Genomic DNA, 71,723 nt, shown 5'->3' with positions numbered 1-71,723 from the left:
TGTTTCGCCTAGCTATTGGCTGATTCGCTTATCTATTGACTGATTCGTCTATTTATTGACTGATTCGTCTATCTATTGACTGATTCGTCTAGCTATCGGCTGTTTCGCCTAGCTATTGGCTGATTCGCTTAAATCTTGACTGAGTCGTCAATTCTGCGGCTGATTCGCCCAGACACTATATCGGGATCCCTAGGTTAGAGTTGAGTCGAGTCTGAGACGACGCGTTGTTTGAGTCTGAGTGTGATTCATTATTTGTTATTGATTTATGTTTCTGATTTGATACATGTTATGAATGTTAATTATATGCTTTTATATATGTTTTTATATGATTGCATGTTTACATTGTTTATACTGGGAGTTATTCTCACCGGAGTTATCCGGCTGTTGTCTTGTTTTGTATGTGTGCATGACAACAGGTGGGGCTGGATCAGGGTCAAGAAGAGGATGAGAGAAGATAGATAGCGTGGAGATCCGGGCTTTGCAGCAACTTAGGATTCAGCTTTGATTTATAGTTGAACCTAGTTTAATTGTGTAGATAACACAAGAATTGTATGTTCATGTTAATATGTAATTTGAATTGAATTACATTACGTTTCCGCTTTGTATATTAAAAGAAAAATTTTTTTGACCCTGTTTATAATTGATTAATTAGTCCCAATGATGATTAAGAACTTGATTAGCGTCCGGGTCCCCACAATTTTGGACAGAACTATTGACGCCCGAGCGGTAGTTTTTGACCGCCCGAGATGGGTTTTATAAAATGTTGGGTTACAAAAACTTATAACAATCTTGATTTTGATGATATCATAACTTTTTGTTTTATTTCTAACATATTTACTCAAGTTTGGAGTCGATTGATATTGTTACGCCTTAAACGCATACAAATCTCGAGGATGAGATTAATGTTTTTAATGCTGTAACATATCCCAAAGTTTTTGTTTTGATGATACCAAAACTTGGATTAAAAATGTACTAATGTTTTATATTGAGGCATGCAGGAAATTAAGAACAAGGTTACGTTCGGAAGATCCGAAATTTGGTTCGGACGTTCCGAAATTGTGCCAATCAGAAGCAAAATAGAAGCTGTTCGGAAGCTGCGAGGAGCAAGTTCGGACGTTCCGAAGACTGGATCGGACGTTCCGAACACAAGCAATCAAATCACTTCAATCCGGAGACAAATTGATCTGACTGTTGATTGAGTAGATTTCGGACGCTACGATGGACATAATCGGAAGCTACGAAGTGTTGAAGATTTCAAATCTCCGAAAACGCGGGAATGTTCGGACGGTACGAACTGGAGTTCGGACCTTCCGAAGTTGTTCATACACTGTCTAAAAGAACTGTTCAGAAGAAACGAAGTTTGATCGATCCCTCCGAAGCATATGTTCGGACCCTACGAAGTCAAGAACGGAAGATCCGAAGTCATGCCAGAATTACGCAAATTGATTTCAATCACATCGGAAGTTCCGAAGCACAAACGGAAGATCCGAACCTTGGCGTCCAAGACTAGTATAAATAGGCCTTTGATGATGCATTCTCAATCATCCCACTCCATTCTCTCTTGTCTCTTACAAAGCTTTCTACTATCTCTTGTGTGCGTTGATTAAAAGAGTTGTAATATCAAAAGAGTTGTAGAAAAAGAGTGAAAGTAATACTCTCGAGTGGGTTGTAAAGTTCGTGGCTATCTGTAGTAGCCCGAATTCCAAATTGGGTAATTAACGGATTAATGGTGATTAAGAAGGTTTAATGTGTAATTTTGACCGAGTCATGATCGGACGGACCGAAGATGGTTCAGAAGCACCGAAGAGTTCGGAAGGTCCGAAGTGAGTTCGGTGGATCCGATCATTAGGTGTCAAGAGTTGATCGACACGTGGGAGTTCGGACGTTCCGAAGTGTAGGTTCGGTGGATCCGATCATGAGGTGTCAAGAGCAGCTGGACACGTGCATGTTCGGACGGTCCGAAGTGTATGATCGGAGGATCCGATCATGAGCTGTCAAGAGCCAATGGACACGTAGCGTTCGGACGTTCCGAAGTGGTGTTCGGAGGATCCGAATATGGCCTATAAATAGTGCTCGGATTTCTCATTTGTGACTTGCCATTCCTTGAGTTAAGTCTCCTCTTTGAGAGTTTTGGAAGGATTCTAGGGCTAGTTGTTGTTCGAGCGATAGCCAAGAGCTGCCGGGATTGGTAGCATAGCAGCGCCGGAGTTTCGAGGCAATCGACATCAAAGGGCTGTCGACGGACGAAGGTAAACCCTAAACCTTTGGTAGTACTAGGGAGTACTGGTTTTGCTAGCCGAGCATGGTAGTATTGTTCATTGGGTATGCTTTTGATGCGTAGGCTTGTTCTAGACCTGATTTAGCGGTGTTGCGTAAGGCTAGGCTTGCTGTGATAGAAGTACGAAAGTACTATCCGAGATATCCTGGTTGAGTATACATTCATATATGTGTTGCATGATTATGTGGTGCATTGATATATGTCATATGATGCATGCTATTATGTCACGGTTATTACTGCACGTTGCATTTCATGTTGAGCCGTATTCTCCTTTGAGATAGCCTTTACTGTTGAGCTGTATCTCTTTCGAGATAAGCTATATCTTGGGGCCGCTCAGCCCTGTCTTGTGGACGCATGGACACCGAGAGTACACAGTGGCCGACGGGTCGGGAGGGCTTCGGTGGTCCGGGACATTTTAGGTCCACGTCTGTCTTGTAGTGGATGCAGTGACCCAGAGGTGTACCGCGCGGCACTATCCACTTGGCGCCTCTAGACTGAGCATTGTTGAGATCCTTTTGTGACTCCTGTTTCTTGACTACCCCGGTATCATGATCATAGCATGTGCATTTCATATAGGTCTGTATACTCATACTTTTGTACTGGGCGTTCTTATCGCTCACGTCCTCGGTTTTGTTTATTCTTGGACACCCCATTCCCTCGGGGCAGGCCTCAGGTTGGACAGCTCAGGAGGAGCAGGAGGAGGACGTTGAGTAGCTGGTTGGTTTAGTTTATCGGTATTGTTTTGATTCGATATGGTTGTATTGGGTATTTTTATTTTGAGTTATTCTAGACTTCGATTGAGTTGTATAATCGGTATTTGTGTTGACTTTTCCGCTGTTATCTCTGATTATTGTTAATTAGGTTAATTGCATGCTTAGTTTTTGATTAGTAGGTGATTCTGGAACGGGTCACTACATTTATGGTATCAGAGTATGCATACGATTTTGGGATATAGATTCTGTTTTGGGATTTCCGTTTACTAGTTCCCCATTCTATGTTGTAGCAAGGGCTGACCACTTTGGTGATGAGAGTAGTCAGGGAAGTGTAGGTCGTTGGGGTGACCAGGACGATCTGTTAAGCGTCATAAGTTACCGCATGTTTCTCTAGATGTCATTCTTTCCGTTTCTACTCCGATGGGTCATTCGGTTTTAGCCAAGCGTCTAGTGATGGGTTGTCCCTTAGATTTGGAGGGTAATGATGTTGTTATTTTCGTTTTGTTCATTCTCTTGCCTTGATTTCGAGGACGAAATCGTTTTAAGGGGGGGAGAATGTAGTAGCCCGAATTCCAAATTGGGTAATTAACGGATTAATGGTGATTAAGAAGGTTTAATGTGTAATTTTGACCGAGTCATGATCGGACGGACCGAAGATGGTTCAGAAGCACCGAAGAGTTCGGAAGGTCCGAAGTGAGTTCGGTGGATCCGATCATTAGGTGTCAAGAGTTGATCGACACGTGGGAGTTCGGACGTTCCGAAGTGTAGGTTCGGTGGATCCGATCATGAGGTGTCAAGAGCAGCTGGACACGTGCATGTTCGGACGGTCCGAAGTGTATGATCGGAGGATCCGATCATGAGCTGTCAAGAGCCAATGGACACGTAGCGTTCGGACGTTCCGAAGTGGTGTTCGGAGGATCCGAATATGGCCTATAAATAGTGCTCGGATTTCTCATTTGTGACTTGCCATTCCTTGAGTTAAGTCTCCTCTTTGAGAGTTTTGGAAGGATTCTAGGGCTAGTTGTTGTTCGAGCGATAGCCAAGAGCTGCCGGGATTGGTAGCATAGCAGCGCCGGAGTTTCGAGGCAATCGACATCAAAGGGCTGTCGACGGACGAAGGTAAACCCTAAACCTTTGGTAGTACTAGGGAGTACTGGTTTTGCTAGCCGAGCATGGTAGTATTGTTCATTGGGTATGCTTTTGATGCGTAGGCTTGTTCTAGACCTGATTTAGCGGTGTTGCGTAAGGCTAGGCTTGCTGTGATAGAAGTACGAAAGTACTATCCGAGATATCCTGGTTGAGTATACATTCATATATGTGTTGCATGATTATGTGGTGCATTGATATATGTCATATGATGCATGCTATTATGTCACGGTTATTACTGCACGTTGCATTTCATGTTGAGCCGTATTCTCCTTTGAGATAGCCTTTACTGTTGAGCTGTATCTCTTTCGAGATAAGCTATATCTTGGGGCCGCTCAGCCCTGTCTTGTGGACGCATGGACACCGAGAGTACACAGTGGCCGACGGGTCGGGAGGGCTTCGGTGGTCCGGGACATTTTAGGTCCACGTCTGTCTTGTAGTGGATGCAGTGACCCAGAGGTGTACCGCGCGGCACTATCCACTTGGCGCCTCTAGACTGAGCATTGTTGAGATCCTTTTGTGACTCCTGTTTCTTGACTACCCCGGTATCATGATCATAGCATGTGCATTTCATATAGGTCTGTATACTCATACTTTTGTACTGGGCGTTCTTATCGCTCACGTCCTCGGTTTTGTTTATTCTTGGACACCCCATTCCCTCGGGGCAGGCCTCAGGTTGGACAGCTCAGGAGGAGCAGGAGGAGGACGTTGAGTAGCTGGTTGGTTTAGTTTATCGGTATTGTTTTGATTCGATATGGTTGTATTGGGTATTTTTATTTTGAGTTATTCTAGACTTCGATTGAGTTGTATAATCGGTATTTTTGTTGACTTTTCCGCTGTTATCTCTGATTATTGTTAATTAGGTTAATTGCATGCTTAGTTTTTGATTAGTAGGTGATTCTGGAACGGGACACTACACTATCCTTGGAGCCCTCAAGGCCAAGTAGACGCATCGAGGCGTGGTTGTAAAAGCTAGCTTGGAGCTCCTAAAGCCAAGTCGTCATAGTGATACCTCGATCCTCATCGAGAAGGGGAGACGTAGACGATTCTTCGTCGAACTTCCATAAACATCTCTATCCCTCTTTACTTTACGTATTTACTTTACTATGCATTTATTTTACGCACTTACTTTACGCATTCATTTTTATTTGTGATTGTCCCTCAAGTCTTCCGCTTGCAATTTTTGCAAACTCGTTTTTAAAAACGCTGAAGGGCCTTAAAGAACCTATCCCCCCCTTTAGGTTCTTCAGATATCAATTTAGAAGATCTGAGAAGTTAGAATGCAAATGTAGTCAAGCTGAAAATCCGGTGAGTTGAAGAATTTAGATGATATCTCATAAATAAATGATCAAAATGACTATATACCAAAATGGATGAATTTCAACGCAATTTTCTACAAGTCATATTTCAAGAAGGCTGTACTAGTTCGATGTTATCTAAGAGAAATAGTGGGTGCAAAATCAAGTTAGATGACACAGATACAACTACCTGCTAAGCTTGAGCAGTTCTGGTACTTTTCTCATATCTCATACACCAATTATTTAAATGACTAGCGGGAAAAATATTTGGAATTAAAAATCAATTTTTACAAGTTATATATCAGGCTGGCTAAATTAGTTCGGACGTTATCTATGTTAAACAGACGCTGTAAGATCGAGCTGGAGGACACAGATACGACAAAAGACTAGATTTGAGCAGTTATGGTATTTTGGTCACATCATTATGATTGATTATTAAAAAGGAATGACTCACTATGAGTTTCAAAGATAAGAAATTTATATACAAATTATCTTCCAAAGTAGAAGTCTGAATCAGAGCTTAAGAAGCTGATAAATAGCGATGAATTTTCTGGTTCTGCAACACAGATACAGCTGTCGACTAGACATCGGTAGTTCTAGAATTTCGAGCATATTGCTCTCATACAAATTTGATATTGAGTGATTCTTAATTCTATGGAAAGCTAAGATAAAGTGATACAACTTTCATGTTCATCACTTTATAAAAAATCGATGAATCAAAATTTATAATCAAGAGAAGAGACCAGCTAGACTTGCAACAGCTTACATATAGTCTGGTATTTCAAGTCTCTCTCATATTAACTTGAAATTGAGTGATTTTTGATTTTTCGGAAAGTGAGAGAACTGGCTACAACTTTCATGTTCATCACTTTGTCCAGAAATCGACGAATTACGAGTTATTGTAGTCTTGGCATAAGAGATATTAAACATTATGCGGATTGTGAGGTTATGACCAACAATCGAAACTGTGTAAGGAGTTTCGATTAGACAATAGACAAGTGTGGGAACATTTCATGTTCGCAATCTTGATTTTGATGTTAACAAAACTTGTTATTTTGTTACTAATGGTTTATCATAGTGCACAGGATACTGTAACTGATCAGTTATCTTGCCTAACTGAAGCTTTCGAGAACGCCAACTGATAGTGTCAACTGATTGCCCAAGCTGAATAAGTCCAATTGATGTATCGAAGAACTGTTCAACCGATTGATCAGTTGTTAGGTAATTCAGCAGAAGACCTTCAGAAGCCCGACCAGCTGATGAAGTGCTCAACTGATGGAAAGTCCAACTGAACCAGTGTAACAAGTTAAGCTAACGAGCCAACTAATTTCACCAGACCAATTCAACTGACCAGTTCAAAGCATCAGTCAGGAATCAATGAATATGGAGAACACGACAAGCTTATTCAATGGAATCCAGCTGTGTGCACTAGATAAAATATCTGTACTATCAGTAGTACAATTAATGGACGTTGCAGAAAATATTAAAGTCGAGAGATTCCTGGAGACATGTCGGAAAAGTCGAGACACAAAGTCCTAGGAACAAATTAAAGCTGCAACGGATACAATTATTGAGTCTCACTGTATGATTAGTTTCCCGCCTATAAATAGAAGATTAGTGAAGACCAATAATAAGAAGAAAAAGAACATGTGTGTGAAGATACAAAGAAAAAGGGCACACATATTGCTTATCAACTTTCAAGAAGCAATCAGCCCAGAGGGAACACTTCAACGTGTTATCAGCTTAGATTAGAAGCACAATTCCCTCAATGTGTGAGAACACTTTCGTGTTGTACTCATAGAGTGTTGTACTCATAGACCAGTTCTCTCTCTCTCACACACACACACCACCACTCAAATATTGTCTTGCAAAAAGACGTTAAACTTGTGTATGTAGTCTTTGACACACATGCGTTAAACAAATGTTGGCTGAAATGTGCTGCCTTCAGTGTAGGCTAGGAGTTCAGTTGAGGCAGTAGTGTAAGTTCTAAGCTGAGTGGGTTTGTACAAGTAGTTGTATAAATCAAAATCTTCTAGTGGATCCTACCCGAGATGGTAGAAGTGGTGACATAGGAGCAGTTGAAGTCTCTGAACATCCATAAACATATCGTGTGTACTTAACTGATTAACTGTTGTTTTCAAACTGACTTGATCAGTTAGAGCATCCATCAGTTCAGTTTTTACCATAACTGAACTGACATATGCGACAACTGATTCTTTGCTTTTCAGTTATTCAGTTTATATAAGTTAAAATATTTTCTAATATAAGAGGTTTCTTCACAAAGGATTACTTCGAGTTTCTTCCGCTTGGTTTTTTAACCAAATTCGATTTAATTCCTCGGTGTTAACATTCTTAGAACACGAGATATTGCAGCTCATTGATTTATTATGTTTGAAGCATCTCCGAAGGTGCTAGCACACAATCCGCCAATAAGTCCTAGCAAAAATGAGTTTGTACAATTGATTATATAAAACAATGTCTTCTAGTGAATCCTTCATAAGTTGAAGAAGGTGTGACGTTGAAGTTGTTGATCTCTGAACATCCATAAAAAGTTGTATCTTTCCTTTATTTCATTTAATTATTGTTGTTTTGAGATGCACATTTGAAGCATTTTATGTGTTATTTCAAATGTCAAAATATTATATACAAAATGTTTGATAAAATATTTCAACCAAAATATTTTTATACATTCAACCTGCACATCTTTTAAATATTTTTCAAAATGTTTAATTTGTTTTTATAAGGATTATTTTGGATTTCTTCCACTTGGTCATAAAACCAAATTCGATTTAATTTCCTGGTGTTCGATTCATTTTTTTAACATTTCAAGAACGAGCTATTGTATCTCAAGTTTGAAGAAAAGTTTAAAAGAGTTTATTCACTCCTCTAAACTCTAATTCGATCGCAACATAAAATGTCGTTAAAATACCAACGGTTTTAAAAAAATTGTCAATAATTGAAATTAGCAACATGATCTAAATAAATGCGCTAAAATTAGTGATAGTTTTTAAAGATTTTTATTGAAACATTACATAGTTCTCTGTCGCAGGACTTTCATGATATTAAATATATCTTTATTGAAATAGAATATAAGTAATATTGATTAAGCGAAAGAAAGAATCTTTTTCACTTGATGGCATTCAAGGTCCAAGTTGATTCTCCCTTAACCATGATTAAAAAGGTACATTTGTACTCTAACTTACATATTAGAATAGACAAAAAGATTGTTGTGCAAGTGCCTTTGTACAGTATCAATTACCAACTAATTCTAGTTGTCGACAAACAATAAATTATAGATAAAGATTTTGTATGTGAATAATGAATTGTTCAATGTTCTTGAAGCTGTTGGATCTGGCCAAGTGCCTCCTCCAAATCCCATCTTTTGTCCTCATCCTCTTCACAGCATGCTATTCCAATCTTCAAAAGCTTCTCCATTTGCGGTATACATCCGTGATCCTTAATCTCTTTGTCGAAAACTTCTGTGTTGCTGCTATTGCTTACAATGCCATCGATCCATCCGGCTATGTTCGCGCCATATGGTTCGGATCCTTGGGACAGATACTTGGCCACCAACTTGCCTGTCAATATCTCCAATATCAAAATCCCTAAACACCAAACATCTGTTTTCTTCGAGGTCGTGCCATGTTGGGCATATTCCGGAGACTTGTAGGCCACTAGGATATCTTGTACTTGGCCGGGGTTTACCACAGGCACCAGGGAGTAGTCCATGAGCACGGGGTTGAAGAATTTGTCCAGAAGTACATTTGAGGATTTGAGGTGTGCGTGAGGCACAGTTAGACTTGGAAGCTCTCTGTGAAGATAAGCCAGCCCCTGCGCCACTCCTTTTATGATGTTTAACCGGATTGGCCAGCTGAGACATGGCTCGTGAGAACGTTTTCCATGAAGATGCGAAGCCAAGCTTCCGTTGTACACATAGTCAAAAACCAGTAACTTCTCTTCTTTGCGATACAAGTAGGCGACGAGCGGCAGAAGATTCGGGTGTTTGAGTCGGCCTAGCCTTCTCATGTGCTCGTGGAAGTCTTCCTTGGCTACTGTATTCATTTGCTTGAACCTCTTCACCACCAGCGCCTCCCCCTCCACCAATACTGCCTTGTAAGATGCCCCAAAGTTGCCACTTCCCAACACCTCAGCCGATGCTCTCATCAAGTCTTGCAAGTCAAACTTTTCTCTATCGTCTCTAACAAAAGACAGCTTACCTGCTTGTGGTTCAGCTCTTTTGGGTAGGTTTCCGTTTTCTTTCATGTCGCCGACAGGCTCCACTGTCGTCACTGGCACGCTCTTTTCAACCCCCAGTCGTGGTGTTTGGCTCTCATGGTTTCGCTTGCACAAGAGGAGCAGCAATATGATGAGAAACAACCCCACTAAGGCTGACACCACAATTATTGCAATTCGAGCGGGAGATGACTTGTTATCTTTAGCAGCAATCGGGGTGCTGGTAATTTGACCTGAAGGAGGAGGAGAGCCGAGAGATGGCTCCAAATCTGGTGGGGGGGCTGGGGGCGGCTCGCATCTTGAGTCTAGCGGCTTCCCGCACAGTGCTTTGTTGCCTGCATCATATGCATACATACATACGTGTGACCAATCAATGCAAATCAAATTAACTCTTAAATTTTATTCATACCTGAAAAGGAGCTGGGACCGAATTTCATTAGTGGAGCAGGGATTGCACCCTCCAATTGATTGTTAGATACATTGAAGAGTTTGAGATGCTTTGAGCTGATTGGCGGTATGCTGCCCGTGAATTGGTTGTCCTGGAGACTCAACTCTCTGAGTTTAGGGGATTCAACGGATGCAGGGATATGGCCTGTGAACTTGTTGTTTGCCATATAAACTTTCTTCAAATAGCTCATACCTTTGAAAGCGTCCTCCGGTATCTGACCCGAAAACTGATTGTTGGACAAGAACAGGGACTTGAGAGCGCCAAGCTTCCTCCAATCTGGCATTTGCCCATCGAAGCTGTTGTTCATAAAGCTAAGGGTCCGCAAATAACGCAGAGGGACAAGAGAATCCACATCAATTTGCCCCCTGAGGTTCATGTTTTCGAGTTGCAATCCCCACACGTAGCCATTGAAGCACAGAACACCTTTCCAGTTTCCACGGTTTCCTGAACATGGATGTGATATGGATGGATCCCAGTTGGCAAGAAACGGCTCCACATTTTCCAGGGAGCTTTTGAACTTGATGAGAGCAGATATGGATGCATCTTCAATTCCTTGTGCGTTACTGGCCACCTGAAGCTGCAGGACGACTACTACAATAATCAAGAAGGACAAACAAAGCTTTTTGGATATCGTTTTCGGGCACGGGCGCACAGGATGAGCCGCGCCCTTCACCATCGTGAATCTTGATTATGATGTTCTATTTGTAGCGTAGGTGTAGGAAGAAGCTAGCAAGCTGCAAGAACTTCTTGACGTCATGAGAACCAATTGATAGTGTTTTCCAATTTGTTCATAGAAAGAAATGGCAGAAACTGAAGAAAGGCATGCAGGAAGCTGGTGAAAGTTGGTGGCGAAGAGGAATAGTTGTGGTACTGAGGGCTTCAAAACCAAACATTTAAGGAAATTTTCTACGTGTGGGAGATGATTTAGGACAGCCCATAAAATTTTCAATAAATATCCATAATTAGACGTCCATACAAACTCTCTTTCTCGATCCCTCCCATTCAACACACACAGTCCAATAGGCTTACCATTGTCTTGATTAATTTAGTCATTTAAAAAGAAAACCAAAAATTTTGTGTGGTAAATTTTATTCCATGGTTGGCTGCTTTTGGAGGAACCAATCTTGAAATGATTTGAATTAATGTTTTGGTATGTTGAGCAAGTTAAATGTATCGACCAGCTAATTTACTAATTCGAGTATATGTATGATATTCGTGTAGATTGTAACATTGAATCTGATATATTATAAAGTATTTCCGATGCATAGACTTAATTCTAGTTCGTAATATATTTCAAATGATTTTTACAGGGATTTGATCCTCTATTGTGTTGAAAGCACAACATTTGGTGTTGTGCATTTTTTATACGAGATGATCACGTGATCATCTGGTGGACATCACATCATATGAGATAAATTTTAAAAGTTGTCAGATTAAACGAGATGATCATGTGATCATCTCGTGTAAAAAGTGCACATTACTTGGTGTTGTGCTTTCAACATAATAAAGGATCCAAATCCATTTGGGTTCGTTAACTTGATTAGAGTTGTGATCCTATATATATATATATATATATATATATATATATATATATATATATATATATATATATATATATATATATATATATATATATATATATATATATATATATATATATATATATATATATTTTAAATAATTTACATTTTAATATCTAATTTTAGCTCATGATTTTAATATTGAGATAATTTCTTGTATTTAATTATAATTTTTATTTTATTATGAATATTTAATATTTTAAATAATTTATATTTTAATATCTAATTTTAGCTCATGATTTTAATATTGAGATAATTTCATGTATATAATTATAATTTTTATGTTATTATGAGTTGAATATAAAATAATAATTTTTAATTGAAATAATAAGTTTTTAAAATGTTATAAATAAAGTTGGAGATTAAATATAATAAGTTAGTAACTTTGAAATATTTTTTAATTGTATAATAACTAAAAGTAAAAAATATTATTTATTTTTAAGTAAATGAAACCTGAATTGGACCTGTTATGTTTCAAATCCGGAGTAAAACAGGGCTAAAATGAGACGAGGTGTCCATATTTGACCAAAACGGTGTGTCAAACCACCCTGTTGCCATCTTAAAGACAAAGCTTGATTTAGTGGTACTTTTTTTTAGGGGGAAAAAATCAATAGTCGGCTGAACGGGAAACGTGGTGCTGTCCTAAGTGCTGACGCGTCCATCGACTACCATTTTTGCTTCCTTTTTATGTGCAACGTGCCATGCTTCTCTCTATAAAGATTCATTTATTCACCGCTTTCGGATTATTTCTCCCTTCCCGTGCGCTTTCGTTTGCAGTGAAACTACCTGAGATTCATAAATTAAAATGGGACAAGGAGAGGAAACAAAGACCAGGCCCGACCCGAATATAGAGATTCAGGTATGTAATGTAATCGATATCAGACGGGGTTTGATCTCCGAGTCAAGGCACGGGGTTTGATGCGTATGTGTTGATGTAGGAAAGAGGCGAAATATTCTTCTTTTGCAGGCCTAAAGTAGAGAAGGAAGAAGCACATGGGCCTGATGAAGTACAGCGTTTGTACTTGGTTCTCCGACCAGAATCTGGGGAAAGACCCGTTGAATATAAACAAGAAGGCGATAAGAAGGATTCCCCGAGCGGTGGACATGGCAGCCAGGTTACCAGCCAGTTAACTAACAATGCAGAGCTATATGTGCAACCTATTTGTACATTTTCTGCTAATACTGGTTTGTTGGTTCTTGATTTAGGAAGTAAACATCGAGAAACAACTTCTGTTGCGACTCATTGTGATGGGTCGTAAAACTCTTCCAGATACCAGCAAGAAGAGTAGGCCGCATTGGGGCTTTGTTGAGATGGTCACAACTAAAATTGAAGACCTTAAGAATGCTCTCCAAGGAGGTTGATTGTTGCATTGCATCACATTCATTAAACATAGTAGATTATGTGTATGAATTAAGATCCTATTGTGCTAAAATTGCAGGAGAATATGATACTGCAACAAGAGGTCATAGGCACAAACCCGATGCGAGGGCGGCGGGAGCAGGCGTATATCGGATCCTAAGGCACAAGACGCACACACATTTGGTTTACAAGCTTGAACAGCCAAACGAGGAAAAGGAAGCCTTCAACATAGCTCCAGAAGCATCGTTCCTCCTGCAGATAAAGAACCCGGGTCAGCAGGGTTCTTCTTCCGGATTCAGAGGGCTGCAGAGCAAGAAGAAAGCAGCATTTCCTGCCCACATACAGGGCTTATTCGGACATCGGCGCTTTCATCCAGCAGACCCCCCTGATTTCCTCAACTATGAAGGATGTGAGATTCTACTTATATCCGCATCCGACGACCTGGATGAAGAGCTGGGACTGGAGTTGAAAACGGAACAGCACGAGTGCTCTGATCTAATGGATATGTTGGGGGACACTGGTTACCCTCGTCCCTTGCTTGAAGGCACTTGGACCTGAATCATCTTAGTGTGCTTTTGTGTGTAAATAACTTGGATAATAATATGCATTTGCGTGTTTGAAAATTTTCCTTGCTGCTTCCTCGAAACATGAGAGCCCACAAAAACGCAAAATTCGATAATTTTTTTTTTTAAAAAAAGGTCAAGAAATGTCGAAGTCGTGCTAAAATCTCAATGTATCACAAACATAAACACCACCCAAGAAACAAGAGTAGAGCCAATCGAGGGCCTAGGAGGAATCTGTAGCCCGGCGAACCAAATTCCATAGCTGGACGGCGCCATTCCAAATGCCTGCGGAGGCGATGCCTAGAGCCAGCGCTTGAGGGTAACTAGGCTTGGAATCTAGCTTCATCTCGAGGTTCAGCAGGCGGGAGTGGACGGCGTCGAGCTTGGAATCGGCAGGCTTGCGCGTGCGATTGGCGGTGATCATTCTGAAGAGGGCAGTCTGCAAATCCTGAATGACCTTGAGCGAAGCCTGCTGATTCTCCATCCCCTGCTTCTCGTAGTGAGACACCAGCTCTTGGGGGCTGGGCATTCTACCTCTCTTCTTCTTCTTGTTGCTCTCGCTATCCTCGGAAACTGTTGTCGGTAATCTCTCCATTGATAGATTCTGATTCTGAGTTTGATGGATAAAATGCTAGAACCCTACGGAAGCTGTCCATTTGTTGGGCCAGTCGGGTTGCTTACAAATTTACCCATTTGCAGGTGGCCCATGACCCATTTTGGTTGAGTTGGCTTCCTGGTTGAGGTATTTTTTTGACAAATATATATAATATATTTTTTAAGTGAAAGTTTAGTGAATTATTTTAAATGTGTGCTAATCGGAGATTTTCTATAAGTCATTAAATAATAAAATATATATATATATATATAGAATTATTTTATAAGTGTGAAATCGGAGATTTTTCTATAACTCATTAAATAATAAAATTTAATTTTATATATATATAAGTCATTAAATATTGAAATCGGAGATTTTTCTATAACTCATATATTTATGAGTTGCTTGCTCACAACCCGTCTTAGATAGAGATGGGTTGAGAATTTTGCAAGCAGTGAGATAGGTCGACCTATCAAATGGTTGGTTTCGGTAGATTTTTTATTTCGTTGATGATTTGATTGATATTTTCAAAAAATTTAGATCTTATTTAAGCGTATAGAATATAGATAAAATTATTCTTTAATTGAAAATTAATAAAAGAAAACTTTATAATATTATTTTAGGATTACGTCCCTTTTCATTAGATAAGAATAAAAAGAGAAACAAAAAGTCCCGGATCATTAGATAGGAATAAAAAGATATCGTTACGCAGATCCGTGGGTTAATATTTCAAATACTATTTTAGAAATTATTATAATTAGTTTTAGAGGATTTTAAATTAATCTTCTGATATAGATCTCAAATAAAATTAATTTATCATTTTAATCTTATTACTAAGGAGAATAATTATGATAAATGATTGGTAATGTTCAATAATTGTTTTTAGAGTGGGTCTAATGTGAGACCGTCTTACGGATTTTAATCTGTTAGACGAGTCAATCATACCGATATTCACAATAAAAAGTAATACTCTTAGCATAAAATGTAATACTTTTTTACCCAAATAAGATATCTGTCTCACAAAATACAACTCGTGAGACTGTCTTATACAAATATTTGCCCAAAAGATTTATATAATAACATAATAATATTCATCTCTTTAATATGTCTAATGGACGATGATTTGATCAATAAATTCTCTAATGAAATAAAATAACAATTTAATTTAAAACATCTAAAAAAAATTAGGACTATATATGATGAATAATATTTAGACTTTTAGTTAAATGAAATTATCTAAATGAAACTTGTTAATATATTAAAACTTAACTACTAGGATCGTACTTATATTTTTATTTATGAATGAAATGGCAATTCAGTTTAAAATATATATATATATATATATATATATATATATATATATATATATATATATATATATATATATGATGCGAACATGGACGTCCTAAGGAAAGCATGGGATCCTTTGCAGTTGACGGAGGGACCAATCACGAGGGGTCGACTAAAGAGATTCAAGGAGGCACTACAAGGAGTCATGAGCAAGCCTGAAGGGGTCGTGATGCATGGGAGTACGTTTGGAGGCCAACGGAATGTCATTCAAGCATTGATGGAGCAGATCGAGTCTGGACGGACCTGCACACGGACCTGCACACAGGGTCCGTGTCCTGTACTTCATGAGATGAGTTATTCCAGTAGCTCCACGGACCTGAAGACGGACCAGGCACGGGGTCCGTGCCCTATGTATTTGGTGAAGACAGTGCCTACACGGACCCGTACACGGAGGTGAGCACGGGGTACGTGTCCCTTGTTTCCGATTGAAGATTATTTACAGTATGTACACGGACCCGGACACGGAGGTCTGCACGGGGTCCGTGTCTAGTGTTTTCTGCGCGATTTTATTTCCTTCTTTAGAGTTTTACTTTGTTAGGAAACTAGATTCTTGTAATCCTTTTTGATATGTAAACATCTTGGACGAAATTTTAACACACAATACACCTATTATTTTGAGTTTATCAAATTTGTGAGATTTTTCTCTCAACTTTTCAAGGCTTTAGCTTTGTTAAATCAAATCAAACTTATCAAAGTTTATAACTTTGTGGCGTTTGTCGATCGTTCTTGTGCGGATTGTCGTAGGCATCGTTCTTCGAAAGTTCGTTCTAATTTTCGATTGTTAGTCCGTGTTTATTTGTTGCTAGACTTTCGTAGTTTAGAGGTGAATAACACAACAATACTTGATTCAAAAGATCGGGAAACATACGAATCTTATTATCGTAATTGAATAGAGGGTGCGATTTATTTTTAATCGTGTTTGCTATTTATTCGTGTCAAGATTCACATCATTTGATATCAGAGCTTTGGGTTTATTGAATTCAAGTAAGTATCTTGTTATTAAATTTCAGATCTGTGATATTCTTTAATTCCGCTTTCAGATCTGTTTGTTCTATCGTCTTCGTAAAACTTTCGTGAATCTGTGATTCTCGAAATGTGTTGGTGTCTTTTTTTTTGGGGATTTTCGAGTAGTACTCAGGCAAAAAAAAAAAAAAAAAAAAAAGAGTACAAAATTTCGAAAATTTGCCTACACAATTGTTTTGGTATATTGTTCTATTCCCTTTAGAGAGTCATACTCAATTGTCTCTCACAGTCAAAAAAAATATATATATATTCTCTATATTCGAATTTCTTGTCTACACAGTCCAAGTGAGTCGGTCGCATTTGTTCACAAGTTTGAACCTTGATTATTTGATATACCCAGAATACAAAGCTTGAGCACTTCCAAGAGAGCTCTCAAAATTTGAGTGATACACTTGAGTGCGAGTGACTTTTCTTTGGAGCGAACGGTGAGTATTTGTTGTGAGCAAACAAAATTGTGAGAAAAGACGAGTGAATTTCTTTGGAGTGACCGTGAGCATTTGGGTGAGGATTATTTTATTTCTACTAACCTTTTCTTGCAGGTACAAATTGACATTAAATGGAGAGGGAGGTAGGAGATAGTTCGAATTCGGGGTTGTCCAAGGCCCAACTAGATGCGTTGTTTGGGGATTTTAGTAGGGTGATGACGACCCAAATGGAGTCATTGCATGAGAGGTTTGGTAAACTTGAGGTTAGTGTTAGTGGGGGTAAACCTAAGCCTAAGGATTTGGGTAGAGATGATGAGGAGTATGATTTGGGAGGAGGCGATGAGAGTCAAAATGAGAATTGGGGTAGGAATGGAAGAGATAGAGGATTTGGGAGAGGGAGAAGGGAAGCCATGCGGGGTAGATATGAGGAGACTAGGGAAGATGGTCACATGGGTAGCATTAAGATGAAAATTCCATCGTTCCATGGGAAATCTGACCCGGAGGCATACCTAGAGTGGGAAAAGAGGGTAGAGTTCGTATTTGAATGTCACCACTACTCCGAACAAAAGAAGGTGAGGTTGGCGGTGGTTGAATTCTTAGACTATGCTCTCATTTGGTGGGATCAATTAGTGACCACTAAAAGGAAGTATAATGAGAGACCCATTGAGTCTTGGGATGAGATGAAGAGGGTAATGAGGAAGAGGTTTGTGCCTAACCACTATTATAGGGAGATGTTTAAGAGGTTACAAAACTTTGAGGCAAGAGTTGAAGAGTGTTGAGGACTACTATAAGGAGATGGAAGTAGTCATGATTAGGACCAATGTTGAGGAAGATAATGAAGCAACTATGGCTCGTTTCCTTTGTGGTTTGAACAGGGAGATCCAAGATCAAGTGGAGCTTCGGCACTACTTAGATCTAGACGAGATGGTGCAAATGACCATAAAGGTGGAGCAACAACTCAAGAGGCGAGGAGTTGGCCGCACCAATCAAACCGGAGGTGCATCATCTTCTTGGCGGTCAGGCGGAGTGAAGCGTGAGGAAAATAAAGTGGTGACCAAACCAAGATTTGACACTAAGCAAGAGGCACCTAAGCAAGGATTCCAAAGTAAATCTGAAACTCCTTCTAATCGTTCTAGGGATGTTAGATGTTTTAGGTGTCAAGGGATGGGTCATATTTCTAGTGATTGTCCTAATAAGAGGGTGATGATATTGAATGATTATGGTGAGTATGAATCTCAAAGTGAGGGAGATGGCGAGGGTAGTGATGATGATATGCCTGCGTTGGAGGATCCCGATGAGGGATATGGGGCGGTTGTAGGAGAAGCGCTAGTGACTAGGCGAATCATGAGTGCCCAAGTCAAGAGTGAGGAGGCTAGCCAAAGGGAGAATTTGTTCCACACTAGATGTTTTGTGAATGGTAAGGTTTGCAATGTAATCATAGATGGGGGAAGTTGCACTAATGTGGCTAGTCTTGAGATGGTGGAAAAATTGGGATTGCCTACAATAAAACATCCTCAACCATATAGGCTTCAATGGTTGAATGATTGTGCGGAGTTGAAAGTAAATAGGCAAGTTCTAGTGTCCTTTTCTATTGGGAAGTATGTGGATGAGGTTTTGTGTGACGTGGTGCCAATGCATGCTTGTCATATTTTGTTGGGTAGGCCTTGGCAATTTGATAGGCATGTTACTCATGATGGGTTCAAAAATCGATACTCATTTGTTTTAAAGAAAGAATCCATTGTATTGCTTCCTTTGTCCCCAAAGCAAGTATTGGAGGACTAATTGAAAAAGAAAAAGAGAGATGAGGCCGAAAAAAAGAGTGAATTAAAAAGTGAGATGGCCTTTGAAAACAAAAATGAAGTGGCTGAAAAAAAGAGTGATCAAAAGAGTGAGATAGCCATAAAAACAAAAAAAAAAGAGGAAAGAAAATGAGGGAAAAGAAAAAGAGAGGAAAGAGGCCAAAAAGAAATCATATATGGCCCAAAAGGGTGAGTTGAAACAATTATTGCACACACATGAACCACTTGTGTTAATTCTTTACAAGGAGATTCTCCTTAACACAAGTGATATAGCCGGATCCCTTCCGAGCATTATTGTTTCACTATTGCAGGAATTTGACGATGTATTTCCGGAGGAGCTACCTCAAGGCTTACCACCATTGAGGGGGATTGAGCACCAAATTGATTTGGTGCCCGGGAGTGCCTTGTCAAACCGCCCAGCTTATAGGAGCAATCCGGAGGAGACTAAGGAGCTGCAACGACAGGTAAGTGAGCTATTAGATAAAAGGGTTTGTTCGTGAGTCCATGTCACCTTGTGCGGTGCCCGTTTTACTAGTCCCTAAGAAAGATGGCTCATGGCGTATGTGTGTGGATTGTAGGGCAATCAATAACATAACCATTAAGTATAGGCATCCCATACCTATACTAGATGATATGTTAGATGAATTTCATGGGTCTTGCATTTTTAGTAAAATTGATTTGAGAAGTGGGTATCACCAAATTAGGATGAGAGAAGGTGATGAGTGGAAAACTACTTTTAAAACTAAATATGGGTTGTATGAGTAGATAGTTATGCCTTTTGACTTAACTAATGCACCTAGCACTTTTATGAGGTTGATGAATCATGTTTTGCGTGCACACATAGGAAAATTTGTTGTGGTCTATTTTGATGATATCCTAGTGTATAGCAAAAATCTAGAAGAGCATGTTAACCACTTGAAACTTGTGCTAATCACATTAAGGGCTGAAAATCTATACGCTAACTTGAAGAAATGTGATTTTTGTACTAGCATACTTGTCTTCCTTGGTTTTGTGGTAAGTTCACAGGGTATACAAGTTGATGAAGACAAGGTAAGTGCTATTCGAGATTGGCCAACGCCTACTAATGTTGGTCAAGTTCGAAGTTTTCATGGTCTTGCAAGCTTCTATAGGAGGTTTGTCAAAGATTTTAGCACATTGGCGGCACCGATGACGGCGGTGATCAAGAAAAACGTTCCATTCTATTGGGGCGAGGAGCAAGAGAAGTCCTTTAATCTCATTAAGCAAAAGTTGATTAATGCTCCTTTACTTGTGTTACCTGATTTTGCTAATACATTTGAAATTGAATGTGATGCTTCAGGTGTAGGTATTGGTGGCGTGTTGATGCAAGGAGGGAGACCGGTGGCATACTTTAGTGAGAAGCTCATGGGGCAGCGCTGAACTATCCCACGTATGACAAGGAGTTCTATGCACTTGTGAGGGCTCTTGAGACGTGGCAGCACTACTTGAGGCCTAAAGAGTTTGTGATTCATACGGATCATGAGTCTTTAAAGCACCTCAAGGGGCAACAAAAGCTGAACAAGCGGCATGCTAAGTGGGTGGCCTTCATAGAGACATTCCCCTACATGATCAAGTATAAGCAAGGTAAGGAAAACATAGTGGCCGACGCACTATCACGGAGGTATGTACTTTTCTCTACTTTGGAATCTAAAATCTTGGGGTTTGAGCTTGTTAAAGAATTGTATGTGCTAGATGAGGATTTTAAGGATGTGTTTGAAACTTGTATGCATGGTCCATATGATCAATTCTACTTGCATAAGGGTTTCTTGTTTAGAGAAGATAGATTGTGCATCCCTAAATCATCAATTCGTGAACTACTTGTTAGGGAAGCACATGGGGGTGGTTTAATGGGACATTTTGGTGTGGCAAAAACTCTGAATGCTTTGCATGAACATTTCTATTGGCCACACATGAAACGTGATGTTGAGCGTATTTGTGAGAGGTGCGTAACTTGTAGACAAGCTAAGTCTAGGACACTACCATATGGATTATATACACCACTTCCCATCCCTAGTGAACCTTGGGTTGATATCTCTATGGACTTTGTTTTGGGGTTACCTAGGACAAAGAAGGGGAGGGACTCTATATTTGTTGTTGTGGATAGGTTTTCTAAAATGGCACACTTTATTGCTTGTCACAAGACTGAGGATGCATCTAACATTGCGGACTTGTTCTTTAGAGAAGTCGTTAGGCTGCATGGCATGCCTAGGACTATTGTGTCGGACCGTGATGTTAAATTCCTAAGTTACTTTTGGAAAACACTGTGGGCTAAACTTGGCACTAAATTACTGTTTTCTACGACCTGTCATCCTCAAACTGATGGTCAAACTGAGGTAGTTAATAGGACGTTAGGAACTTTATTACGTGCTATTCTCAAGAAGAACTTAAAGAATTGGGAGAATTGCTTGCCATTTGTTGAGTTTGCTTATAATCGTTGTGTGCATTCTACTACTAGCTATTCGCCATTTGAAATTGTATACGGTTTTAATCCTTTGACTCCGTTGGATTTGATGTCTTTACCTGTGAGTGAAAGGTTAAACATGGATGGCAAAAAGAAGGCTGAATTTGTTAGGGGGTTGCATGAAAAGACCAGAGCCAATATTGAAAAGAGAAATGAGCAATATGCCAAGCAAGCTAAAAAGGGGAAAAAGAAGGTGGTATTCGAGAAGGGTGATTGGGTGTGGCTACACTTGAGGAAGGAGAGGTTTCCGGAGAAGCGACGCTCAAAGCTATTACCTAGGGGCGATGGACCATTCCAAGTTCTTGAGAGGATCAATGACAACGCCTACAAACTCGACTTGCCAGGAGAGTACAACGTAAGTTCTACATTTAATGTTAGTGATTTGTCGTTGTTTGATGTAGGTGATGAGCAAGATTTGAGGACAAATCCTTTTCAAGAAGGGGAGGATGATGCGAACATGGACGTCCCAAGGAAAGCATGGGATCCTTTGCAGTTTCCGGAGGGACCAATCACGAGGGGTCGACTAAAGAGATTCAAGGAGGCACTACAAGGAGTCATGAGCAAGTCTGGAGGGGTCGTGATGCATGGGAGTACGTTTGGAGGCCAACGGAATATCATTCAAGCATTGATGGAGCAGACCGAGTCTGGACGGACCTGCACACGGACCTGCACACAGGGTCCGTGTCCTGTACTTCATGAGATGAGTTATTCCAGTAGCTCCACGGACCTGAAGACGGACCCAGGCACGGGGTCCGTGCCCTATGTATTTGGCGAAGACAGTGCCTACACGGACCCGTACACGGAGGTGAGCACGTGGTCCGTGTCCCTTGTTTCCGATTGAAGATTATTTACAGTATGTACACGGACCCGGACACGGAGGTCTGCACGGGGTCCGTGTCTAGTGTTTTCTGCGCGATTTTATTTCCTTCTTTAGAGTTTTACTTTGTTAGGAAACTAGATTCTAGTAATCCTTTTTGATATGTAAACATCTTGGACGAAATTTTAACACACAATACACCTATTATTTTGAGTTTATCAAATTTGTGAGATTTTTCTCTCAACTTTTCAAGGCTTTAGCTTTGTTAAATCAAATCAAACTTATCAAAATTTATAACTTTGTGGCGTTTGTCGATCGTTCTTGTGCGGATTGTCGTAGGCATCGTTCTTCGAAGGTTCGTTCTAATTTTCGATTGTTAGTCCGTGTTTATTTGTTGCTAGACTTTCGTAGTTTAGAGGTGAATAACACAACAATACTTGATTCAAAAGATCGGGAAACATACGAATCTTATTATCGTAATTGAATAGAGGGTGCGATTTATTTTTAATCGTGTTTGCTATTTATTCGTGTCAAGATTCACATCAATATATATAATATATATATATATATATATATATATATATATATATATATTAGAATCATATACGATGAATGATAATTTTGGTTATTAAAATTAAAATTAAAATTATGCAATACAAATAGTTAAAAGTGCTAAAAACAAACTGAAACAATTTATTCATTATTTTTAAAATTTTCTTGAACAAATTCGGAAATAGAAATTAGCTAAGGGATGTTCATTATTCATATATAACCTCAAAAACCAACTTAAATAATTTTTTTTTTTTTGGCATCGATTTCTCGGTTCGATTTTCGGTTTTAGTACCTAAAAATACTTTACTTGTTAGGTTTTTCGTTTTGGTTATTTGTAATTACATTTTTTTTCTTAGTTAGTTTATTTTATGGTATGCTCGAATCAAGTTCGATTTTATCTTTAACAAACTCGAATCAAGCTCAATTGTATGCTTGACGAGCTCAAAAATGAATCTGTTTAATGAGATCAAAAACAGGCTCGTTTTGTTGGAGTAGATGCCCTGTAAGCCAACTGTTGGCTAGAGATTTTATTGACTCAGTTGTAATTAACAATCTTTATTTTAATATAATTCATTATTTCATGGTTTGTTATTTCTTTATCTGTATACCCATGTTATCAAACATAGATAAGACCTTGATTATACTTTAATACAAATGAATCGTAATTCGATGTTGAAACTCGTTTGTAAACACTGTATAATCTAAATTCGTTCCTAGTCGATTCAGCCGCCTAAAACATGGATAAAGGTCGCTTGAGCTCGAGACTAGCATATGTGATGTTGTGTACTGCGTTTCTTAGTAAGGGTATAGAGATGTCCAAACATGTAGATGGGTAGTCATATGATGATTATACCGAACAACCCTCCCTCGGACTTTCCAAGTGGTTTTCATTCATCGAGAGGATAAGTCCGTGGTATGATTGTACACCATTAGTCCTTACGACCCGGGACAACACTGAGGCTCTATATGCTAGAGCTGTGCTTTGACTCATTTACCGGCTCCAGGAGAGTCATCAGGTGGCGAGGTTGGGTACAGTTGCGACACATATAGGAGCCAGTGCATTGTAGTCGGGGATTCACCGCTCACCTACGGGTGTGGATATCCTATGTGATCTGATGAAATAATAGTGCATGGAATCTCTGGCCAGAGTACGAGATGTACGTTGGAGAAGGAGTTCTCCAATAGTACACGCGATACCGCTATTAGAGTTATCACATAGTTATCGAATTAATATGCAACCCTCGATGAACCAATGGTTGCAGATTCGATCGTGATATATGAGATGAAGGGACTGTACTGTACGTTAATCATAATCGACTGGTTCTTGCAGGCACTATCAGTGATACCTAGGGGATCATGGGGCGATGCTACTAGACGCTCTTACCATGATCCGATAGGTGCAATCAGAAATGTGTTCTGACATTCTTGATCAATGTGTGGATAAAAAGAATGGGGCTAACTAGGGTAAGCCCGAATAAGAATAAATGTTATTCTGAATCACAAGGAGTTGTGAACCCACGGCTAGTTGTATCCCTGAACCATTGAGGGTCATACAAGTACTGGATCGTTTGTTCCCGTTGAGAGAATAAACTCAAGAAGTTGAATTTATATTATATAGTAAATTCAAGGAGTTGAATTTATGATAATTAAATTTTGAGAGAATAAATTCAAGTAGTTGAATTTATAAAATTTGAGAATTTAATTTATTAAACTCAAATGTTGTGTTTATTAAATATTAAATTTTGGAGGTGATAAAATTTCGAGGAGTTGAATTTATAATTTAAATAATAAATTCAAATGTTGAATTTTATAATGTATTTAATTTATTAAGCTCAAAAGTTGAGTTGATTAATTAATAAATTAAATATGGTGGATAATATGTTTAATGGGCTTGTAGGGGTACAAATCCAACATATTAAATAATTAAAGTTTTAATGACTTTGATTAAATTAATTAAACTAGTTGGACTAGCTCAATTAATTAAATCAAACACATTAATGTTAATTATATAATTAGGGTTTAATTTAATTATAAATACACATATAAAGACAAAACACTAGCCCCACTACCTCATATGATTCGAGACACCCACTTCCAAATACAAAAGAATATTTCGGCCACCTCTTGATTCATTTTTTTAGGGTTTGAGCCGTCTCTCAAAATAATTCTCTCATACGATAAATATCTTCCAATATTTCTAGTGCGATTTGGAAGAGGATCATTCTATTCAGTCATGGACCTGATTAGAAGGAAGGAAAGAAATTTCTTGAAGAAAGATCGTAGGGATTCATCAAGAGCCAGATTTGTATACCGGATCGGTTGGTGTCCAGTGATTTATTCACCAAAGGTATATCTTTCTCTAAACATCCTATGTATGTTTTGTTAAATCATACGAGCGCCTAAAGCATTATTATTTTGTTTTTCAAAATAAAATAAAAAAGAAATTTAAACTTCCGCTGCGTTTGGGCGTATAGAAAACCAGATCCAACACGTTTAACGAGCCGAACTCGAGCCTTTATATATATATATATATATATATATATATATATATATATATATATATATATATATATATATATATATATATAAAGGCTCGAGTTCGGCTCGTTAAACGTGTATATATATATATATATATCTTACATTACCCAAACTCGAGATCGAGCCCGAGGCTGATACTATGGGGCCCGGCTTGGTTCTATGTATTCCCATAGTCTACACTATATCAAAAGCTTCGATTCAAACTATCATTGAAAATCTATATCCATACATTTGGCCAAGCTTGAACTCCTTAATTGTCAGCATATTTAGACTTTTAATGTGAAAGTTCTACCGTCTGCAACTTTCTGATGTACACATTGAAATTTCATTGCACCATTACAAAGGAGGCTGATATAGCTGATGAAAAAATTTCAAAAGAAGAGAGAGCAAATTTGGAGGTTAGCATGACATTCTTGGATTTTTTAGCCATGTTCTAAGATTATAACTTTAAAGTTTCATTTATATGTACGGCTTCCTTTGTAATTGCTAACTCATGTAAAATCCTACTAGCTCTTAAAGCACCGTCACTTGTTTAAATTTTTCTTGGTGATCAAGTTGTTCAGTTTAGACACTTACTTTCTCTAGTGTAATTGGATTGCCAATGGGATAAGCATGTAGAGTTCCCATAGCTTGGTCCTAAACAATATTTAGGTGCTTGCTATTTGAAATCTCTAGGGAAGCATTTGTGCTGCTCAACTCTATAATAAGATAGTTTTGGACAAAGTGTATAAGTGGTCATAACTATGGTGTATGTTGAGAGTTTGACCAAGCGATGCCTGCCTGGTTTTTTGCAAGCCTTTTATGCTCATAAATTCTGCACCTGAGGCCACGATTCCAGTCTCTTTTGTTCTATGGTGGCTGATCTAAATACATCCTGATAAGATGGTCATGTTACGACGCACTGCTTGCGTAGTGCGGTAAACCACCTCAGACAATTCTTTTGGTAGCTTTTTAAACATATTAGTTTAAATAAATGATGAAAGAGATGTCAAGACCTAAACTGCACCAGGAAAAAGCTCTAATTTATGGTTTAAGCTTGATGTTGACCATGTTAAACCCTTTCAAATTGATTCAAGCGTACTTACAGGGAGCTGCACTGACCTTGGCGGAAATGAGAGAATATGAAAGAGCTGCAGCATTGCTTGAAAAATTGAGTGAGGTTTGCTATATATTGCTGTCAATTTTGATGCCATTACAAACATCTGCAGGTTATAAATATCTGATGCTGGGCCTTCTGTTAATTGACCTACTTTGATATGCAGGAAAAAGAAATTAGTCCTTCACATGTTTTCCTGAGGGTTCAGGAGAACTGGTAGTTAAGGTGATATGACTCCTTTGCTGAATACACATCCTTTACTTTCCTGCAGACGTCAAAGAGTGCTGATTTTGAAGTCCTTCGCGGTCTTACAATTGCATTGCTCGCGGCCAAGAAACCTGATCAGGTTGTTCAAAAATACCATGCTTTATCTCTCAATGGAGGGTGGTTCATCAGCATGAATGCTGAAATTTAATCTTAGATATTTCAAATTTCATATATACAACTCAAGCAAAGTTACGCATAGCCCGGTTTCGAATATCAAACCTTTTGGGTTAATATAGCAATGCGATTACTTATCATTTATCACCAGTGTATGTGGTTCATTTGTAGGCTGTTCAAGTCCTCCTGGCATCTCGTGGACAGCTCGATAAAGAAAAGTCCAGTGATAATAATGATATGACTGTCCGCAGCACAACTGGGACAAGTTCTGGTGTGGATCCAATTCAAGTGAGTTATCCATCGTTTAAATATACAATTTTTGGCATATACAGCTGGTATACTTCATAAAAAATGTCGCAATGCATACTTTATTCCTTTGATGTGGCAACTTACCAATTTGGAAAAAGATGTTAATGTGATTTATGTTCAGATAAAGTATTAGATTTAGCATGACTCTGGAATCTTGATTTCAGGGGTTACTTAGCCAAGGTTGATGTGTGCAACAAAATAAAGTTATCTTTAAAACAACAGGCTTGCATGACTTTGGAATCTTGATTTCTGTAGGGAATAATGTTAAAACAGAATGAGACATTTTTTGTGGTCACCTGTATGAACATCCTTTCTGCATCACCTGTGCTCCCATTCTGTTTTAACATTATTCCCTACAGAAATCAAGATTCAAAAGTCATGCAAGCAAAGGTGCTGGTAGACAAATATGCACGACGATGACCAGCCATTTGCTATGAGGTAGGAAATATAAAAACAACTTGGAATAGAAAATTGACAATCAGTGGCAGCAATCGATAGAGTCGACAAGTTGTGCTTGTTTGGCTACCATCAGTTTGACTATTATTAGTAGTTTGAAAAAGTAGAATTTGGGGAACCACTTGTTTTCCACCTTCAATTAGCTTACATACACACGCATTTTTAAAGCATTGACCAAACAAAAGGAAAAAAAATTATAGGCTGCCAATTTAATTCGCAGGAAGAGAAACTCTGTTTCCTGCTACATGAATTGGTGTACAAAAACTTCGGGTTCTTTTTCTTTTTTGGATATACAAATCTATGTAATTCTTATACGTGCTATATGAGATAGATAGCTCTAAATGTATTTTATATCCTTCAGGATTCTTTAGTTGTTTCATGATGATGAACAAATTGATGGGTTTGGATCAATCTGGTTCTGGTTTTGTCATGAATTCAAGGCTAATAAAGAACTTGGTTTGCCATCTGATTGAAAATGGGCCCAAGCGCGACAAAACTATAACTTCTTTGATGCAGCACCAGGAGAAGCACTCCTTAATTGGTGATGATCAACTACTCTCGAACAATGGCAGAGGTGGAAAGCACAAAAATAAGATTCCTAAAGGATTGGTGTCGGTATACGTGGGTTCAGAGCAACGCAGATTCCTTGTCCCGATGAGATTCCTGTCTGTGCCCGATTTCAGGATGTTGATGGAAATGTCAGCCGAAGAATTTGGATACGAGCAGGAAGGGGGATTAAGGATTCCTTGTGATGAACATGATTTTGAGCAATTACTAGAGAAGTGTCATGTAGCCTGCAAAATCGACTCCAAATCCAGCTAATTAGCTAGGTATTCATGATTTTGAGCAATTACTAGAGAAGTGTCATGTAGCCTATAAAATCGACTCCAAATCCAGCTAATTAGCTAGGTATACGTACTTGTATATATGTATATCAGCATCTTTGTGCATGTGTTGCGTGTTTTCACAGTTCTTTGATCATGCATGTGTTGTGCGCGTTTACAGTTCTTTGTTTCAAATTTTTCTTTCTTCGAAGAGTAAAATGATAATATCTATCATGTGGAGTAGGAATTTTAAAAGATGTAGGTTTTCTCCTATTGTGCTCCTTTTTTATATGCATTCGTTCACATACTCATTAGATAAAATTGGTTGTATTTTGCAACAAGATATTAAAAGCAATCCAAGAACCAAAAAACATGAACATAAACACCATTATAGAAATGAAATTATCTAAATCAGGTTGTGTGAGAGCATGAGAAATGAAAGTACAAATTTGTTGATGGGTCGAGCCAGTGTACTCAAGCATGCAGACAAGTAATTGTTCAGACATCATCAGTACTTCATTTCTTTGAAAGACCAGAGTATCAGCTAATAGTGGAAAATGAGGGTTTTCTCTACGACTTAAACATCAATCAAGAAGCTGCATGATGAGTTTGAGTCTGCCTAGGAAACTAAAAAGAAGAATATACCAATTTTACAGAACTGGCAAGTCTATCTAACATCAGTTGTTATCCTGCAAAGAATTTCTGACATCTCTTCTCCCAGAAAATATTGGCAGACCTATGTTGCTGGTTTGTGAATTATCAACAACCTTGTACAGACAAAATAAGCACAATCCTGCATGACAGAAAATTTTCAAGTATACCAGGGATTAAAGATAAAATCTGCCAAGATTTTTTTGGGGGTTGGGGGGACGGTTCCACTCCAAAAAGTTAAACTGAGTGGGCAAAAAACAAAAAACAAGTGGTGTATATTAAGATTGAAATTTGGAACTAACTCAAACCTAAAAATTAACTTAATTGAGAAGTATTGTCCAACTTCATATATGCAACTCCCAACAATTTTAACATCTAACACACCCCAACGCTCAATGATGAATATCTGGAACCTAAACTCTGATATCACATTAAGATTAAAATTTGTCCCTAATTAATCATAAAAACTAGCTCAACAAAAGAAGATTATCCAATATTATATATACAACTCCCAAAAATTTATCTTGGACAACAAACAGAGTCAAGAATTTTGGTGAAGCAAGAAGATGTAACAAGATGCTTACCTATATATGCAACCGTGACACCTGAGACAGCTCGGCCGATCACTGATAGCACATACAGGCAGCATACCACCTGTGCCCAAAATAAATGTCAGATTCTCCAAACCACCACTCAGTTATATAATAATCGAAACCTCATTCATATACACTTTTAATTCTCGATCAGAAAACAAACAGCATCTAAGTTTCAAGCGGTTGAGGTGAAAATGAAGCTGCAACGACAAAAATAGGGGACGGGACACCTTGAAAAAAAGGCGCTTGTCGTGGCCGGTGGCGGCGACACGGAGTACGGACTCGGCTGCGCCAAGTGTGTTGGCGAGACAGGCGAAGAAGGAGGTGGCGGAGTCCTGAGAGATCTGCCAGTGGAGTGGATCCACCGGGACGGCGACGTTCATATGGCGAAAGAGGAGGCCGAGGATGGCCAGAGAACAGAGGAGTACGATGAAGACATCTGCAAATAGGGAGACGATGCTGGAATTCCGGTAAGCGCAGTGGTAGTAGACCAACGTCCCACTTAGCACCGCCCCAACCACCACCATCGTCGCACCGTGGATTTGATCGGATTTACGGGATATAACACACGACTTCTTGTTTGGAGAAAAAATATTTCTTTTGGTTCAACGGTGGTTTTGAATCTTTTAATTTTTTAAAAAAAGATTAAATTTAATTTTTTAAAACAGAAGCACTATTTTTTATTATTTTTATTGATGAAATATATATAAATATATATATATAAACATTAATGTGGTATTAAAATTTGTTTAATTATTTGTACAACTATTCGATTAAACCGACCAAACAGATTTTTTTTGAATTCCGTTTGGTCAATTTGATAATTTGGTTTTGTTGAAAATTCGGTTAAACAAATTTAACATATTTATCATAAATCTTTAATTTAAATTCGTATGACCATAATAAATAAAATAAATTTCATAACCTAAAATATTTATATGAATAGACAAATAAAATATATTTATCAGATTTTAAAAATTAAATCAATTATAGTTAAATAAACTCTAGGATTACTAAAATAATAATTTTTTTAAGAAGTCCAAATTTCAAATAATCTATGTACATAAACAAAATACTAAGTTTAATATTTAAAAATAAAAATTAATATTTTTTCAAATAAAAATAATAAAAATAAAAATTAGTTCAGTTGGTTGAACCAATTTTTCGTTTAATAGTCGCTTCGAGCAGTTCATAGCCGGTGCGGCCAATTTTGACCGATTCCACCGCTAAAACCATTTTTGAGGGTGTTCCGAACCAATTATGAACCAACTAGTAACCGATTATCAGTTGAACCAGCCGATTTGGTCCGGTTTTGAAAATACTCCTTGTTACCTCCTAATAAAAATAACAATGCTACAATTTCCTAAAATTTCAAAAATTATTATCTTATTATTCTTCAGTATCAACTTTATAATCAAAATTAACGAAAAATATTAACTTTCGAGTAAAATTTTAAGGATCAATTAATTATTGATAGATATAAATTTGGTATTCCATGTATCTATTTACCATGTTGTTATAAGGTTAACGAGTTGGTCTCTTGTGAGACGGTCTCACAAATCTTTATCTGTGAGACGGGTCAACCCTACTGATATTCACAATAAAAAAATATTACTAATATTTTTTCATTGATGATCCAAATAAGATATATGTCTCACAAAATACGATTCGTGAGACCGTCTCACACAAGTTTTTGTCAAGATTAATTATCTTAAAATCACTAAATCCAATAAGGGAGTCTCATGTGAGACCGTCTCACGGATCATAATCTGTGAGACGGGTCAACAATATCCATATTCACAATAAAAAATAGTACTCTTAGCATAAAAAGTAATACTCTTTTATGGGTGACCCAAATAAGGGATCCGTCTCACAAATAATACCCGTGAGACCGTCTCACATAAGTTTTTGCCAAATCGAATTACAAGTTTAAGATCGGTCCTTATGGCAAAACTCCTATGTTCTAACTCCACCAAAAACTTGAATTATTTGTTTAAACTCCCTAATCTTGTTAAAATTACTAAAATAACCTCCATAATTCATTAAAAAAATCCCAAATTATATAGAACAATGAAAATGGTATCAAAGTTGAGGTATTATAGTTCAAACATACAATATTTATTTTTGCATAATTAAATATTAAGGAAGAGATTTTTCTCAAATTATTGATCCGAACATATGTTTGGAATTTATTATTTCTAGATTTGATTCCAATATTTTAGAATGTTAAAACAAGAATATCTAACATTTGATAGTTATCAAGAGGAACTAGGAATGAATCAAAGAACTTACGTATAATTCAAAATATTATATTGTGAGAAATGGATCCAGACTCCTATAAATTTTCGAAAATCTTAGAAAATCCAAAAGACAGTACAAAACTATGACAGTCAGTTATACTATGCACCATGTAAAATTGAAAAAAAAAATTAGAAACAACAAGAAATTCTTGGAACTTTAAAATATATTCAAACAAGAATCCAAACTCTAGAACAACCACCTAGTTCAGTAAAATGAACTCAGAGGAAAAATTTCCATCATCTTTTGATATCGAACCCTTATTACATTAAAAAGAGAATGACAAAGTAATGGAAAAACTTTTAACTGACAACGAAAAATGATCAATACTATCAAAGTTGTCTCAGAAAAGAAAACAATCTGATGAAAACGATAGAGATTATTGGTCTTGATGATCTACAAAACCTTATAGAGTCTTTTGCAAACCTCAGGATGATAGATCTAAAGATGAATACGATTGGGAGTGAAAATTATATTATTAATATAAAACCTTTACAAGAACCATTAAGGGAAATTATAGGATCCTATGATACAACAATGAGAGGATCATAAATATATTTTCAAACTGGTGGAGAATGTACCTAGCGGAAACATAGTCAAAGAATAATCAAATCCCCTTGTACCAATCACACTATAGAAAGAATGTTTACTCACCAATGCTTAACCTTGATGTACTGAACTTTAAAAACAAAGATCTCATAGATGATTGGACATTGTCTATGAGAGTCGCAACAAGAAAACTTGATCTTAACAAAGAAGGGTCGTTAAAATCTTAGAAATGAGTATGAAGGAATCAATCAAAATCGCATGGTACATGACTTCGGCGGAAACCAAAGAGTCGGTCTTATCTGGTTTTTCTCTTAGCGAGATATCAGGAAGAATGACTATTCAATTTAAATCACAATTTAGAAAGGTGGACTATTTTAACGGTCGAGACACATAAAATTAAAAAAAACCTCAAACTCTGCATAGTCTTGAATTACTTGATCTGTTTAGTTGATTAATATATTATGTTATTCACTAAATATTGATGAAATTCGGAGGTGGAAAAAAATATAGCAATACAATTTTTATTCGCTAAAATATCAAGTCCCTAATCCAGATACTCGGACTAGACGAGCCTATTTACTTAAAAGAATTACAAACGATTAAGAGGTATTAATAATTGTACTCTTTTATGTTATAAGGAAAATGACCATCCAACAATATTTAGAAGTAAGTCACCAAAAAAGGAACTTTAGATCTCATCTATATGCCAGAAGCGAAAGAAGTAGAGGAAGCACTTGGAAAACAAGAATAATATGGTCTAGACAGAAAACCAGATCTTATAAATTTGGACAAAGAAATGGACTATCAAGTAGTAGGCTGTTATCCCAAGCATCGAACTCATCTCAAAGCGCATGGCAGACACCAACGAAAAAACTTTAAGTAGAGTTCACACTAAACCTAATGAAAGTTCTAAAGATTGTAATTTCTGGACATGTGGAGGAATATGTCATATTTCGACCAACTATCCAGAAAATGATAAAAGAGAATAAGACGTTTCAAAGCAACTCAAGATATTGAAGAATCGTTCTATTACCAAGATGTAGTTCAAGTATGCCATTTTGAGAATATTCCCTCATACGAGAGTAAATATGAAGAGGATAAAGTCTTGAGTCAAGAACATTCCGAGGGAGAGTCAGAATCAGAATACGACTGAAAACGAAGTGTTTCGTAATGAAACACATGAACAATTGTCTGCATTTTTTAGCTAGACAAATATATCTCGCAACATAGTCCAACATATCATGAAAGAAAGCACTATGTTACATATATATCAAGGATTATCTGCATAACAGGTAGAAAAGCTCTTAGGAAATCTTGGCATAAAAAAAAAAAGATAATCATCTAACCTATAATGTTTCAAGAAGTTAAATGGCAATCCAATGGAACTTAGAGGAAACCAGACGGAGATGTAGTTAATTCTTTTTGGAAAAAAAAATTACAAAAACTCGAAACATAAGTAGCAAGAACTATGTCCTGAATTCATATTAAAGTGTTCCAGATCATGATAAAAAATAATTTTAAAGAGGAAATATATTTACCTAATGATATTGCTATATGTGATAAACAATTGGGTAATCTTCAAAATTCTATAGTGGGTTTCAGGGAACTCCAAAAACATTCTGAAAAGATGCTCAAGCAATTTATTCCGGAAAAAAATTGAGTTTTCTTTAATACATGAAACAAATATTTAGATACAAGACAAATCGATTCTACAAAGATATCAAAGTCTTAAACCTGAACCAAAGAAATTATCTTTTCAAGGATATAGGACCACGAGTTATAGGTGGGGAAAAACACATGTACAAGAAGCTCAATCGGTACCAAAACACTTCTCAACAATAAGAAAGCTTAGATATCTGGAAAGATGGAGGAAAGTCGAAAGAGTATTTTATATTACAAGACAAAGAGATCAATTCCCTGTGATAGCATATACTATTGGGAACAACTATTGATAGGAACCTACTATGAAATGATAAATATCAGAGATTTGGAGGTTCATATTAAATTAATTAAAGAAAAAGAACCAGATCAATTGGTTATTAGATTGAAGTTTCTCGAGGAACACAAACTTTGGAAGCGTCTAATATTTGCATGCTTATATTTATTCAAGAGCTTAAATATGTACAACGAAAAAAATTAGTTTTTTTAAAAAAGAATTGAATGAAGAATGACCTCAAATAGTTAGTCGAGATTTCTCAAAGCGGATCTTAATATCATGCAAAGGGATTAAGAAAGAAGAAATCTTACTTGGAGGTGCAAAAAAAACACCTTTGTAAAAACTTAAAACACCACCGATTTATTTTTATGATACATGAGCAAACGCATTGTTAGGAAAAAATTTCCTGCAAATTTTTAAATCGTATACACCAAATTTTTAAATCACAAGAAAAGGAGACTAGAAGATTAATGTTAATAGCACCATGTGATCAGATGGTCATAATCCAGAGACTAGGAGAGACATTTCACAAAAAAATATCAATCCAGTTTCGCAGCAAGAATGGTGATGAAAGAAAATTCTACACTAAAAAATGAATGATTCTAGATGGTTCTAAGAAACAAAGTTCCAAGTAAGAGCAGGAAAAAACATCCAATCAGATGAAATAAGATTCCTCAATGTAGATTTAGATCAGAAGAATGTAGAGTTTGAATTAAAAGTCTCCCTAGAAGATGTCAAAAAGAAGATCGGAGAAAACTACATTGAAGATCCCTTGGCATGGTGAAAAATAACCAACTTTGAGTCACCCTTAATTTATTAAAATTAAGGAATTGAAGGAAAGAAATATGAGTTCATCAAATGTTTGTAACGTCTGAAAAACCAAACCCACGTAAACCACATGCATGCAAAATTATTTCAATTGCTTAATTGTTTTATTTAATTGATTTTAAATACTTACATGATATTTATTAAATGATTAAAGATATGATTGCATTATTAAATGATTATATGACATAATTTCATTAAATTGAAGGATTTTACCTTAATATTCGATAATAGGCAATGGAAAGGACACTGGGGACGACTAAGACAAGAACATTTATTTTTCATTAAATAATTGCAAGGCTTCCATATATGATTAAAAATGGTTTAATTTTTCTAAATATGTTAGAGTTCGAATTATTTTACGAGTCAAGCTCGATTTTTCCTGGGAAGCTGGTTTTGGGTAAACAAGGAGTTTTAGAAGATAAAAAATATTACTTTTGGGAAAATGATTTTATAAATTTCTATTATTTAATTGAATAAGTGTAATTCGGCACAATTTTTAAAGCAGACCCAATTGCTCTTAAGCTTGCAAGCCCAAAACCAAAGCTCATTATCATGTTGATTAAATTATAAATAAGTTACCTAGGACTTTTAAACACCACAACTCACTTGCAATCAGCCAAAAATTCACTCTCAACACACACCACAATTTTTGAAAAAATAGGAAGGAAGGAAAGGCTAAGATTCTTCGTCGTACCCTCGCCAACGATTGATTATTCGAGTGTTTTAAACGCAAAGTCGCGTGTTTTCTAAACCCTTTTAAAATATCATTCAAATCATAATATGCATGATTTAATTGTTTATGTATGTAAAATACGTTTGTACGATTGATTCATCGTGTTGTCAAATATTTTAAAAAGTTTCAACGTTTTTACATATATGTGATCATGGTATGATTCCCAACGACTACGCTGCCAAAAACATAAAATTTGGATAAAACGTGATTAATTTAAAGTTAAATCAAGGCTAGAATAATTGCACATCAAGGGTTAGGAGTCATAGGGGTTTTCTAGGACAATTTTCATGCATGGCCTGGTTTATGGGTGTGGCTACTGTGCAGGGGCTCGTCCAGGCTGTGTCGGGGTCAGGGTAAATCAAGGCTGGAATAATCTCACATAAAGGGTTAGGAGTCCTAGGGGTTTTCTAGGACAATTTGCATGCATGGCCTGGTTTAGGGGTGCGGCTACTGTGCAAGGGCTTTTGGGGCTCGTCCAGGGCTTGGTCAGGGTCAGGGTGGTCTTGGTTTAGGGTTGGGTTGGGTCCTAGGGTGGCTAGGGGTCAAGGGAGTGGCTAGGGAAGAGTCTTAGTGAACTAGGACTCTCCCCCAAGCTCGGTTTTGACACCAGCAGCCAAGGAGGCTTGCGGATGGCCTAGGTGCGATCCAGGGTGGTCTGTCAGGGTCCAAGGGAGATGTTAAAGGGCTGGGCCAGGGGATCGTGCAGTTGGGTTCGCTACTGGCTCGGCTGGAACGTGAGGAAGCAGCTAGTGTGTGTAGCTTGTTATTGCTTCAAGTGGTTCGCTGCAGGGGTCTGGGCTGGGCTTGGTTGCTCTGGGCGTGGTCCAGGGTCGGTTAGAGTCAAGTGGGCTTGGTGGTGGCTGGAATGGAAGTGTTATAGGCTAACTAGGAGTCCTAGTGAAACTAGGATACACACATATACACATGCATGCAATTGGGTTGAGGGGCAGAAGGGTTCGAGCGAGTTAGGTTCTGGTTCCTTGGGTCAAGGATGGTCAGGACGGTTCCTAAGTGGGTTGGCTCGGGTTTGTCTTGAGGTGGCTTGACCATGGCTCGAGCAAATTAGGAGATGACTCGGTGTGTTCAAGTGAGGGTCAAAATCGAGATTTAATGAACTAAAATTTGAACCATGTGTCCACGGGTGTGGTTCATTGCTCACAATGGTAGATTAGGTAATAAAAAGGTTATGTTTAAAATTTGGGATCAAAATAATGAGTTTTTAATTTATCCGGAATTTAATCGTCTCTCGAATAGTTAATTAAAGAATTAATTGAAAAGCCTCGAATTAAACCGAATAAAATTATGAAAAATTATATTTAACCTTAAATAATTATTTGGAATAAACTCATGTCATTAAAAGCAAGAAAAAGATAAATCGATAATTTTTACATCTAGGGACAAAACGGTAATTTTACACTTGAAAAATATGTAAAATCTTGGCTGCGTCCCAAAGAATCATAACGCATGTTAAATTATAATTATGATTTAAAATGATGGTTTTAATGAAAAATTGATATTTTATGGTTTATAGTAAAGTTGTGCAATTTATACTGTTTCAAATGTTATTTTTGGAAAGTTATGATATTTTATGCTTTTAAAATAAAATGAAAAATGTTTCGAGAGATGTGAATTGACTGTGACAAATGATATATATTTTGTGGGAATTTTGTGAGGGAAAAAGGCCCTAGAGAGAGCCCATTTACGGGAGAAGGCTCCAGATGGAGCCCATTTATAAGAAAAAACCCCAGAAGAAGCACGTCTATAGGAGAAGGCCCTCGAGGGAGCCCTAATGATCGTATTCTATGGTGGAGCCTAGTGCCCACCACCATGGACCATGTGGAGCTGAAGAATGATCAGTCGACCAAAGGATAAAAGCTAGTCACTTTCAATGATCAAACTTCACCCAAAATGATATATAATTGAAAGATTTACGATGAAAACGATTTTACGATATATGATCTATGCTTAAAAATATTTTAAAATGATTTATTTATGCTTAAATGATTTTTAAATGGTTTATTTATGTTCAAAAGATTATTTTAAATAAAAATATGATTTTTATGCATGTGATTGTATATGTATCATGTTTAGAACGTGCTGAGTCATTAGACTCACTAGGTTTGTATGATGTAGGATTTGATGATTTTATGGGAGGCGCTTAGTAGATCGAGTTCAGCAGTACACTCCCGAGGGATCTTTATGTTTCCACACTAGATTGTTATATATAAGATTTAAAAGATTTATGTTAATGATTTTATTAGAGATATTTATATGCTTTAAATTTTATGTGGATTGATATTTTTTAAAGGTCGACGTAGGATTTTTGGTTAATCGATTATTCAGGGATATTATGATACACTTGAGATTTAAATGTTAAATTATCATGATTTATAAAAATGTTAAATTATTTTATGATTTTAAAAAAAAATCGTGGTCGTTTTAGTAGTCTATCTTGATGAACATAATTGATCAAAAATATATATAGATTATTATTAAAGAACATTTGGATCTTGGTTTGATTAAAATATGAATATCAACATAAAATAGTCATGATTTTCTGGTAAGAAACCATGATGAAATCAAAAGGAGTAAACTCATGTTAGTAATTAATTATCAAGATAGTAATAAAATTCTGGAATTTTATTGGTATTTTATACCTAATAAAGATTATATAATTAGTTATATATGCAAAAGCAAAAATATTATCAAAATTTGATTGTAAGTTCGGATTTCATCAGATTCGGATGAAGAAAGAAAACAAGAAATTCACATTTTTCTCTACACCACAAGGTCATTAATTATATTTGAGAAGCATTACCCATGTGATTGGCTGATACACTCCAGATATTTTAAAAAAATTGGATAATTTATGTGGGGACCCGGACGCTAATCATCTTCTTAATCATCTTTGGGATTTAATTGTCAATTAAGATAAAACAGGGTCTAAAAATTTTTCTCTTTTAAAATACAAGTGCGGAAGGTAATGAAATCAATCTATTATACAAACTAGTATAATAATACAAATCTTGTATAATATGATCTAGTTCAACTAGGTTCAACTACTACAATCATGTAATAAAACCTATCTACATCCAAGTCCGTGATCACCACTCTAATCTTGATCTCTCCTCATCTATAGGACCCTGATCCTGCCCCACCTGTTGTCATGCACACATACAAAACAAGACAACAGCCGGATAACTCCGGTGAGATATAAATATCCCAGTATAAACAATGTATACATGCAGTTAACCGAATTAACATAAAAGCATGTATTATATCTTATCACATGTAGCATAATCAAACAACATGTATCAATACTAGTCTGTAAATAAAACATGCATCGTAATCTACGAAACATAATTAATACGGATCTGTAAATCAAATCTAGTCTCAATATCTAAGACTCGACTCATCTCTCATTCTAATCTAGGGATCCCGATCTAAGTTAGACTTTTGGTATGCTGTATCGAGTGTCTACAAAGATGTCGATCTACATCCAAGCTCATCGATACACCGTAAGTCTAGAGTCTTATCGGTTCTGAAAAAGACTCGGCGGTTCTGCCCTAGCTAGGCTGTTCTGCCCTAGACTCAAATTCTGGCTCTGCTATCATTCAATAGACTTAAAACATATCAATCTGATATTCTGCAAATATCAATGCAATAAAATAAAGTATGTGATTTTGGGAAACTCAAGTTAAACCTAACTCGAGTTGTGCAATCCTGAATCAACATTTATTTATACATTTGTCTTCCCGGTCTGACGAAGACGAAGTCTTGTATTCTGATCTGTCCATATCCAAGTCTGATAATGACAATCATATAAATACAATATCAGTATATAGCTCAATTCAAAACCTGTTCTGATCAATACTCAATCAGTATATAATCTGATCCATATCTGAACAAGGTACAATCTAATTCATATCAACGATATTACGATACAATCGAAATCATCAGATCCATATCTGAACAAGGTACAATCTAATTCATATCAACGATATTACGATACAATCGAAATCATTATCAAATCTGATCAGATGTCAGTCTGCTGATGTTTCGACGGCATAATACAATCTGAATAACCCCGTCAATCTGAACATCACAAATATAATACCAGAATTCATAATCAATACTGGTACAACTCATAATCTCAACGATAACACGAATCTGATATCGAATCTCAACTAAATCTACTCTGAAATTCATAACAATTGTATAACCAGTCTATTCTTTAATCTGACTTCAATTATACAATGTCTACTGTAGCAGAAACATCATATCTGATTCATATTCAATTTTGACAATATCATAATTTCAAATCATGTCTAAACGTAACAAGACTTACGTCCAGATGAAGCCTGCGTCGATAGGAACACAGTACTGAAGTCAGACTCTAATTCGGACGGACGGATTTCTCACAAAAGGCGTAAGGATATTTCACTCTTTCCCAGAACCTTTTATCGATCCTTTATCCTCGTTTCTGAAGAAATCTCGAAGCATACATATATATATATATATACACACACACATATATGATGCATGCAAGAAGGCAAGTGTCTCATCTCACCTATTCCACGTCTCGCGCTCGGGCGGTAAGAAAGTACCGCTCGAGCGCGGCACTTTCTGTCCGGATGCTTAGCTTATTATCCATTGGCGCTCGGGCGGTAACTTTCTACCGCTCGGACGCCACAAGTTCTGTCCGAATGATGTTCCTATTGAACACTGGCGCTCGGGCGGTCATATTCTACTGCTCGGGCGCCAGATGTTCTGTCCAACATCTTCACTTAAAATGTACCGACGCCCGGCTTCCTTGCTTTAGCTCCTGAAATCTCAATTCTGTCAATTAAACAACGTCTGATTACAGGAATTAATTCTCGGGCATTACAATTTATTTAAACGTTATTAAAATTTTATGTTTGTCTAATAGATGATGTAGGACCGAGCGCTTGCAGCTTTACCAAAAGCTATAGCTAGTGGTAATGGTGCAACTCAAATCTTTTAAACCGCACAGCAACTCAAGCACCATGGTTCAATCGTTCTACCAAGTAAGGACAATTATTGCACCTAGGGATGTAAATGAACCAAACTGTTTGTGAAATATTCGAAGCTCGATTCGATAAAAGCTCGTTTGAGCTCGTTTAATGAGGCTCGTTAAGGTAAACGAACCAAGCTCAAGCTCTACGATATTCGGCTTGTTAGCTCGTGAACATGTTCGTTAGTAAATTTATAAATAATAACTTAGATGAAAAATAAAAATTTTGATATTTAATTTATTGATTTAACACATTAATTATGAAATATATAGAAAAATCTATTAAATTTATTTATTATAATAAATTGACAAATTTTAACAAGAATATTATATTTTTTTCTAAATGTATAATTTATTTTTTTAATGAATTTAATGAATATTTAAATATAAAATTCATATTTATTAAGCTCGTTTAGGTTCGATAAAAGCTTGAATAAGTTCGTGAGCCATGAATATATTCGTTAAATAAAGCTCGAGCTCGGCTCGATTATAAACAAGCCAAGCTCAAACATTCAAGAGTTCGGCTCGGCTCGGCTCGACTCGATTACATCTCTAATTGCACCCAACAATCTCCCTCCCAATAATTGTACTTTTTGCAATCAATGGGAATCGAACCCTTGACATTGGCTCCGATACCAATTGTAGGACCGAGCGCTTGTCGCTTTACCAAAAGCTATAGCTAGTAGTAATGGTGCAACTGAAATCTTCTAAACCGCACAGTAGCTCAAGTATCAGGGTTCGATCGCTCTACCAAGTAAGGACAATTATTGCACCCAACAGATGATATTTTAGTAGCATCAAAAAATATAGATGAACATATTATACTTAAATATTTTCTCTAAAGTATGTAAAAAATGAATAATTTTATATGAAATTAAAGCATTAATAACTACCAAAAAATTGAATTTCTTGGAGTAGAAATCGATGAGTCGGAAATAAATCTACAAAAACACATGGTGAAAAAGATGTAGAATTTCCAGATAAACTAAAAGAAAAAAAAAACAACTTCAAATTTTCTTATGAGTTGTTAACTTTGCTGAAATGTTTATTAAAAACCAAACAAAATACAGGAAAATGCTTAGTCCATTATTAAATAAAGATGGAAGATTCATATGGACAAAATAACATACTAAGGGACATAGCTAACTAAAAAGATATGCAAATATATTCCAATAATGGTTAATCCTCAAGATGAAGATGATATGGTATTAGATATAAATGCCGGTGAACATTGGTGACAGTGGTTTTGACAAAGCTCACATTAGTTGAAAAAAAACTATGTAGGTATTGCACTGATCTATTTTCAGATGCAGAAGCGTACAATGACATGTCAAGGAAAATGAATTTTATCCAGTAAAAAATAATTTCGAAAAATATCCATTATTTTTACTTGTAAATAAATTTACACTAAAAGTTGATAATCTACAAGTAAAAACTTTATCAAAAAATAAAATTGAATCTAAAGCCGAGAAGACTAGATTATTAAGATGACATGATATTCTCTATGTCAAAATTATATTTTTGATATTGGTATTATTAAATTTCATGAAAATATTATTTAAATATTTTAACAAGAGATCTACAAATCTGATATCGATGTCATCATGAAAATACAGAGGCATTTAAGGGATCACCTTGAAATGCTACAAAACGAGTTCAACAAGCTTGCCCTAAAAGCATACGTTGCAGGTAGGCTAAAACAAGTTGATAATAGCATTATCTCTGACCAAATTTTACATGTTATTTACAGGCTTATACTCAGTTATGATCTGTATTGCAAAAGTTTATCCTCCATGATATTGAGTGGCTTCTCAAAAGGACAATTTTCGAGTACAATACTCTACACCTGGAGTAAGGGATTCAAGTAACTCCTGCCATAAGTGATAATCCAGGATCATCTTTAGATGAGTCTGCCCAAGTAAAAAATTGAAGCTCTGGATCTTTATCTCAAGCTTTCAAGTCAACCCTTCATTTCGGAGATTGAAAAGAGAGAAATCAGCCTTAGATCTCAAACCGAAAATGGAAAATCTAAAGTTGGTACAAACGAGCTTATAGTTTTTTCATTTCAGGTAACATATCTGAGAGGAATTTAAAGCAAGAGTATGTATCAACTCAACCACAATCTAGGTTGATATAGTAGAAAAGTATTCTAGGATATAAATGAAACCCAATTCTTTTCCTAAAGAGGTCGAGACATGGTACAAATTTGGGGCTCTTGTCACGTTTTATACTATGTAATCCAACTTCCTAGAAATTTCAGTACTACCTAAGTGAAATCGGGAAGTTGTTCATGAAATATGAGCAAACGATTATTATTTTAACAGGGGAGATATTTTGGAGTCTTTTTTGTTCGTGCATCACCAGAACCACTAGGAAAGGTCTCACACGAGGCATTTCATTTCATCAAGGTAAGAAGACCAGACATGAACATTCATATTTTCAACAAGGATTCTCCAGAAATTAAAATATCTCTTATTTCATCACTCCCCGAAGAGACATATCCATTAGAAGAGCATGATGATCAAGGTTATGTCTTAGAGATAGACAACGTCAATTTTTCATTTAATTATGTTAATAGATCTTTTATGTTAAATATTATGACTGAAAAAACTAAAAGTTTTGCAAAAAACATAATTGACAAATCTTTTGTGGAACAACAAGCTGTAGGAGAAGTAAAGAAATTAACAAGAAAATTTTGCAATATAGCTCATGTGGGAAGATGGTCAGAATGAATATGTCGAGAATGCGGAATGAAAAAAAAATTAATTTCAAAAATAATTTTAAAAAAAAAATTGCAAAACTAATTTAATCCGCGTAGATATATTGTTATTTTATTAATATTATTTATTATTATATTATTATTTAATATTATTTATTATTATTTTGTGATGTTACGTGAGTTTATTATTATTATTATTATTATTATTATTATTATTATTATTATTATTTATTATTTTAAATAATTAATTTAATAAAAATATATTATTATTATTATTATTATTATTATTATTATTATTTATTTTAATTTTTAATTATTAATTTAATTTGAATTAAAAATATAAAATATAAATATTTATAATATATGTTAATTATTAAAATTTTGTATTATTTGGTTGGGTGATTAAAAAATTAGAGATATGAGGGGATTGAAAGAAAACGTACATGAAAGCAATATTTTTAAAATTTGAGAGGATTGAAAAATAATTTATTGTTTCATTTTAAATTGTTGTTCCATTTTAAAAATATGAGATTATTAAAAATATGAGAGAATTGCAAAAAAAATTATTTTTAAATTATTATTTCAAGAAAACGTACGTAAAATCAATTGGTCAAAAGGATATTTTAGGAAGACCCATTTCGAATTCTCTCAAAATTATATAAACACATATTTCATAAAAAAAAAGTAATTGTAAAACATATAATTATATATAATCGGTTTATTATTATTAATAGATTTATTAAATAAATCAATCTATAAAAATAAGAAGGCCAAAAGTGAAGGAAGCAAGCAAGCATTAATAATTACTTGTATAATATATTAATATTGTATTTTTATGTTGTGATTAATATTTTATTTTAATGTTTTGATTGAAATTCAATTAATAATAAGAGCTTAAATAGAAAATAAACAATGTACATTTACAAATAAAATGAAAATTGTAATTCAATGTAAGTTTTATCGATAATATATGCTAAATTTAAACAGCTTATTGGTGTATTGATGAAAGACAACTATTTTTATTCTCCTTAATTTTCTCCTTTCAATCCTCTCATAACTCTAATTTTTCAATCACCAAACCAAATAATACAAAATATTTAATAATTAACATATATTATAAATATTTATATATATTTTTTTCATTCGAATTAAATTAATTAATAATAATATATTTATAAATATACTTTCACGCCGTTTGAGTTTCAATGTTGCGATTGAAATTAAATTAATAATAATAACTTAAATAGAAAATAAACAATGTAAATTTAATAATAGGATGAAAATATTATAATACAATGTAAGTTTCATCGATACTATATGCTAAAATTAAACCTCTTATTGGTGTATTGGTGAAAGACTATTATTTTTATTATCCTTAATTTTCTCCCTTCAATCCACTCATATCTTTTTAATTTTCTCATTTCAATCTTCTCATATCTCTAATTTTCAATCACTCAACCAAATAATACAAAATATTTAATAATTAACATATATTATAAATATTTATATTTTATATTTTTTATTCGAATTAAATTAATAATTAAAAATAATAATAATAATAATAATAATATATTCAAATTAAATTAATTATTTAAAATATTAATAATAATAAAGTTACGTACGATCAGAAAATAATAATAAATAATATTAAATAATAATAAATAATAAAATAATATTAAATAATTATAATAAAATAATAATAAATAATAAAATAATATTAAAGAATTATAATAAAATCATAACTCTAATTTTTCAATCACCAAACCAAATAATACAAAATATTTAATAATTAACATATATTATAAATATTTATATATATTTTTTTCATTCGAATTAAATTAATTAATAATAATATATTTATAAATATACTTTCACGCCGTTTGAGTTTCAATGTTGCGATTGAAATTAAATTAATAATAATAACTTAAATAGAAAATAAACAATGTAAATTTAATAATAGGATGAAAATATTATAATACAATGTAAGTTTCATCGATACTATATGCTAAAATTAAACCTCTTATTGGTGTATTGGTGAAAGACTATTATTTTTATTATCCTTAATTTTCTCCCTTCAATCCACTCATATCTTTTTAATTTTCTCATTTCAATCTTCTCATATCTCTAATTTTCAATCACTCAACCAAATAATACAAAATATTTAATAATTAACATATATTATAAATATTTATATTTTATATTTTTTATTCGAATTAAATTAATAATTAAAAATAATAATAATAATAATAATAATATATTCAAATTAATTAATTATTTAAAATATTAATAATAATAAAGTTACGTACGATCAGAAAATAATAATAAATAATATTAAATAATAATAAATAATAAAATAATATTAAATAATTATAATAAAATAATAATAAATAATAAAATAATATTAAAGAATTATAATAAATAATAATAATAATATATCTACGTGGACGAGCATCCGTGCTTTGTAAGCGTGGACTCTCGTCCACGTAAGCTCGTCCACGTGGAGCATCTGCGTTTTGTAAGCGCGGATTAAATTAGTTTTGCAAATGTTTTTTTTAAATTATTTTTGAAATTTAAATTTTTTTTACATTAATTATAAAAAAAAACCCCGAGAATGCTCGAACCAAAAAGAGTAGAAATTCAGGAAATATTTCGGCCAAGATCTGACTGAAAACACACAGCAAATATCAGCCCAAATGGTGAGTGTTAGGACCAATGGAATCCGGATATCTCCACACTGGTATGATATTGTCCACTTTGGGTTTTAACCCTCATGGTTTTGCTTTTGAAACCACCCAAAAGGCCTCATACCAATGGAGATATCATTCCATCTTATAAACCCATGATCTTTCTCTAGATCTTCCAATGAGGTCCACACAAGTCATGTTTTCTTCGAGAAACATACAAAAGCAAAAGTGTCCCCAACAAATGTAAAGAAAACATGTGATCCAATATATATATATATATATATATATATATATATATATATATATATATATATATATATATATATATCAAAGCAGAAGGAAGATGAATCATCATTCAATCTCTTCATTTTGTTATAGTTACGATAAGTATCTACACAAGTTTCTCTTTTATACATAAGGTTACTATGTAATAATATTTAATATGTTTGAACAAAATTATCAAGGCATTATGCCCCTCTAATATATTATTTTCAAATTGAATATATTTACTATACACCATGAGCTAAGAAACGATACAAAGTTGTGTTAAGTGTTGTTGAAGGAATCCACAGTATAGACCATTCGTTGCGACTGTGTAGTTAGGTTAAGAAGAGAGGTCTGTAAATCTTGGTATAAATGACCTGACGACATCCTGGTCAAAGAGATAAAAGATTTAATTTATTTTACGCAAGAGTGAAAAAAATTCTCATAAATGATATATATTGGAAACCTTGCATGACCCTATGCTTTTGACAGACTCGTTACGTGTGACAACATCACATACTTAGAGCTAAAAAATATAGTAAATAAGAGAAAATATAATTAAAAATGATATTTAAGTCTTTTAATAATATAAATAAGAGAAATATAATTAAAAATGATATTTAAGTCTTTTAATAATATTATGGAGTAAAAACTAAAGAAGAAGGGGATGGGAGAGTGGAGAATAAATTACTTTTATTTAGGAGCTAAACATAAAAATGAGTTTGTGCTTGAGAATTTATCTCCAATTTGTCGTTGTTATAATTCTATTAAAAAAACAAAAAATGTAGCAATTTTTATATAAAACTTAATAATATGATATGAAATGATTCATTCAGTACTTTCAAAAGTGTTTAATATGTTATTTCAAAAATACTAAATTATTATTATAAAGCAATTAATAATAAAAGGCGGATTGAAAGCACGAACATATTTAAAATAAACTTGATTGCTTGATTTTAAAATAATCAGTTGTGACAAGGATTTTCTTAATTTTATTGAATTTTAAAATTATGATAAAAATTTATCCCATCGGTACGATCTGTGTCTATAGAAGAAGATGATGATTCATATTCAATTTTTTTCTTTAAAGACGACGATGATCATAACAACATTACACATTTTTAAATCATAAATCTAGGAGTAACACTAAATATACAAATATATTACGAGACTTTATTATTATATTGTGAAATTTTTCTATTATCACTTGAATTTATCAAGTAAGTTAAATAAATAAAATTTTGTAGTAAACTTTATGTTAAAAATTATTGTACAAATTTAGTTATTCATGTAACATTACTCTAAATTTAAATAATAGTTTTACTTATTTGAACATATTCAATTAAATTTAAATAATTATACACACGTTTGACTTCGTACAAAAAGTCGTTATATATTTTTATTTATGTATATAATTATAAAAATTTAAGAAAATTATAATTGTAAATGTTTACTCAGTTTTTCAAGTTTTTAAATTTTTTTATAAAATTGTATTTTTCTAGATGTCAAAAACAAAATAATAGGAAAATGGAGTGGCGCCAAATAAGTCCAAATGAGGAAGAAACCAAGTCAAGAACAGTCATGGTGAGAGTGAAAACTCAAAATGCACACAACCAGCGAAAATAGCATTACACCAATTCATGTGTTGGAAGAGCATCAGTAAATTCCAGGCACAATCTTGTAGGGAACCTTCTCACAGTATAACTTCCAATACTTGCCATACCTGTCAAGTCCCCCCACCATTTTCAACTCAATTAATCATTTATAGGCACCACAATAACAATATTAGAAACGGAGCGACTTCTGGTGTGCTTACTTGGATCTGCATCGATCATCATCCCTTTTCGCTCGATCAAAAAGAAGAATGGTGAGGAACACCACGTAAAAGTAAGGAAGAAACTGCAAGCAAAGATTAAATTTTAGAAAGATCATTGTGGGAAGAGAGAGAGAGAGAACAAGCACCCCATTTTGTCATCACTTACGTGCCCAAAGAGAGCTGGTAAAGTCCAGAAGAAAGCCCCCAATATTTCCGGCACATAATGGAAGTGACGAGCCAAACCCCACCTGCGTAACCCAAAAAACACGCAATATCATCTAAGAATCCGATCAAATCTAGAAGTATTAGCCGATAAGTTTTTCGGGAAGTTTTACTTCCCAAGGTAATCAACAGGCCAGGAGATCCATTAATCTGAAACTAGAAATTCATTCGCAAATTTGTCTTTGCCCAGAAGGTGTATGATTATAAAGATAAAATGGGGGTGGAGAAATTATATTTGGAACTGACTTTGGATCATCACCGACCGCAAAAATAGAAAATAACTTACCATCCTGATGTCAGTAAAAGGCTGGTTTTTGTCTCACCAGCAGTAGTTGTATAAGAGGCCACAATCTGTATCGTAAATTATATCACATTATTTATTGAACGGAAAACATTTATAAAAAATTAATGAAGTTCCAGTTGAGGGGTATAAACTTCATAGAATACCCATGCAGTCACTTATACCTTGGACGGCGCTTTCCCCCAAACCAAGCATTTTCCATTTGTCCTACGGAATTCTTGCCTTTGCCTGTCACAATCATAATTTATATATATGCAAAGAATGCCTGCTACAAGGATACACAGAGCAAACTGCATAAAAGATAATTAAGGATATGTTAGAAACACAAAACATAGTCCATGTGCAGAGACAAAGTATCAGCATGTACCATATTTCATGCTTGTTCGATCATCATAAGCAAAAAATATTCGAACTAAATCAATCAAAATTCTTGATATGACAGCTACAGGAACCAAAGAAACTAATCTCCCTCAATTGGTTTTGAATGTGCTGCTCAGTTTTTCTGGCCTTCCAGGCATGGACAACATTTTTATTTTCTGATACACCTTTGTTTAATCTTGTTGTACTGTTCTATGTGAAACTACCAAATCATACCTAGATAAAACGAAATTGTGAGGAAGAGAAAGAAGCCAAAATGTTTCAGCAAAGATGAACTCTTTTGACTAGTTTCAAGGAACGTGAAGCTGAAAGCCTGAAACTGTTTAAGCATTCTGACAATTGAATGCAGTTGACGTCAAACTCTGACTTAAAAAAATTGTCGAAATAAATCTCGCACAGAAGTAAAGTACTTTTTTTACTGACCATCGTAGATTCTTTAACATGAGATGTGTTTAAGCTACCTGAAACCCCAGATCTACAGGATGGTTGACAAGGTACATGCCAGGAGATGTATACACAGATGGGACCCAGACCAAGCATCCCCAACATATGTAAAAGCCAGCTACAAATGAACAGAGAAAAATTCAACAGAAGATAACCACCATAACAAACTAGGGGAAACATGCAAGCAATAATGAGAAGGCATAGAGTTTTATGCAAAAGAGACCTCTGTCATGAGCAATATCCATTGTGTTCCAATATCCAGCTTCCCACCAAAAGAATTTTGTAACATACACCAACATTAATATGGTATTTACCAGCATGGAATCAGCCAGCCTCCCATATGTTTCGTACTGAAGGGAAAGAAAATAGCTGTGATAAGTGAATTTGAGATTTTTGTAAAATTAAAGTGAAATGAATCATAATAAGAGCCAGCAATAAATGGAAACACTCAGACAAAAAGGAAATAAAGAGTTTAATATACCTAGGAAGACTAATTATCATTATGACGTCAATTGGCTAATTATAACAGGAAAAATTTACAGGATTTTAGCTAACTTGAGCCTGAATAAACGGTGATTGAGCATTTGGACTTAGTTCATGTGAAATATTTAATAAGATAGTGAGAGAGTCTAATAAGAAAGCTATTTACGCTGTAGTATCATAGTGTATAATGATATTACCTGCTTTATGCAGTAGGTCACAGCAAGAACAGCCCAGGACATCATCCCAAATCTACAGTTTGTAAAAACTTTAATATCGAAGTTCTTTCCAATGCGAGGATACAGCTCCATTCCCTGCAAATATGTGGATCACTCATTGATGCAAATCTTTAGCAAATTAAGTTTCTAGACCACATTTAAATTAGTTAGAAGGAAACATCTCATTAAAACAGAAGCTGCTGCAGTGCTCACCCAATAGAAATCGATAACAATATTTCCTGATGACCCAGAATCACTTGAAGATGGTGCAATTTGACCCTTGAGGAGATGCAATATTATTCAGAATATTAGTTATATGTTTGAGACCAAGGACTTCAAGTTTGCGAGAGTACTGCCATGAGCACTTACTTTGACGTATAAGAAAATACAGAAGACAAAGCTTCCGAAAATGAGTGCTGAAAAAATCTCGCCCAAATGATCATACACTAATGAGGGTTCAAAAATTTTAAACCTGAGAACAGTTAGATAATTAACAAACTCAATCAACAAGCTGGGCAATCAAAATGAGGAGTGAAAATATAAATGGAGGTAAAACTTCTCAACAACTCCTTAAGCAGGTCATAATCTGAAACAACTTGCACAATTACATAAAATTTTATTAGCCTGTATAAGGGAGAACAATTAGCAACTAACATAGGCCTCACAAAATCTTGGAAAGAAAAACAATAATCAGATATAATGGAGAAAATAAATTAGCTGTCATGATTAGCATCGATCAACTACTTATGAAAAATTATTTGATAATCATGTTCTATATATGAATTAGAAAAGATAAAACAATATTACTTATGTAATGTATGATCAGATGCAAAACAAGTTCTACAACTTCATGCCAGTGATGGTTTAAGCAATTTAAAAGTTAAATCCTCCTAGTCTCTGGAGTAATCAAAACAGAAACAATATTCACAAAGAAAGTTCTTAAGAAACTAAAGTGCCGGTTGCAAACAAATACTTGAAGAAAATCTTACCACCAAAGGCCAATGTAAGTAACTAAAGTTACAGCATAAGCTAAAACGCCATTAGCCTGCAATTAGCAAATGAAGAATAATTTATTAGACAAAAACTTAAACAACAAATCAACACTTGATTATTGGCTGAATGCTTGTATCTATGCCCCAGTCAATCATTATACTGTTAGAAAGTATTTTTTTATCAATAAACAATCATCAACCTTTGAATTTAAAATCATAATCATGTGGGCTTACAACCTTGTACACGGGTCTATTTCCAGTGGGCGAGATAGGGCCCTCAACCCGTTTCCCAGGTAAGAAAAGCTGAAGAGCAGCCTCAAAAGCTGCATAGCAAGCAATGATCTTCCATGCAGTTGCAGTGGGTTTTGGCCAGATATTAACGAACCCCTGCAGGTCTTGCTCCCTGAGATTATTCCATGTTTGCACCACAGACCCATCGGCATGTACCATGGTATACCATCTGCGCGCAGATGAAATTATTCACGAATGAGTTCCATCACTTAATAGTAGCACCACATCATATATCTGGGGCTAGAAATCCTACAGAAACTAATAGGCATTACAGATAAATGGAAATGATTGGTTTAAAACAAGATTTAATCTTTTTATGGCAGGCATAAGCTTAACCATCAAATTGGCCAAATCCAGGAAATGCAGAGCCCCGAGAGATCTCAATAGCCAGAATTGATCGGCACATTCGAAACCATAAAAAAAAAACGACAATAACCAATTAATCATGAAGGTGGGCAAAAGTGTTGGAAAAAGAATAAATTGGATATCAAAGGAAAAGCAGATCTAGAAAGAGAGGTTTGAACTTACAGTAGAATGACAAAAGGAGGGCAGAGAGAAAGAAGTGATAACATGGAAGCGTATGTCACGATCGGTGAGTGCACCATATTCGACTCCGACCCCATTTTCCCCCCTTCCTTCGTCTTCCTCCCTGCTCGGTGGACTAAGTGTAGTCAAGCTTGTTAGACTGCTCAATCTCAGGAGACTGACTGTTCGAGCAAATACAACCAATATCTTTGATCATTTTCCACCAAATATATATACATACATATATATATATATATATATATATATATATATATATATATATATATATATATATATATATATCCAAAGGTTGGGGTGGGCAGCCCAGCCCAGGATAAAATAATAATAATAATAATAATAATAATAATAATAGGATGAGTATATATTTTAATTATGGATCGGGTTAAATTTTTTATATAGTTCAATCAAAATTTGGTCCAGCCCATTAGTAGGCCAAATATTTATTCTTTTGACCGAAGACAGAATCACAGAAACCATTCAGGCTTCAGCCTTCTCAATTATGTTTCATTTCTCAATTCTGTTTCTTTGTTTTCGATCGACTTAAGAGTCACTTGTGGACTGCTCATTAGATCTCCCCACACCGTCGACGGCTTTTAGAACTTTTTAGACAGTTCTGTTTTGAAACCTCGAGACAACTTTAAGTTGTTTAATGTTGATGATATTTACAATCTTGCAGAGAAATTCTATCCCAATGATTTCAATGGACAATAACTACATTATTTGATAAGTCAGTTGGAGCATTATAAGTTTGATATAATTCATCATGAAAGGTTTCAGAATATCTCTATCATTTCTGAATTATGTCCACGATATGTGGTAGTTTTGTTTTAATCCTTCTTGTTTCTACTACAACAACAGTGTTTTAACCCTTCTTGTTTCTACTGCAACAACAGAACAATTATTCTCAGGTATCAGACTTCTTAAAAATTCTTTCCAAAATAAGATGGAAGAAGAGTTCTTGACAGATTCTATGATTATCTATATTGAAATAAAGTTTATGGCAAAGATCGAGACTGATTCAATAATTGATGAATTATTTTCTATGAAAACCCGTAAAGCACAACTTCAGTAGTTTATATCTTGAATATAGAAATATTCAAAATTATATATACACATCTGTATATATATATATATATATATATATATATATATATATATATATATATATATATATGAAACGATCTGTATATATTCGTTGACATTAAATAAGTAGCAAAAACGGATTGCAAAAGGATTATGTTGTAGATACATATTAAATTTAGGAAAAATAAGCAATAAATCCTCGATAGCAAGATTAAGTGTGACCACACTCTCCTTGTTAATATTTTCTCACTTTTTACCAATCTTAGGTTATAAACTCAAAAATGGTATCATCCAAAACACAAAAATTTCTGTGAAACGGTTTCACATGTCATTTTTATGAAAAAAATATTACTTTTCATGTCAAAAATATTAATTTTTTATCGTAAAAAATCTATGAGACTGTTTAGCAAGATACATAATTCATCCCAAAAAGCTTGTTTAATTGATGACATAACATTCTAGAGTTTATAAGTCACTCTTTATTAGTTTAATATATCAATGTGAGGCATTTGTAACATTGACAACTCCTTGAGAAGCCGACGTTTGCAGCGGCCCACCTTAAAAAGCTTTCACTCGCCTTTCGATGATAGCCCTTTTCTAGGTCGCTTCCTCCACTACGTCGACTCTCAACAAGAGCACCAATGTCAGGTTATAAATCCAAGAAGGATATCATCCCAAAGGATTTGTCCATTGGATGGTGTAACTTTCTAGAATTTATAAGTCACTATTTATTAATTTAATATATCAATATGCGATATTTGTAACACTGACATTTGTTTGAGCTCCGTGATTCTGGCCAAAATACGAAAATTCCCTTTTTAAAAAACTCATTAATAGCTTTTATTGTATATTTGAATAATCAATAATAAGTAATAATATTGTGAATGAGCTATTTTCTCTCGCTCTTCATCTTAGAAGATAGAAAACATTGATTTCCGACAAAAAGCTTTCTAGTATAGATGCTATCACCGATGACGAAGCAAAGAAAATCTTCCAACGTGAAGGAAGTGGTAGACACTGCTAAGGCCATCTCCAACCCATAAATCTATTTTGGTACAGTTTTTGCACCAAAATAGTGCAGTTTCTGCACCAAATATAACATTCATCTCCAACCCATTTACTTCAAATCTTAAACTAAAAATTATATTCCTAGAATATTCTTTTTGTTTACTATTTAATTATAAATTTAACAATATAATTATAATTAATGTTAATATTAGTATTATAATTATAATATTTTTTTATTAATAGTTAAATTAATTTATTTGATTCTTATATATATTAACTCTAATATTTATAATACGAATTAATATAAATGCTTCATTATTAAAATTGACATAATTTTAATACAGATAATTTATTTTTAGAATCGGTATCAATCAATCCAAAGATCAGTTTTGGACTCGTATCGAAGAAGCTTACAACATCGGCAAACCAAACAATCTACAAATACGTAACAAAAGATCATTGCAGTGTCGCATGAGAAATATACTCCGTGAAGTTGGAAAACTAAGGGGATGCATTCGTCAAATTGAAACTCTCGCCCAAGTGGCGCATCAGAAGAGGATATTGTAAGTATTTATTATTAAACTATTTATTAAATTACAAGTTTAATTTCTTATAAGATAAAAGTTGGATATTTTCGTACAGTTAAATCGAGCAAAAGATTTGTTCATGCAAGATGCTGATTTTAGTAAAGGCTTCAAATATGATCATGTGTGGTATATTATGAAAGATATGGAGAAATTCTCGAGTGACATCAATCCAATGAGCGCACCAGCAAGAATGCACGTCACAAGTTTGGACTCGTCACAGTCAGATAGCCAGACACCAAATACTCCAATATCAGGTTCTCCTGGATTACCTCCGTTTTTAATTAATTTAAGTAGTGATGAAAATGCAGGCGGCACTTCATCCCAACGACCTCTTGGTGTTAAAAAATCTAAACTAAAGAAAAAAAGGGACGACAATGTCTTGGAATTGATATCTACAATGAAATAAGGGCATCGCGATCTTATAAATGTATTACAAAAAGGATCCACTGAAATTCAACAAAGTTATGAGATGAAACTCCTAGCATTGCAAAATGAGCAGCTCAAATTAGCAAATCAACAAAAAAAAATTGAAACTAGACAACAACAAATAGCATTAGCAACCCTTCAAGAGGAGAATAAAGTTCTGTACATGGATTTAAGCACGATAGGTGATCCTGAAATGCGTGAAATTGTTCGAAAGGAACGAGCCAAAATTTTGAAAAAAAAGAAATGAAGAACATGGACAACACGAAAATGACACATTTGGGAAATATTTTGGTGATTTTGGAGGATCGGGATCTAATTTAGGAGATTATTGACCATCTATCTTGTTTGTCATTTTTATATTTTTATTCGTATGTTATCTTTGTAATTTTCAATTATGTATTATCTTCGAATTTGTATTTGAAATTGCATTTGTATTTCAATTATCTTTTTCATTTTAGTTAATTATGAATTATATTGTTATATTAATTTTTTGTATTTGTATTAAATTACTTTAATTAAAAATCATTAAATCAAATTAGTTTTTAAATATTAATAATTAATATAAATAAATAAATATTTTAAAAATCAACAATTATATTTTTTAATTTTTTTAAGATTAAATATCTAATTATTAAAATAAATATTATACTTTTATTTTATAATATTTACAATTTTTAATATAACATTTACAATTTTTAAAACACAAAATTAAGAATAAATACACATTAAAAAATTTAAAAAAAAATTTTAAAAAAAATGACCCCTGCGCCAATTTGGCGCAGGGGTCTCTCCTTGCGCCAAATTTGGCGCAGGGAGAGAGGGGCTGCGCTATTTCACCAAAATAGCGCAGCCCCGTTGGAGCTCCAAAAGCTGCGCCAAAATGGTGTTTTACACCATTTTGGCGCAGCGTTGGAGTTGCCCTAAGGCATCGAAATTACCGAAAGTGAAGAAGAAAAAAAATCCAAAAAAAGTTTGATTTTTCCCCTGAATTATGTATTTTGTTTTATAAATCGACCTAAATGTGTTTTTTTTTTGCAATTAACTAAGAGTTTTATTGATAATGTTGATCTTTTGAGTAGTGGGAAATTAATTTTTTCACGACTCGTTCCTATTGTGGTGACATAGTTGAAGGCAATTATTGGGAAGCAACATATGAATGAGTAGGATAACGGATACTCGTGTTGGTAAATGGATAGGCATGCCAAGTCTTCCGATCAGGAGTGACAAAATAGACTATCTTTTTAAAAGATTTGAGTGTCATTCCTGTTTTTTCGTTGTTTGTACTGATTTGATTCCTTTCACTTCAAGCAACTTCTCTATCATTCTTGAGTTACATCATATAGATCAACAAGTCGACTTAGACCTTAAGATGGATTTAATATTCCGGGGCAATAATTTGGAGGGAAAGTGAGCAACACCGACTATTAAGAAAAAAACTTTTTTCACCTACAAGTACAGATGTTGAGGCTGACAATGATGATTTTTTTTTAAATGTTTATCTTGTTCATATTCAATTATATAATATTTTTCGCTGATAATTATATCACTCTTTGTTTTATCTTTCCTTGTATGGATGTTCTTAGCACATTTTTAAAGTTTTCTTGAGGAGATGCTACCTTTCATTTTTCTTTACGAAAAATTGCAGAATCAAGGAAGTATAACTTACATTGATGGTTGCACAGTTGGGTATCGGTTGAGGATTTTTTAATTAGTTATTATTTTCAATTATTTTATGTGTATATTTTGGTTAAGCTTGGTTGTATGAAGCAGTGTCGTCATTTGTTGTACTACGTAGTGTACATATCTTCACTCATTTGGTTTTGTTGGTGGAAAAGCGAGGCCCTTTGAATTCCATTGGAGATTAATCAATTTTTGATAGCAATAACTTCATACATGGTATTTTTCGTATCATCACAACTTTGAAATTAACTTTTGTCTCAAAATTTATAATTTAATTAAGAAGAAATATTTTTTAAAATTTTTCTGGAACATTTTTTTGTCTATTTCTCCCTTTTGGTGAGGAGGAAATATTGTTGGATAGGAAGGTAAATCGAGTACAGTATTATGTTTTATTTTTTTAAAATAAAAATTATACACTTCATTAATAGTATAATGTTGTAGTTTGTGCGACGAATTTTGAAGCATGGAGAAGTTAGTTCTGAGGCTTGTAAACTGGAGAAAATTGTGAAAGAACAAATGGAGTTTTCAGAACTGAGGCATGGAAGTGAGAGATCTGTACCTAAGAGAAAGCTTTTGTTGAGAAAAAAATAACATCTTTTTGAAGACAAAAGTTGCATGAGACATTAAGGGAAATGGTGTTTTCAGAACGCCGACGAGAAACCGAATGAGAGGACTTTAATTTACGACGTGATTAAGCTGTTTATTTTCATGATTTTGTTGATGTGTTGGTGAATATTCATGTTGATAATTCTGTTGAAATATAAGGAGAAGACGTAGGTGGTGAAGAATTAGATAAGAGAAAAGGTAGCTGTTGATGAATTTGTGAAGGAGAAATATTTAAATTTTGACGACTAGTCGAATATAAAAATTGTAGGTGTTGATGAATCGAAGAATTATAAATCTGCAGATATGGGCAAGGAAAACTGTGAAGCTATTGGAGATAATTCTAAGAATGAATCATGTGATGATTTTGGCAAACTTAGTGAACTTAATTTGGTGGTGAAAAATATGGAAGACGAAGTGGCAAAAGAAAACAATTTTTCACATGTGATTAAAAGAATACATTGTTCATCATTCAATGAGATCAAATGATGTCATATCATTCATTGCTCAATGTCTAAAGTTGCAAAATTATATGCATTTATAAACTTTGATGTATTGCTCTATAGAGCGATTTTTAAGACAATGGTTGTATTTGAACTCCGCTGCTAGAAGAGTATGTATAATCATGTGGTCTGGTAAAACACATGAATAATACCAGTACATAATATAAATTATTATGAAGCAATTAAATACTCAATTAATGGGCCATATATGGTAATTAAAACCATTCTTTAGTTTATATTATTATGAATGTGGGTTCTAGATAATATTTCTCGAATCCAAAATAATAGAAATAAACTTTTGAGCAAAATGTACTCACTTCGACCTCTACAAAACATTATAAATCAAATTTTTTTAATGTGTGTGTACCTACATATCAGTAAAAATAAACGTAGATTTAAAATGGTCTTTTTTTTTTTTTAATAATATGCACAGTTGTGGGCTTGTAGAAGCGTCTTGGACTGGTTGACTATGTACTGGTTCTTGTTGTCTCTCCGTTAGGCTGACCTTTCTTCTTGACTAAACTTGAGTCGTTGATTTAGGGAAGTTGATAACTAGTTAGGTCCAGGTACATAATTTGGATCTGGAGTGACATGGATTGAGTCGAAAAATGACCTGGGATCCTAATTTGGAGATTCTTCAGTGTTACTCTCCCCGTGAAGAGATAAATTGGGGTAGAAAAGTTCATGTTCGAAGAAGGTAACATTAAGAGAATGATAGAAATTTTTTGGTGATTGGTGCGTAGCATTTGTAGCCTTTCTGTCAATGAGAAAAGGGTGGAATGAAAATATAAGTATCATCTTTGAAGTTGAGATTAGATTAAAGCATTTAAAGTGTTCTTATCATATACATAAACCATTATACCATACAAAACCTGACTTGGTAGATTGCGGAGAAGGTTGTGTCGTAAACCTGATAAAGATACTCGTGTGCTTTCTCAAAAATGTTTTTAGGCCATATTTGTAATCTTCAAACATATTTCCCTTCAATAGGAACTGTTTTGATGTGTTACTGCTGGTTTTGTGGTCGTTGCTGCTGCTGGACGCCAGATTGTTGAAGAGTCTGATTACTTTGCGGTGTGTTCCCAAATGCACCCTGTGTACCATGTTGCTGCTGGATAGACATCATACCACTAGCATTGCTTGCTCCCGAGTTGAACACTGAAAACAGTTCTCTAATAAGTAAAACAACAACAAACGGATTCAAAATAAGCGAAGAAAAAAGCAATGCATACTCTGATCACTCAGATTTTGGGGAGGAAGTGTCCGATTGCCAGCAGACATTCCAAACTGGAAGAGCATGGACATCAGTATAAGAGTGAGCAGAAAAGTTTTGCCGATGTTAAAAAATTGAATGTCAGAACAACATTACACAGTTACAAAATACAACATAAAAAGGTGAGGCCTTCACCAAAGGTGAGTTTGTGCATTATGGAGCAACTTCAGAAATCAGGTGATAGATGGTTTGCATCCAGAAACAGGACAAGAAAAGAACCGGTCATATAAAGCTCCCGTCATTAAAATTTAATCCAGTAGAGCTTAATTTTCAGAAAATGAAAAACAAAAAAAAAAAGACAAGACTTTTAGGTCAAAGTACAATGGTTATCGTCCATCAAACAACTTTATATTGGATGCTCGTGCTTTTAGCCAATATATGACAAATAACCACGAATCACAACTGCTAAAGGAATTGGAGGCTCACTTGAATTCTTGGAAGAATTGATTGTGAAGGCATCATAGCAGATATGTTTGGGATCTGAAATTGTGAAGGTTAAAAGGGATGAGACAGCAGCAGGATGCACAGTCTTAATTCAGTGAGAGACGAGAAGAATGGTCATATAATTCTGAAGTAAACCATAAAGATGCATACAGAGTATCAGTTTAACAAGTAAAATAGACATTAAGAGATGATAACAAGAGGGATAAGGGCATGTGCAGTACAAAAAGGTGGCATGCATTTGTAAATGGATCCTGCAAAAAAACGGATGCAAAGATTAAATGCATAAATTCTGGATCTGGAAGCAGCTGTAATAGAAGGGCATCCTTGGTATTCATGAAGAAATTATATGAAAAAACTGATAATCCAATTCTTGTACTTAAAAATTACACCGGTCATTTTTTAAATGTGAGCGAAGGAACTGGTGCAGCAACAATATAACGAACCACAAACAGGGAAAAAAAGGGAAACTAATTATCACCACTTCTAAGCGACTAGAACTGTGGATATAATTATACCCATGCAAACATAATTTTGTATATAACTATACCCACCCAACAGTACCAAATGAAACAATCATATATTGCCTTGCCTGGATGAACCAGCAAATGGAAACTATCATGCATCACAAAGAACAAACCTTCATGACAAGTGGCCAATAACCTCCCTCCCTCTAACTACAGAGCATGACTTGAAAACATAAATAGCCCCCTTCTCACCTCTCTCTTAAAGGAAGTAAATGTAAGGTCCTAGGAAAGAAGCTTCATGAATGAAATTTAATTTACAAAATAGCTGTCGGCATTAGGAAAACAACCATTCATTAATGAATCAAATTGAAATCATGTTAAATATGCTAAAGATACACATTAATATAACAACTATGGGGAGTTATCTACAAGACGTCTTCAAAGGACAAAGAGACCGTGAGATGAAGCAAAAGTACGACTAGTCAGGATTGGCCCCATAAAGAGAATTAGAAGAATACCAATTTGACTAGACTAATGGAATGACCACCCTGAAGTAATTATTTTGTGTAATAAACAAATCTTCTAATTTAAATTCTTCAGAAATTGCTTGTCCACATTACATGGTAGGATATAATGTAACAGCCCGAGGCAAGGGAAATCGTGAGAATTAAAAAAAAAAAAAAAAAAAAAGAGGGCGTCAAAAAAATTAAAAGGGAGCAGGCCATGGAAATCCACAAAAATGAAAATCTGAGTTCTAATAAATGGAAAAAAAAATTGAGAAGGAAGAGAAAAAATAAACAGCCAAATTGAAAGGCTGAATGTATCTAACCATCTGAGAGGTTGGTGTCGTCTGGGCAGCATTGAACAATGCACTGTTCGCTGGGCTAGAAAACTGGTTCAGTTGACGATTAAGGTGAATTCCTTGGTTTAGTTGGTTTTGGCCCATATGCATAGCAGAAGATGTAAGCTGCCTACCCTGAAGCTGCTGAGCCGCCAGTGGCTGAGAAAATTGCACATGATGCTGCCCATGCATCTGTTATGGATCAGATAATTATATTATTTAAACAGAACGCTGACAGCGGCAATGAAAAGTGTAGACATGGATGAATCAGCCTGAAATAAGTTTAGAATTCTTGTGCAAATCCAAGGTATATGCTCTCAGGAATATTCTTATGCACAGGTTGTTTATTCCATGAAGATGCACATCTTTAACTCATGACAATGTCAAGCCACAGACTAAATGTTGCTTTGTTTCACCAGAGCATACCGAAGCTGTCAAGTAATACTACATGGAGTCATGGACAAGAGTCAAATATCTGATTACCGACTGAAACTTCGGCTGTGTCTGGCCCTGTATATCATGCAGCTGAGATACATGGTTCTGTCAAAGAACGAAGTAGTACTCATAACAATTGCATCTTATAATGAAAATTGCTGGAAACAGAGCAAATAAGGAAAATTATTTAGAAATGTGACTGATTATGAGTTGGACAAAATATGTAGATGAATTGATCATTCACAAAAACAAGTACCTCTAAACATTAAAAAAATGAGATTCTAATCAAAGTTAGAATTAAATAAGATCATACCGAAATGTTTTGGTGTGAAACATTACTGAAGGTAAAACAACTGCAAACCTCTGTAACTGAGTCAAAAAGCATACCTGTCCCAGACCAGGCATGGAGGATTGTCTTAACTGCTGTTGGGCTAGCAGTTGCTGCTGATGCGGAGGTAACTGCATTATTTTCTGCCTCTGCTGGTGTTGTTGTTGTAGTTGCTGTTGTTGTAGTTGCTGTTGCTGTTGCTGTGACTGTGACTGTTGCTGCGGAGATGGTGTGTTCATGACGTTTGGACCAGATCTTGGTGAATTAGCATATTGCAGAGGAGAAGCAGATGTATTGTCAAAGGTGGTACTCCCAGCAGCACCAGAAGGCGAAGCTGCAGCTCTTCCAATAAGTTGTGGTCCAGTAGCCTACTCTTAATTCCATTGGTCAAAGCATGAAAAAGAATACACCATAAGAAAATATGTAATTTTCTAATCAGAGAAGTTTTGGAAAACATAGTTGGAAAATAGATCATCGAGAATGGTAAAAGTAATAAGTAAATTAACAGACACAAACTCCCTGATCAGATGAAAATAACAGTAAATAGGCATCAGAAATAATTAAGCATCAGACTAAGACGCCATCTGCTTCATTTCTCCTTGATAAGAAGGGAATAAAAAATTATAGAGGCACCAGTTTCGAGAAAGGCTTGCAAACCAAAAATAACTAATAACAAAGGTGGGTAAAACATGTACAAAAAGAATGAAGACTCAAAAAAAATACTAAATACATAAATGGGAATTTTGACTACTTGAACACAATATGAATGAAGGAATGAGATTTAAAAAAGAAAGGTCAACCTGCAACAAAGAACCTTGGCTGTTATTATTGGTGGTAGACAAAAGGGGAGGTGTGTTCTTCTGGTACATTCCTAAAAATTCAAAAACACATTGTTGTCAAATACGAAACTTAAGGTATCATTATGGATAACGAAAAATTCAAAAGAAATATGGTGAATAAATATTATGCACATACCAGATGAATCTGAGAAGGACTGAGAACCATCATTGGCAGTGAATACATCTACCAAATGCACCGGAAGTGAAGATGTTACTTGCCTTTGCTCTCCAAGTATTCTCAGTCCTGCATATCAATCATTAAACAAAATTTTATGCTGGGAGTGGATAGATCTAAACCAAAACAAGATATATTGAATATGCTACTAAGTAACGCCACGATAATGAAGCTCAACATAGGGGCTAACGATGAATCATGCCTCAGCAAATTTTTCTTGATTACAGGATGGTACGCTGACAGGAACTAAGTTGGTCAATCCCTTAACTTTGCATAATCATTAGTTGACAAATCAAACTAGAGAAAAATAAGCCCATTAAAGGCACATGAAGCTTCAAGAGCAGATGATTTATAGAGAGAGAGAAAGAGAGAGATATCAGCTTCAACATATTTCAAGGTCACCTTGTGGCCTTAACTTGAAGTAAAATGCAGAAACATGGAAACAACCACACTTCATCTTGTTATAACCTCATTGAATAGGGATTGGTTAACATGGTTGATCTTCAATAAAGCAACGTAGGAAAATGTAAGAGTATGTTCTGCCTCTGCACAAGGTCAAAAGTTTCTTTTTTAACCCACATGTTCAAATGTTGTCTAAGCAAATAATTAAATTATGCTAGCATTAAACAGTGATGAAAAGCAGAAGCGTGTAAACAATGTGACAAATTGGATTTAAAAATATAAATGTGAAAACCCCCAGCCAAGAGGGCATCATTCTCCTTGACTGGATCGTGTATGGAACATTTTGCTGCTCGTTTGAAGAAGTTAGATCCCACACAGACACCAAAATTTATATCAATCATATCACAAGTCCAACTGTACAGTTTCACATGTATAAAGGAATTCTACATATCATGCATTTTGTCTCAGATAAACAAAAATAAAATGGCATAACCTCTTGTGGTATGACTTCAGCACAAATTTAAACTCAATCAAAGGCAAACTAGAAGAAAAAGCTCGATCTACACATCATATGATGACATCGCAGGTAAAAATTTACACCTTCGCCGTGATTGACAGCACTTCGGAGTAAATTCTCTTGCTCTTGTATTTTTGCAGCTTGAACCTTATCGATTGTGGGGAGAACCGTTGGTCCTTGACGAGTGCTGAAGTAGGCTTTCCGAGCATCAGCTATGATTTTCTCAGCACTTTCACAGGCAGCCCCGATCATATCAATTCTAGTCTTTATTTTTTATAGTAATCAGATTGAGTTCAAGTCCAGATTGTGTAACGAAACTGTAGTAGATAGTATGCCTACTCACTTTTAGCTTTTCAATTTGTGCAGCCACAGGTAGACCCCGCATGCTTTGTAATAGCTGTTCTCTCTTGGCGTTGTCATCCGCCTCCATTTCGGGCAAAAGCTTGGATGACAACATAACAGGCAGAACTGAAAGTAATCAATTTCGTTAATGCTAGAAAGATTTCCCAAATTGTAAGATTGTACTATTCTCCAGCAGAAACCTAGTTTCGTACGAAGATGACAACACAGATCACCTGTAGCCGATTCTAGAATTCATTTTTTCCCTTGGTTTGATTTTCTTATTAAATTTACTTTTGCATATGTGATGCCAAAAGATAGAGATTTCCGTGGCATTTTAGTTATCATAAAATACTATACCGAAACATCTAATGATCAAGGGTACTCTAACGTCTTCAACGGTATAACAAACTGAAGAGGGATACTCATACGATATAGCTGCATACAGGAAACATACCCATAGCATTCTCAGCATTAACATTCTTAGGATGAACAACAAAAGCCTTAGAAACATTCTTAATTTCTTCAACGATATTAAAAAGCTCCAGATTGACCATCGAGAACTGACTTAACGTATCTTGCCTGCACGCATAAATAAAACCCTGAAATTGCTGAAGGACATACAAAATCGTTCACATTGTCTTTCGCTTCGTGAATAAAATGCGCATACCATCTGGGGTCGGCATTTGTGCGAGCGATGGAGTCGAAGTCTTCTAGGATGCGAGAGATGGCTTTGAAGAGGCTGATTGCACGGGTTTTCACGGAGTCGAGATTGAGCTGCTGCTGTACTGCCGAATTCAGGCGTTCCACAACCTTCGCAGGCGGTTGTTGTTGGTCTTGCATTCCTGCCCTAACCGGTCCTCCTTCCATGGTTGCCACTCCAATTTTATACCAGGATTTGGGATTTTAACCTGGCCTCAGTGGAACAGATCGTCTTTTCACAGTTTACTCTGGAGTCCCCTGATATCAAGGTATCAACGATTCCAAATGAACAAGTCTAATAAGAAAATTTGAAGGTTTTTAGAATTAATTCTGTTGTGGTTCGAATTAAAACTCGAATTTAAACTTGACTGGCAAGATTCAAAAATGTTTTAAATTATTAAAATTATTATTAAAAATAAATATTCACAATTCAGAATTTATTTATTTACTAGATAATTATATTATATTAATAAAATGTTAAAACTCAGGAACAATTCTAGAATTATCGAATAAAATAATTCGAGCTCGAGTTCGACTCTAAAAAAGTTCAAAAATATTCGATAAGCTCGAATACAAATCAAATATTTTTTTGAACTGGTTCGAAAAATTAACGAACCGACTCGGTTCATTTATAGCCCATGACCTAATCCATATACTTTTCTTTCCCCCAAAATTCGTACAAGAATATACACATAATCCATATACCTTTTTTTCCCCGAAATTCATGCAAGTAACATTTGTTTATAATAATAAATTACATTGGGATGTAGGATATTGTGTTGTGTTCTAGCAAAGATGGTCATTGAGGGTTATTGAAGGCCATAATCAACAAAAAGTTTGTGTGTACATAGATAAAATATCTCTTGATTTTCCATCATGGATCATAGATGATGAAATAATAGAAGGTGACGGGTTTTGAGACACAGAAATTCCACAGCCTGAGCGACTTTACAATAAAAGTAATATCTCCTTTGTTTCTTATTAGAAAATTATGATTTTGTTATCGAATATAACAGAGAGTGATACAAATCATATGTTGAACATATTTTCAAAAAATCAGTCAATAAGTCGCAGAATTTGAAATAACAAAGGTGACTGGTTTTGAGACACATAAATTCAATATCTTGAGCGACTTTACGATAAAAATCATATCTCACTCGTTTCGTATCAAAAAATTAAGAATTTCTATCGTATAAAAGATAACAGAGAGTGAACAAATCATATGTTGAACACATTTCCATAAAACCAACCAATAAATCGCAGAATTTGAAATAACAGAGGTGGCTGGTTTTGAGATACATAAATTCCACACGAAGACTCAAGATATCGATCGGCCCTCTCCTAAAACTCACAAAGCCTTGACTCACAGCCTTATGAAACTATCATTTCCAACGTGAACAACACATTGACAACTAAAACTCGCCAGCCCCCTTGCACCAAATCAAGAAACGTGAGCAACAAGCAAAGAAACCGAAATTTCATGTAAAACTCTTCTCAAAATACAAGCATGAAGTAGATCATAGAATTTTCATACAAATATATTAAATTCAGCATACTTATGGTGTGTATGAAGAGAAAATGAAAATACAAGAGTGTCTTGATGTATTTTACGCAAGAACGTCGAAAAAAGAGTGATGGGGGAGCGCCGGAGGAATTTCTTTTACAAGAAAATGGGATGGCCGATGCTTCCTTGGGGTTCGCTGCTGGAAAACCGAGAAGAATGAAGAGGGGAGGGGGAGGTGTCGACTGATGAAGAGTAAAATAGGTTTAGTGGAGTCTAGGGGAATAATTAAATAATAATATAATAAACTCTAATGGGTCAATAATTATGGATTAAGGAGTTTACAAAAAGTTTTGGGCCCACAAAGTTAAAAATAGGCCAAAGGAGCCCAAACACATTTCCGAAAAATATTTAGTTTTATTAAGTTTTTGAAAAAATTACCCGAGCCCTCAAAAAGTCTTTCGTTTCGATAAAATTTGCGTATTGCTGAAAAACAAGCTCTGGCGGGTAAAAATACCCAACAAAGCTCATTTCTTGAAAAAATACATTTAAAACACCTTATATTAATTATTTGAAAATTAACCATGTAATAAAAATAATTTTCCTGATAATTCTCCGGTCTTCGTTCCTCGTTCGAGCGTGAAATGCAACTTAAAATCCTAATGCATGGGTTTTAATAAACCAAGAATTAAAACCACATATTTATGTTAAAATCATGAATTTAATGCATAAAAATAAATTAATTAAAATACATAAGAAATTGGTAACTTGCATGAATGTGGCTTACGCCGACTTTCAAATTTTTGAGACATTACAATGTGCGTACAATGATCATACACACATGTTGTCATCGATGTTTTCAACACTAGTGACAACACATTTCATGCATGTCTATTTTTATAATGCTAGGCATATTGCATATTCACATTCATCATGTTTATGTGTAAAGTCTGAACGATGAAGACAATTTCTAAAAGGTACTCTCTAAGTGTTTATACTTCTAATCAAAATATCGAAAAGTGGATTATGCTCAATCCAAGACATCGATTAGTTTAGGATGCTTATGAAAATCATGATCTTGTCCAATGTGAAAAAATGATTGAAAAAATGCAAGCATAAGGAGAAAAATAGAAATGAGGTAAATAAAAAGGTGCCTAAAAGAAAATGAAAAAACTATATAGAGGAGTCCATTGAAGACCGATCTTCTAGTATAGATCTACTACTTCTAAGTAAAAATAGTAATGTAAAAAGCTACCTAAGGTAGTCAATTGAAAACCGTTTTTCAAGTGTGTGAGCTACCATTTCTGAATCAAAAGTTTTTTTTAGGATGTTTGACTAAAACTCAGAGGTGTTGTCCGATGGTGTTGCCAACACCAAATTCAGACGCAGAACAATTTATACACTACCTAAAATTTCGATAATTCATCATATTGGAGGCATATTTAGGACATCCATATTGATTTTTGTTTCGTAAATTCAACATGTGCAGTGGCATATCAGTGTTGACCTATGACGATTGATGAAAACCTTAATTACCTAGATTTTGAATTTATGTGACTACTTGTATCAGTTGGTTATAATCGAAGTGGGTTTTTACTAAAATAAATAATCTTCGGAAATAGTCGTAACACGAGGTTGAATCAATTTTACTATTGAATGAGGGTGTGATATGTAAACTGGAAATCAAGTCTGCAATTTATTACCGTTACTTTGCAGATTTTTCGGAGCTGAAGGATTGAATCAATGCATTTTTTCAGTAAAGTAAGAGTATATATGTTTTGTTGCCGTTAAATCCCTGATAATTACTCTTGCTTGTTCTCATTATCTTTCCTTGCTCTTGTGATTTCTTTGTGAGTTTTTTTTTTCGCGTAAATCTTTATTTTCTTCGTAATTACCTCTCACGTTTTACAGGTGGCTGAAAATATTGTTGAAGTTGAGCCCAATGTTGACAACATCGTTGACAATATTGACTCTTCTGATTATGATGTGAACCATTCTTTCTCCACCAAGTTCTACGATGAAGCTGCCTTAGCCCTATGGCCTCTCTATGTGAATAGAGAATTTATTGAAAAGAGGAACATTGACATGGTGGCGTATGGCCAACAAAATTTGACAGCATTCTTCAAAGATCAAGGACTGCTTCCTACGGTCCGCACTGCTATCCCTTAATCCAGAAGACAAGTGTTGGAGTTTTACTGTGACCTCATCTCAAGTGTTGGAGACGAGCGATCGGTTAAGTTTGGGAATTTTTTTTTTGTGGGATCAGATTTTCAAGTTACCCTAGACTGTCATCAATGAATCATACAATACCCCCGCAGATGAAAAAGATAAAATCACGACAGACATCAATGCCATCATTGATGTACTCACTGTGGGCTAATCACTGAATTCCCAGTTACCTGATGCCTCTGTCTGCGGCAAGTCTAAATTCTTTCTATTCAGTCCTGCACAAGACAACAATACGCAACTGGACTCTCTCCACCAACACGACTGTGTGTAGGGATCGGGAAAGAGCTAAGAGGGGGGGGGGGAGGTGAATGAACTCTTTCAAATTTTCTTATTTAAAAATATATTTTCAACCGTTTTCAGGCGGTTCGAAAAATTCTTTCTCAAACGGTCGAAAGAGGTGAACTACTGAAGTGTGCGGAAAACAGTTCAAATTTTTCGACAGATATTTCTAGAGGTATGATGAACTAAACAACAAGAATATGAATAACACATGACAGTTTGCACGAAGTAAGAGACACAGAATTTTTATGGATGTTCGGAGATTGAATACTCCTACGTCACCCCTTCTTCCTTTGTTAGGAAGGATTCCACTAAAAGACTTTGACTTTACAAATTGTTTGTAACAGCCCAATCCAACCAGGACTTATTTCACTGTCTGTTTTGGAACTCCTAGTGATCACTTTACACTTCTGGAATTTGAGAACCCTTAGTTCACCAGACTTCCAAACTTTAATCAAATAACCACAGGTTATTGATAGAACAGTAGATTGTTTTGGTAGCACGAAAAGATCCTTGAATGATCAAATTTGTGTCTGTGGAGCTGCGTGCAAATGAGCGATGATAGAAATGTAAACTGTGAAAGCGCTCTAAGATCTTTGTGAAGGCAAGCTGAGAAACTTTTTCAATAGATGTATGAGTTGTGTGGCTTGCTTGTGTTTAACTTGCATTCCTCCCAGATGATATAGCCGAATGATTTAACGGTCAGAAAGTACAGTTAACGTAAACCTGAGCTTCTGAATCAGATAAGTCACTTTCTCATTTATGAGAAATAAATGTTCGCATTTAATCTTCCTTTTGCTTATCATAAATTTGAGGCTCTTTTCTTGAGGTTTACTCCTTTAGGCGACTGTGCATATAGCATCAAGTCATGAAAACTGTCTCTGAACGTCCTTTTTGGGAAGGAGAGATAAATGCACACCTTCCTTGGAATTGATATGAGATCGTTGACTTCGAGAATTTGAATACATTCAACCGGTCAGAGAATGTCGTTTAGCCATTAGTGAGTCTCTTAAATGAACCGGTTTACTCTCGCTGTAATCTAAAGAATAAGCGGTTAAATATCAGCGGTTGAGAATTTCTAGCCGCGGTTGATTACAACTTTGTCATACACCAAAATTTCATTTCTTAACAATTTCCCCCTTTTTGGTGATGATAAAACTGTGCTGAAATTCTGTTAACAGAACAAAGATAAGATTACTTTTTCTTAAGTTCTGATCCTTTGGCTTCCTTTTTCTTTAGAGCGGCCAATTCCTTTTGAATATGCTTTTCTTGCTCTCTTTCCCCCTTTTTGACATCACCATGAACCAGGAAGTCCATAATTTCTGTTAATTGGGCACCTTGGGCATCCATTCGTTGTTCAATGCGAGTGATTTGTGACGAAATACCAAGGCACAGATTCACATTAATCAAATGATTGTTGGAAACTTTTGTAGTGATGGCATCAAAGTCCTTAGATATAGTACTCTTGATAGTCTGTAGATCCTCTTTTAGATCAAATTGTTTGCGGTTAAGAGCGAGGATAGACTGATCCATATTGGCAAGTCGGCTCAGAAGATCCTGATGGAAGTTTGCTTCGACAATTTCTTCTTCTTCAGGTGCTTCGGGATCAGCAAGTAGTTTGGCCTTGAAAGCAGTTAATGCAGAGGAGGTTGCTTTGGCAGATGATGGCGAAGGATTAATGTCAAGAGGTTCTTCCGTGATGCTCTCAATAAATTTATCAATGTCATCAGTTGAGACGAAGGTTGCTGAGCCAATGAGCTTGGATTCCTCTGGTTTGTCGATTAGATCATTGGGAGAGGAGGGCTTTGAGGAGATGGGTATATCTGCTTGTTGTAACTCTGTCGGAGAAGATGAGGGCTGCGTTTGAGATTCCATCAGAGTAGCACCCTGAAGAGGATCTTGTGAAGATATAAGCGACTCCTGATATGGTTGAGCAGCATCAAAGTCAGAAAGAAACTGTTCTGCTTCATTGACTGAAAGAACTGAAACTTTGTTTGACTCAACAGGAGGCTGTGAAACAAGGATGCCAGTATCAGAATGCGGTGAAGCGGTTTCTTCATGAGTTGGTGGATGGGTTTCAACAAGAGCTTTGGGTGATGCAGATTTATCATGTGTACCAGATAAAGTATCTTGACCAGTGGGAGAGGCTAGCTGTTGTTCTGACCGCTGAGTGTCCTGAAGAAGATTTAGCTCTAGCTGAGCTGTTGTCGTAACATGTGGTGAGGTGGGTTTAGCGCTAGTGTAGGGATTAGACGAAGACGCCTTCTGAGAGGCAATGGGTGGCACTGGTTCTTTGCCAAAGTCATCATGAACATCCATCAAAGAGTCAAACTTACTCGGTTCTGCAATAGCTGGAAGATGGAGCGTATTTCGCATGTGAGCGACTGACGTAGCAAGAGACATAGCGTCCATTTCAAGTTGAGATATGACAGCAGAGTCATCTTGAGCTGTAGGACAAGAGGGATCAAAATTTTGCCTTTTTAACTGAATGATGATTCGAAGAGTGCTTTCTTTCATTTGAATTTCTATAAAATCATGTCTTTGAAGAGCGGTTTGAATATCTGATGTTTCTGCCCATGCCAAAATGGACCGTTCAAGCTTTGCAGCAGCTTTTATTTTCCTCGTCTCGAGGAGTGAATCAAAAGAGACAGCAGTGCGATATTTGACCTATTTATCAAACATCTTGATTTTTGACTCAACCGCTTCATTAACACGCTGACTTGTGAGGATGATTGCCGTATGAACGGCATGGTTTTTAGGTGGATTGGTACTCATAACCTGTTTGCCTTTGTCTGAGGAGAGAATAATCGGAACTCCTGAATAA

The 71,723-nt window shown here is 35.2% G+C and overlaps 6 protein-coding genes and 1 long non-coding RNA gene across 10 annotated transcripts; 2 read left to right on the top strand and 5 right to left on the bottom strand.

Moving 5' to 3' along the window:
- Positions 1 to 8,649: 8,649 nt before the first annotated feature.
- Positions 8,650 to 11,063, bottom strand: LOC140841234 (pollen receptor-like kinase 4). Its single transcript, XM_073208505.1, has 2 exons — positions 10,078 to 11,063; positions 8,650 to 10,003 (listed from the first exon to the last, which is right to left on the bottom strand). The coding sequence occupies exons 1-2, from the start codon at positions 10,790 to 10,792 to the stop codon at positions 8,763 to 8,765; spliced, it is 1,956 nt and encodes a 651-aa protein (XP_073064606.1). The 5' UTR covers positions 10,793 to 11,063; the 3' UTR covers positions 8,650 to 8,762.
- Positions 11,064 to 12,426: 1,363 nt separating this feature from the next.
- LOC140841231 (uncharacterized) lies at positions 12,427 to 13,677 on the top strand. The gene is made up of 4 exons (XM_073208503.1): positions 12,427 to 12,555; positions 12,635 to 12,811; positions 12,903 to 13,053; positions 13,136 to 13,677. Exons 1-4 carry the CDS (start codon positions 12,502 to 12,504, stop codon positions 13,612 to 13,614), a joined length of 861 nt encoding a protein of 286 aa, XP_073064604.1. The 5' UTR covers positions 12,427 to 12,501; the 3' UTR covers positions 13,615 to 13,677.
- Positions 13,678 to 13,718: 41 nt separating this feature from the next.
- On the bottom strand, positions 13,719 to 14,333 carry LOC140841232 (uncharacterized). Its single transcript, XM_073208504.1, has one exon. The coding sequence runs from the start codon at positions 14,212 to 14,214 to the stop codon at positions 13,843 to 13,845; it is 372 nt and encodes a 123-aa protein (XP_073064605.1). The 5' UTR covers positions 14,215 to 14,333; the 3' UTR covers positions 13,719 to 13,842.
- A 12,645-nt stretch (positions 14,334 to 26,978) lies between these two features.
- Positions 26,979 to 28,488, top strand: LOC140841230 (uncharacterized). Its single transcript, XR_012120112.1, has 2 exons — positions 26,979 to 28,269; positions 28,349 to 28,488. It is a non-coding gene; the product is annotated as an uncharacterized lncRNA (long non-coding RNA).
- Positions 28,489 to 28,560: 72 nt separating this feature from the next.
- Positions 28,561 to 30,115, bottom strand: LOC140841229 (reticulon-like protein B22). 3 transcript variants are annotated; one of them, XM_073208500.1, is made up of 4 exons: positions 29,738 to 30,115; positions 29,499 to 29,568; positions 28,912 to 29,056; positions 28,561 to 28,755 (listed from the first exon to the last, which is right to left on the bottom strand). In XM_073208500.1, exons 1-3 carry the CDS (start codon positions 30,032 to 30,034, stop codon positions 28,941 to 28,943), a joined length of 483 nt encoding a protein of 160 aa, XP_073064601.1. In that variant the 5' UTR covers positions 30,035 to 30,115; the 3' UTR covers positions 28,561 to 28,755; positions 28,912 to 28,940. The 3 variants fall into 3 exon arrangements, with proteins under 3 accessions (XP_073064601.1, XP_073064603.1, XP_073064602.1); XM_073208502.1 differs by lacking the exon at positions 28,561 to 28,755 and adding an exon at positions 28,758 to 28,864 and having other exon boundaries at positions 28,900 to 29,056; XM_073208501.1 differs by lacking the exon at positions 28,561 to 28,755 and having other exon boundaries at positions 28,758 to 29,056.
- Positions 30,116 to 48,086: 17,971 nt separating this feature from the next.
- On the bottom strand, positions 48,087 to 52,443 carry LOC140841228 (7-dehydrocholesterol reductase). Its single transcript, XM_073208499.1, has 13 exons — positions 52,224 to 52,443; positions 51,642 to 51,864; positions 51,402 to 51,457; positions 50,782 to 50,884; positions 50,626 to 50,691; positions 50,395 to 50,508; positions 49,938 to 50,064; positions 49,732 to 49,832; positions 49,057 to 49,182; positions 48,878 to 48,942; positions 48,536 to 48,617; positions 48,370 to 48,452; positions 48,087 to 48,276 (listed from the first exon to the last, which is right to left on the bottom strand). Exons 1-13 carry the CDS (start codon positions 52,316 to 52,318, stop codon positions 48,210 to 48,212), a joined length of 1,308 nt encoding a protein of 435 aa, XP_073064600.1. The 5' UTR covers positions 52,319 to 52,443; the 3' UTR covers positions 48,087 to 48,209.
- A 6,468-nt stretch (positions 52,444 to 58,911) lies between these two features.
- On the bottom strand, positions 58,912 to 65,192 carry LOC140841227 (mediator of RNA polymerase II transcription subunit 8). 2 transcript variants are annotated; one of them, XM_073208497.1, is made up of 12 exons: positions 64,859 to 65,192; positions 64,646 to 64,770; positions 64,193 to 64,317; positions 63,933 to 64,113; positions 62,892 to 62,999; positions 62,717 to 62,787; positions 61,976 to 62,284; positions 61,637 to 61,693; positions 61,142 to 61,345; positions 59,831 to 59,884; positions 59,364 to 59,418; positions 58,912 to 59,289 (listed from the first exon to the last, which is right to left on the bottom strand). In XM_073208497.1, the coding sequence occupies exons 1-12, from the start codon at positions 65,056 to 65,058 to the stop codon at positions 59,138 to 59,140; spliced, it is 1,641 nt and encodes a 546-aa protein (XP_073064598.1). In that variant the 5' UTR covers positions 65,059 to 65,192; the 3' UTR covers positions 58,912 to 59,137. The 2 variants fall into 2 exon arrangements, with proteins under 2 accessions (XP_073064598.1, XP_073064599.1); XM_073208498.1 differs by lacking the exon at positions 61,637 to 61,693.
- Positions 65,193 to 71,723: the final 6,531 nt, after the last annotated feature.

The sequence above is a fragment of the Primulina eburnea genome, chromosome 9, assembly GCF_022965805.1.
Source record: "Primulina eburnea isolate SZY01 chromosome 9, ASM2296580v1, whole genome shotgun sequence".
NCBI classification, from domain to species: Eukaryota; Viridiplantae; Streptophyta; class Magnoliopsida; order Lamiales; family Gesneriaceae; genus Primulina; species Primulina eburnea.
This window is presented reverse-complemented; position numbering and strand designations above follow the sequence as displayed.

Coding starts and splice junctions, on each gene's coding strand:
- LOC140841227 (XM_073208497.1), bottom strand. CDS start 65,058: ATGGAAGGAGGACCGGTTAGGGCAGGAATGCAAGACCAACAACAACCG. Junction 64,318..64,645: donor TAATGCTGAGAATGCTATGG/GTATGTTTCCTG, acceptor GATTACTTTCAG/TTCTGCCTGTTATGTTGTCA. Junction 63,000..63,932: donor TGCTGTCAATCACGGCGAAG/GTGTAAATTTTT, acceptor ATTGATATGCAG/GACTGAGAATACTTGGAGAG.
- LOC140841232 (XM_073208504.1), bottom strand. CDS start 14,214: ATGGAGAGATTACCGACAACAGTTTCCGAGGATAGCGAGAGCAACAAG.
- LOC140841229 (XM_073208500.1), bottom strand. CDS start 30,034: ATGGTGGTGGTTGGGGCGGTGCTAAGTGGGACGTTGGTCTACTACCAC. Junction 29,569..29,737: donor ACAAGCGCCTTTTTTTCAAG/GTGTCCCGTCCC, acceptor TTTTGGGCACAG/GTGGTATGCTGCCTGTATGT. Junction 29,057..29,498: donor TGTCACGGTTGCATATATAG/GTAAGCATCTTG, acceptor TCTGTCATGCAG/GATTGTGCTTATTTTGTCTG.
- LOC140841234 (XM_073208505.1), bottom strand. CDS start 10,792: ATGGTGAAGGGCGCGGCTCATCCTGTGCGCCCGTGCCCGAAAACGATA. Junction 10,004..10,077: donor CGGTCCCAGCTCCTTTTCAG/GTATGAATAAAA, acceptor CATATGATGCAG/GCAACAAAGCACTGTGCGGG.
- LOC140841228 (XM_073208499.1), bottom strand. CDS start 52,318: ATGGGGTCGGAGTCGAATATGGTGCACTCACCGATCGTGACATACGCT. Junction 50,692..50,781: donor GTATTTTCTTATACGTCAAA/GTAAGTGCTCAT, acceptor CATCTCCTCAAG/GGTCAAATTGCACCATCTTC. Junction 50,509..50,625: donor TTGTTATCGATTTCTATTGG/GTGAGCACTGCA, acceptor ACATATTTGCAG/GGAATGGAGCTGTATCCTCG.
- LOC140841231 (XM_073208503.1), top strand. CDS start 12,502: ATGGGACAAGGAGAGGAAACAAAGACCAGGCCCGACCCGAATATAGAG. Junction 12,812..12,902: donor GCGGTGGACATGGCAGCCAG/GTTACCAGCCAG, acceptor TTCTTGATTTAG/GAAGTAAACATCGAGAAACA. Junction 13,054..13,135: donor TAAGAATGCTCTCCAAGGAG/GTTGATTGTTGC, acceptor CTAAAATTGCAG/GAGAATATGATACTGCAACA.